Source organism: Jatropha curcas, chromosome 4 (assembly GCF_041381405.1).
Source record: "Jatropha curcas cultivar XTBG-Jc1 chromosome 4, XTBG_Jcur_1.0, whole genome shotgun sequence".
Classification (NCBI taxonomy): domain Eukaryota; kingdom Viridiplantae; phylum Streptophyta; class Magnoliopsida; order Malpighiales; family Euphorbiaceae; genus Jatropha; species Jatropha curcas.
In genome coordinates, this window is record NC_143154.1 from 9,897,866 (window position 1) to 9,969,954 (window position 72,089).

Sequence of the window (72,089 nt, forward strand, 5' to 3'; positions counted from 1 at the left end):
ATAGGAAATTTCTCATAACTTAGTATTCATGCCAAACACTTTACTAACATTCAAATACTTCCATAACATATCATTTAGATGCTAAATCATGCATGTAAAGAACCCAAAATATAAGTCTTACCTATATGCATGGCTGGACCCAAAAGTAGCTTATGGGGAGTGGGAGCTTCTCCCATCAATCCCATCATTCCAACACCATTAAAACTTACCCGAGAACATTAATTAACCATTAACATGTATCAACCCAAACATATAACTCATTTCTTCAATTTTTAGCATGCGTTTAGGCATGGAAAAATTAATAAAATCTAAGATACAAGCTTGCAATTTTTACCACATGCTAATTATATATTTAACATCATTTTAAGAGTATTTTCAAGCGAAAAAAAACAAGAAAAATCTTAAATCCTTTTCTCCATGTGGTTCAGTCAACTCTAGGAATATTAGAGGGAAATGATTTCTTCTTCAATCAAGCATATAAACATATTTAGAAATCACCCAAGAGCACATTTTATCATTTAACACACTAATTTAGCAGGATTTATGAGAACTAACCTATCAATTAAGCTTTAGAAAGCTTAAAAATAACATTTCTAATTTTATCCTTATCTTTGTTGGAGGTTCTCCAATCTCTAAACAAAGGAGAAAAAAATTCAAGAATCGCAACCAAAAACAAAGAAGAAGAAGAAGAAGAAGAAGAAGAAGAAGAAGAAGAAGAAAGAGGAGCATGAATGTCATCAAAAGATGAGAGCAAAACTTTGAAACACAAAACTAAATCAAACTCTTGAAAATCACTATCACGCTCGACTCCAACCACTAGAAGAATTGTCCGCTTTGGATCAAGCCAATTCTATCCCATACTGGAATTGCAACGCCTATACGGTTTTGCCCCGCAGGTGAAATGGAGAACTTTCCAAGAGGTCACCCATCTTAGGATTTTCGTTAAGCGAGCATGCTTAATCCTCGAGTTCTTTCAACTCTCCAAGCCATTCCACCAAAAGGTGCCTCTGATCATTAGTTTTCCCCTTTTCGATATATGATTCAATTCATTTTTCTGTCTCGCATTCCACTACCCATAGCTAGCCAGGAGCTTTGCTGGGTTGGGATGTCACAGGCCCACCAGCTTCCGCATGGTTCATCCTCGAACCATACATCTACTAAAGGGGGTACGGCTTTGATACCAATTATCATGCCCGAATCTAACCGCCAGAGGAATTGTCTGCTTTGGATCATGACGAACTATACATCTACTGAAGGGGGTCCGGCTCTGATACCAATTGTCATGCTCGACTCCAACCGCTAGAAGAATTGTTCGCTTTGGATCATGACAATTCCATCCCATACTGGATTGGCAAGGCCTGTATGATTTTGTCTCACAGATGAAATGGGAAACTTCCCAAAGGGTCACCCATCCTAAGATTTTCATTAAGCGAGCACGCTTAACCCTGGAGTTTTTCAAACTCTCCAAGCCATTCCACCAAAAGCCGCCTCTAATGATTAGTTTCCCCTTTTTCAATATATGATTCGATTCATTCCTATGTCCTGCATTCCACTACCCATAGCTAGCTTGTCATCCTAGAAGCTAGCCAGGAGCTTTGCTCTTCCTACCCTCTTAGGATCGCTTTGCCGGGTCGGAATGTCACAATCACTTACTTGGCAAGAGAGAAAAACCCAAAATTCTTGATCTCCAATTACTAAAACCACAACTTAAAGCTCTAATCTTCCAAAGAAATTAATAGTCTTAGGTTTGATTAGGAGGGTTTAGAGTAAATTGGTGTGTAGAAAATAAAAGAAATGAGAAGAGAGGGAGGGGAGTATGTCGTTCAACACAAGAAGAAGAGGGAGGAGAGATTGTATTGTCACAAAAATGAGAAATTGACTTTTATTAGTCATTAAGGGTAATTTGGTAATTCATCAACTACTTCCTTAGGAAGTTTAGACTGGAGGGTCAAGATCAAGTCAAGGGTAATCTCATCTAAATGCCATGATTATTCCTCAATATATTCCTCTCATATGATTATTTTTTTTCTCAACAATAGTTATTAAATTACTCTATAAAAAAAAATTCTCCAATTTTTCTAATTAACAAAAATACCATAATTCACTATTCATTAATTACTAAATATCTCTAAATAAACTCATAACTTAATTTCTACACACCAAAATAATGCATGTATGCTCTAGAAATATTAAATAAAATATAAAATATAAATAATATTTTTTCGAACCGAAATAATGCCGACTCTCGGACATGCGATACTATTCATAGACTAGTAAATTAATATTTCAGACACTAAAAAATAGAGCGTTACATATTCAAAATTAAAAATTTATTTGGATTCAATATATAATCAGAGTCGTGTACAATAATAACTTCATACTCTTTAAAAAAATACTATAAAATCTATAAAAAAAATATAATTATAGAGATATATAATGAGAAGGAAAAAGAGAAATGACAACTTTTATTTTATATATAGCAATAACATTAGCACAAATTAAAAAAATAGTAACATCAAGGTCTTCCCTAATAAATTAAGCCCATTAATAATCCATCGAGCAATAAGAGAACCAATAAAGTGCAGCATGTATATATATATATACCAATTAACAAAAAGTGCACCTTGTCAACATATTTTAATACATAAAACATCTAAACATCTAAACATTTTATCAATTAACAAAAAGTAACCATCTAAACATCTTAGCGATTCATTTTTTCCATCTTATTCTTAAGCCATAGGAGTTTGATATCATCACATGCAAAAAATCTTTCAACCAAGTGCTTATTATCCTTCAAAAAGTCAAGTGCCTTCATACTTTCCTACTTATCCATTCCCAACTATTTCAGTTCAGTTGTAATTTTAGTTGCTGAATAATGCATTTGCTACTATTTGTAATTGCTCTTGCAATTTCTTTCATTGACTTAGTCACTTCCATTATCACAACAACAATGATATCAGAACTTTTTCTTTTAGTTCCTTTAGAAGTCTCTTTTGATTGTCTAGCAATTGATGAGGCATTGTCAATTAGTGATGGCGCATTGAAGTTAGAGAAAGAATCTATTTGATCAAATGAATTTTCAGTATTCATTTGCATCTCATCAGAATCATCGATGCTTATATCTCCTTTTGCTTGCCACCTACGAACCTTTTCCTTTGCACTTTCTGTACCATCTCCCTTTGCTCTATCTTTTGCAAACAACTTATGAGCATTATCCAAAAAATAGAGTTCTTTATCATGTACCAACTTATAACCAGGTTTCATTTACATTAGAAAATTCATGTAAAGTCTAGAGTTCAGTTATAGGATAAGTTAGGTGGATAAGTCGGAGATAAAGTTTAGTGTCTAATATACTAATACATGCTAGTTGATTATCCCAGAAAAAGATAATAGTAAACTAAGATAGTGCTTTTAGTTATAGGATAAAGTGCAGATAAGTTTTTATGATCATAAAACTTAAGGACATTCTCTTGTACTTGATAAAACTCTAAACCATGATGAAATATATTTTATTGGAATAGATGAGTAGCACTTTCTATTTTCTACCCTTGAAATTGACAAGTTTATTGATAATAGTATATTTATCACATGCATACCACTTATGGTCAATTGATATTACAAAATTAGATGCATTAGTAATTAATGCGTGAAGCCAAAGCCTACAGAATTTGGCACCTATCAGTATCACAAGTCATAGATGCAAAGTTCCTTCACTAATGTCCTCTCAAAATTTTAGTATATTCCATTGTTAAAGCACTGTTATGTAGTCATGTAACAACACTCTTAGGCTTAATTGTTAAGGCACTGTTACATGTCTACATACACAATTTACACAATTTAAAAAGTGCATGTTACAGGTCAACTTCCATACGCATATTCAAAATCACTCGAAGGACAAATTATGGATATATCATACACTAGAGCACTTGCATAATATCCATCTCTACATACAAGCCATACTATAAAACAATGCACACATTAATTCTTGCAGGAATCAACATTTGTTTTAAGCCCACTTGACATATTATGCAAAATGATCCATTATAAGATCCTTCAAGCAACAGTAAGACACAATTTAAAACTATTCAACATGAAAGAACTACAGAAATAATGTACAACCAATCACCTCAGACTACTGTGTCCTTTTTTATGGTGAAATTTGATGACAAAGAACAATCATATATAAGGGATATTGCAAATAGAATTAAATTATGATTGCAAGAATGAAAGTTCCAAACAACTTGCACATCACTGATACATAGTTATATCTAGGAGGTTGTTGCAAGACATATAGGCCATTTGACTTTCTTACTATATAACACCCTAGATAGAATAAAGCAGAAAGATAGCTATGGCATTTTCATCATGCACTCACTTGACAGAAATTCAAAAAAAATGATTGAAAATAGATGACACTACATCATAGAAGTAAAGCAAATATTGATGCGAAAAAAAGCAAAGGGAAATAATAGATTTGAAGGTTCACCTAAGCTAATGCCTTAAGTGGCAATTGGAATCGCATATAGATTCTCCATCACTAAATCATATTTAATGTCATTACATATCGATTCTCCATCAATACGCCCTTTTTCTCTCTAACCAAATAACCCATACAAGCAAAGGGAAATAAAAGGCAAAGAAAGAGAACAAACAAGAAAACCCCCATTAACCTCATTCACTTTGTTTAAGGATTTCATCAAACACATAGTAGATGACAAAATAATGGTAAATAAATTTAACTCAAACCAAGCTAAACTATCAAAAATCACGGATTAAACATTTGCAAACCCATTAACCTTAATAGTTATTAAAGCTTTTTCATTCAAATCAAATAATATCAAAGAGAAATGAGAGCGCATTCAAATTACTTTATGAAGAAAAAAAAATCCCACTAACATGTTGCTTCGATTATATGAGAATTGCATCTCAGAGAGCTATTAAGGAGTGTATAGAGATGAGGAGACGATGAGCGACTGTTGTCTAGGAGATGAGCAGGTGAGTATAGGATAAAGAGAAGAGAAGAGTTTTTGATATTTGAGGTGAGGGTAGTTTAGTCAATAAAAATGTTAGTGGGTTAATATGTGGAATTCATTTACAAATTCCAATAATTTTAATAGAATTTCAACTAAGCTTATCCATTTCCATAGAATTCAATTCATAGAATTTAAATCCAAGTTTTTTTTATTCCAAATAAAAATTTTTGGATTTCCAAATGAATTTCAAAAAATTTTGTGAAATTTATTTGTTCCAAACGAGTTGTAAGTGTTATTTTAAAATCCTTTAATTATTGTTTAATCCACAAGACTTGGGTATAATAAATGTAACATCCCTTACCTGTTCCATAGAAATTGGGTTAGGAATGCCACATTTCATATCCAAAGCACTATTGCAAATGAGAACCGATAGACTTATAAGCCACTTATTAACAGATAAATTCTAAGCAAGCATTAATACACGTCACATAAACATACATACATTTAGTCCAAATAGGTGCTCATAAATTTTTCAAACACTCTTAGATACTGTGAATACCCAAATTTTGAGGCTCAAAAAGCCAGTTTTCTCAGACTGCAAACAGTCTGGCCGGACCGGAGGCCATTCGGAAAGTTCACTGAAAGTATGCCAATATGGTACTTAAAACGTCCGAAAAATTACGAGGACCGCAGAACTGCTCCTGGAATATTTTTTGGAGGTCCGGAACTCCCGGAAAAGCCTCCGGAACAAAGACTAGCGCACTTGCCAGCCACGGCGGCGGCGGAGCCGCGGGCAGCGGCAGCCCTCCAACCCGATTTTTTGCCTATAAATATTGTCCCCAGCACTCCGTTTTGACTCACTCAGTCTGTGTTAACGGACGCTCCTTCTCCCTTACGCTCCTTGCGATTCTTTACTGCTTTTCTGCATTTAGCATAGGCTTTTATTACTTTATTGTTGTGATACTTGGTCACTTAAATTGAATTAAATTAATTAATATTCCCCAAACGAGGAGCTTAATCCGGAGTTTTTCAAGCTGAAGCTAAGAAGCGGTCGTAGATTAAATCAGGTACATAAACGAAACTCTGCCTATTTAATTTTAGCACTTCATGCATATTTCTCTTCTACTCCTAATTCTACAACTGCATAAATGCATTCACGTCATTAATTTGGCAAAATAAAACTGCCTTATTTAAATATGATTAAGCTTAAATGCCTGGTTAATTAATAATCGTGGTATTAAAAGCCTAAATCTGACAATATTGGCTAAAGTGCCTAGTCGATTAATGACTATGGTATAATCGCCTTTATTTCGAACAGTCCGGCTTAAGTCCAATTAATCAATAATTGTGGCTAAATAGCCTTAATTAAACATGTTTTTCTTGGCAATAAATTGCCTATATTACAAATCAATTAATCACTTTTGGCAAACAAATTGCCTATAAAGTAAGATTAACCCCTTTTTTAGCGACAAATCGCTTAAATCTATTTTTGGCAAAAATGTCTTGAATTAATCAATCTTTCGGCTAAAAGCCTTAAAATTAATCATTTTGGCGACAATCGCCCAATCAACATTTTTGGCAATAAATTGCCTGAATCAATCTTTTCGGCTAAAAGCCTTAAATCAACATTTTGGCGACAATCGCCCAATCAACATTTTTGGCAATAAATTGCCTGAATCAATCTTTTTGGCTAAAAGCCTTAAATCAACGTTTTTGGCAACAAACGCCTAATCAATCAATTTTTGGCAAAATGCCTAAACAAAATGCACGAAGCATACACACACTCATGCATTAAGCATACCCATTCAAAGCCCTTTTAAAAAGGCCTATCGAACTACGTTGACTTTGATCTTCCATTCAAACGGAAGTACGTAGGCACGTTTGGGATTTAACCCCGAGCAGCAAGTCGAAATCATTGAAATCACTTAAACATTCCATTGGTCCAATTACCTTGCAAAGCATTCATTTATTTGGTTAGTTCATCAACATGACATAGTCTCGGGATCCACCTCGAGTTCGAAGATTGTGCCTTAGACATTGGGATAATTAATCTAGTAATTAGGTTAATTAAAATTGGAGTCAACTTAGGGTTTTTTCCTAGTTTACCCTAAAATAAATAAACAAGGTGGCGACTCATACATTCACGTGCATTTCTGCCCTTTGGTCATATGCATTTTTTTTTATTCCTATATTTTCGGGGTAGGGATTCACAGTTTGGCGACTTCACTGGGGACTTGTGTAATCGTTTTACATAAAGTGGACTACGATTGTTGTGTAAACTAACCTGCCCTTCTTTAGGGTATTATTTTACTATGCCTTGTTTTGCAGGGTACCCCAACATGAATCGAGTATTCTTTCTTTAGGAATACAAGATGAGGAAATTTGGACTCAATTTGTACAATTTAATTAAAACATTTTAACTTGTTGATTTATTTGCACGATTGAGAATCCTTTTCTCCATTGCATAAAAAAATGAATTTCAAATGAATTTCTTCTCTCTCTGTTCAAACTTCTGAGTCTGGATAGCAAGTAGCGCTGATCGGCAGGTCTCTTTGATTATGTCGACGGACAGCCAAAGCGTCCTCCCTGTTACCGCAAACTGTCCCTAATCCTTTTGGGGATGGCCCATGAGTATGCGTACCGTTGGACCCACGCGAAACTCTTTGTTTCACATGTGGTTAGGTATATCCATGCTCAAGGTTCAAGGGTCCCTTAATAAGCCAATTCTCTATTTGTGTCATAGCCTATAGAACTTATCCTTTAGGATTGTATGCACCTAATGATGTGAATCATATCATAAATAGATTATGACGTGCTGTTGTGCGCATTCACGACATATCATACACATTGAATAAACACAAAGAGAACACAAAACACTCTTTTGTTTTTAAGTCATGCACAGTTGGACAAAGAGTCGATCCACTTCAGCTACCCTAATACAGAATACTACCCACTGTACCCTAATCTAGCTACCTTTATCCTATCAGGTACCCGCTGTTCGAGTGCCTATCCAAGTTCCAGTCACACCTACAGTGCTATCACCTACCTCACCCGCTTCACCAACTTCACCGGCTTCAACTTCACCAACCCCAACTGCACCAATGGCATCACTTACTGACATCCAAAACCTCATTGAACAACTGGAGGCCAGAATGAATGAGGCATTGGCTGCCCAAAGGACTGCCCTGATAACTGAACTAGGTGGTGGTAATGGAAATGGGGCTTCTGCAGGGGGAAGTGGACCTGCTACCTCCAATCAGGGACCTACTGCTGAACCAACAAACCCTGCCCTTAACCTGGATGACATGCCCTCCAGAACTGCTTCTGAGCTGGAAGCTCAGAAAATGAGAGAAAAACTGGAACTGTTGGAAAGGTCTATTACTGCCCTCAAGACACACAAGGAAGTGGTGGACATGGACTCCTTGTCCTTGTTCCCCGAAGCAAGACTACCCATGAAGTTCAAAATGCCCAACATGGATAAGTTTGATGGAACCACTTGTCCCAAAACGCACCTGAAAATGTATGTGGGTGCCCTTAACCCGTTTGGATTGAGCAGCGAGCTCCTTGCTCAGTTGTTCCAACAATCTCTGACTGGTGCTGCTTTGAGGTGATTTGTCAGTCTGGACCGGTCTAAGATGAAGACCTGGGAAGACATCTGCAATGCGTTTAATACGCAATATCATTATAATATGGAGGTTGATGTTACTCGGAGAGAACTGGAAACCACCAAACAGAAAAACAACGAACCCTTTTCCTCGTTACTTACGAGGTGGAGGGCTAAGGCCGCCCAAATGATCAACCGGCCTTCTGAGCAAGAACAGGTGGACATAATTATAAAGAACCTGCAGCCTGTCTACCAACAACAACTACAGACCCAGTACCTACCAACGTTTCAGTCGCTCATTGCCACTGCTACGAAGGTAGAAGATTTAATTCAAATGGGGCAATTGAAAGAAGACTCGGGAACCTCAAAATACAAGAAACCTAGCCAAGCTAGCAAAGTCCACGAAGTGGCAAGCATCACCCCCACGAATCCTTTACGTGTGGGAAATATGAGAAATGGCGGTCAGTCAACAAGAACATATACTGATCTCGGGATGCCAATCCTTTTAGTGTTCCGAGAGGCTGTCAAAGCTAATTACATTAAGCCTTTGGAAGCCAGGCCACCACCCAACCTATTACCAAGGAACTACAGAACCGACGAATACTGTGAGCACCATCAGGGTAGTGGGCACAAGACTGAAGCGTGCTGGACGCTTAAGAACCGCATCCAAGACCTGGTGGACAACGGTTCAATTATTCCGAGAAGTAAGCCGAATATTAGCACTAACCCCTTACCGAATCACGGGGTAAATGCTATTGGTATTGACCAGGGATTGATCAATCCTTTCGAGCTATTCCTAGAAATGAATGAAATTTGTGTCCTGGATCTGAATGACCTAACTGAAGAGGTCGATGCTATAACCAGGAGCGGAAGACAGTATGAACCACTAGTCCTGGACAAAGTCCAAAATAACCCCTACCAGAGGGCAGATGAGCCAAAGGAAGACCCAGTACTCTCACAGTTGAAGAAGACCCAGGCTAAAGTGTCAATCTGGGAACTTCTGGCATCATCCTTCTCTCATCGCCAAGCTCTTTGCAAGGCTTTGAGTCAACTGCAAACATCGGTGGAACTTAGCCCCGAAGTGCTGGTATCCACCCTCACCCAATCATCAAAGATGCAAAGCATCGGGTTTTCTGATAATGACTTACCTAAGGAGGGAGGTAGTCACAACAATGCCCTTTATGTCACTGTTCAGACCAGAGATAAAACTGTGCCCATGGTTCTCATTGATAATGGGTCAGCACTGAACGTCTGCCCACTAAGGGTAGCCAGCTGTCTAGGGTCAGAAGAAACAGATTTCATTCCATCGGACCAGATAGTGAAAGCCTACGATAGCACCCGGAGGGAAGTATTGGGGGTTGCTACGTTGAAGTTAGCAATTGGGCCAGCCACAATGGAAGTACCGTTTCAGGTAATTGATGTGCCTACCAGTTTCAACCTACTTCTGGGTCGACCATGGATACATCATACTAAGGCAGTGCCCTCTTCCCTGCACCAAAAGGTCAAGTTTCCTTACGAGGATAAAGTCATCACTATTCAAGGGGATGACTACAACCGGCTCAAGAAACCAAAGGGCCAGCCTCTCTTTGAGGTCAACCCTGAAACTGCCAATTTGCCCATAGAAGGAAAGACTGCAAACTCTCGAATTCTCTTTGATTTCGGGACGGTGCAAATAAACTGCATAGTGCCTTTGATGCTAAAGATGTCCTATCTGCCGGGAATGATTATGGCAAGGTCCGGAAAGACATACCCCACACTGCAAGCCTGGGAGTGTCCGGTGAATGAGGGGACCTTTGGATTGGGTTATGAGCCCACTGATGAAGACCGTGCTGAGAGAACCAGGAGGGGAAGGAAGGAGAGTATACAAATGCGGCCTTACCTTTTGACTTTGAATGGTTACTTCTGCAAACCGAGAGAAACGATTCCTTATCGTGGCTTCCAAGAACCATTTCGCTGCCCGACTGCTAAGAAGATGCTGCCGGGGTTAGAAATATTCTCTGATGTCTGGGGCAACAAGCCCGAAACAATAACTGAACTAGAAGTGGAAGACTTCATGCAGCCCAGTCTCTTTGACGAGGTTGCAGTCATTACAGGAAGTGATGGGAATCAAGACCTGCTGAGCCTGATCAAGCCGTACGAAGGGCCTCTCACCAACTGGTACACCGAGGAGGAGCGCGCTGCTGATAAACCCCCTCCCGAGTCAAACCTAGAATCTGTAATCAAGTCCTGTACTGAGTCTGAGTCTGACCCCGAGTCTGAAACCGAGTCAGAGTCCAGTTCCAGTTCTGAGTCGTCTGTGTCGGATTTAGAAAATCCAGACTTTAAATTTGATGTAATTTTTTAGGACGATTCCGTCATAATCAATAAAGTCTTGCAAATTATTGACTACCCCGCGTGTCTATCTTTCCAAGCATTTCCAAGCAAAAATAATAAAGATCAAATAAATGAAATAAAAAATGAAAAGGAAAAAATAATAATTGGCAAAGAAGAAAATGAACATACATACATTGCATCTAACTGTGTGAACAGGGAACAGGTTAGTGAATGTTTGAAGAAGTTTTGCCGATTGTTTCATGTGGAAGGCAAGTGACATCACGGGAATTGACCCAGCAATAGCGGTGCACAAGATTCCAGTATACCCTGAGGCCAGACCAGTAAAACAGAAGCTAAGAAGGCTGAAAACAGAATGGTCCTTGAAAATCAAGGAGGAAGTAGCCAAGCAATTGGAAAATAAGTTCATAGAACCCATCGCTACCCAACATGGTTGGCAAACATAGTGCCGGTTCCTAAGAAGGATGGAAAGGTGCGAATGTGCGTCGACTATCGGGATTTGAATAAAGCATGTCCGAAGGACGACTTCCCCCTGCCGCATATTGACTTATTAGTGGACCGAATGGCTGGACACGAGATGGTCTCCTTGACCGATCTTGCTGTCGGATACAATCAAATAATGATGCATTTGCCAGACAAAGAGAAAACGGCATTCATCACGGAGTGGGGAACCTACTGCTACAGGGTTATGCCTTTTGGGCTCAAAAATGCCGGGGCAACCTATCAAAGAATGGCAACGACCATCTTCCATGACATGATTCACAAAGAAGTAGAAGTGTATGTGGACGATATGGTTGTTAAATCAAAAACAGCTAAAGAACATACAACATCACTTGAGAAGTTCTTCCTTAGACTTTGAACGTACAATTTAAAGCTCAAGCCGGCAAAATGTCTGTTTGGAGCTACGTTCGGAGTATTTCTGGGGCATATGGTCAGTCGGAAGGGCATAGAGATTGACCCTTCAAAAGCCAAAGCCAATTTGGAAATGTCGGCACCGAAGACGGAAAAGGAAGTTCGGGGTTTCTTGGGAAGGCTATAGTACATCAACCGGTTCATTAATCAATTGGCCGATACTTGTGGTCCGATCTTCAAATTACTCAAGAAAGGAGTAGCCATCAAATGGAATGAGGATTGTCAGAAAGCTTTCGACCAAGTCAAGCAATATCTGTTATCCCCGCCAATTTTACAGCCACCAAGGCTAGGAAAGCCTTTGCTATTGTACCTATCAGTGACAGAAGAAGCGATGGGTGCAATGCTAGCTCAACAAGCAAAAGATATAAGGATAGAAAATGCCGTGTATTACCTCAGCAAGAGGATGCTAGACTACGAGCTAAAATACAATAAGATAGAGAAGTTGTGTCTGGCTCTAGTTTGGGCTTGTACAAAGCTGCAACACTACCTCTCATCCTACACCACATACGTTATTTCTGAATCGAACCCCTTGAAATTCCTTATGGAGAGGCCGGTTCTTGACAGTAAGATGGCTAAGTGGGTGTCGGTGCTCGCAGCCGATGATTTAAAATTTGTACAACGGAAGGCAGTGAAAGGCGGAGCCTTGGCTGATCAATTAGCGGAATTACCGGTCAAGACCAAATGCCGGAGGTAGAATTTCTTGATGAAGACTTGTTGAGCTTGGAAAGTGAAGTCTGGGAAATGTACTTCGATGGAGCTTCAAACTACCATGGAAATGGGGTCGGAGTCGTATTCAAAACTCCTTGTGGAGAAAACGTCCCAATCGCAGTCAAATTAGATTTCGACTGCACCAACAATGAAGCCGAGTATGAAGCTTGCATAAAGGGGTTAGAAGCAGCCCTGGAAAAGGAAATAAAGGTCCTCAAGGTTTTCGGGGATTCCAATTTAATAGTCTCCCAAGCTTTGAGAAAATGGAAAATTAAGAAAGAGCGTTTGGTTCCTTACCTATAACGCTTGGACGAATTGGCTCAGCAATTTGAGGATTTATCCTTCCACTACTTGCCGCGAGAAAAAAATCAGTTTGCTGATGCTCTGGCTACTTTGGCCTCCATGGTTAATGTAGGGAGAGACCAAGTCATTCGACCTCTGACAGTTCGGCTACAGAAACAGCCAGCACATATCATGAATTTGGTGGATGACAAGCACTGGTATTGGGATATACAGAATTATCTTCAGAATAAAGCCTAGCCGTAGGGATCCACTAAGATTGATCAACGGACATTGAGACAGTTAGCATCCGGATATTTCCTTACTGGGGGAGTTCTGTATAAAAGAAGTTGGAACGGCCTGCACCTAAGGTGCGTTGATGAGGGAGAAGCTGAAACCATCATGGATTCCTTACATAATGGGGAGTCTGGTCCACACATGCACGGGATAGCCTTAGCTCGGAAAATCGTGAACTTGGGTTATTACTGGTCAACTATGAATGCAGATTGCGTGAGGCACACGCAGAAGTGCCATGAGTGTCAAATCTTTGCCAAGCTGCAAAAACAGCCTTCGGTCAATTTGAATCCTATCGCTTCACCTTGGCCCTTCGCAACTTGGGGCATAGATGTGATCGGAAAGATCCACCCAAAGGCTTCCAATGGTCATCAATTCATCTTGGTTGCTGTTGATTATTTCACTAAGTGGATTGAGGCAGCCTCCTATTCGGTCTTGAATGCCAAGAAGGCAACACAGTTCGTTCGTACTAACATCCTTTGTCGGTACGGAACGCCATTTGAGATCATAACTGATAATGGGTCCCATTTTCAGAGTCAATTCTCTAATTTGTTGAAAGAAAAGAGAATCCAACATCACAAGTCCTCACCCTATCGTCCACAAACGAATGGAGCTGTAGAAGCTGCAAACAAGGCTATAAAAGTCATTTTGCAGAAGACGGTTAGAAAGCACAAATCTTGGCATGAATAGTTGCCAAATGCCCTATGGGGATATAGGACTTCAATCAGAACGCCTACTGGGGCAACTCCGTATTCCTTAGTGTATGGTATGGAAGCAGTGTTGCCTATCGAGCTGAAAGTTCAGTCGGCGAGAATTATCCGGGAAAGCCAGATCAGCGAAGCAGATTGGGCTAAAAATTATCATTTGCAACTCTTGGGTACGGATGAAAAGTGATTGCGAGCAATCCACCAAACTCAAGTTTACCAGAGAAGAATGGCACGGCATTTCAATAAGAAGGTCAAAGACCGAAAACTGGAAGAAGGTTGTTTGGTCCTGAAGGAAATTAGACAGCCAATCATAGACCCACGTGGGAAGTTTCGCCCTCATTGGGCTGGACCCTATGTGTTGAAAAAAATATTGTCTGGCGGAGCCGTCATTTTGACTGATTTGGATGGTTTGGAATTCACGAATCCATATAATTTAGATCAGTTAAAAAGATATTATGTGTAATTATAATCATTGCATGATGTAAAATGAACTACATTAGGCCTGATTCTCTTCGGAAAAAAGAAATTATGTATCGGAGATATGTAGGCAGCCCTCATTGGGCGCAGTCTAAACATTAATAAAAATCATTCCATAATTCTTTCTTCTTTGCCAATAATAAAAAAAAATAAAAAAAAAAAGAAAAAAAAAAGAGAAAAACCCGCTAAGTTGAAAACCCAAAAGGGTGACTTAGGCAAAAGTCGGGGCCCGCTAAGCTGAAAACCCGAAAAAGGCGGCTTAGGCAAAAATGGGTAGCTCGCTAAGTTGAAAACCCGAAAGGCGGCTTAGGCAAAAATTAGAGCCTGAATAAATAAAGTTGGAAAATGCTTGGAAAGCTTAAAAGACAAATCACATTCTCAATTAAAGCAATAAAGTCAAGCAAAAAGCAAAAGAGTCCAAAGAAAATAAATAAATAATGAAGTCCAAGTCCAAAAAAAAAAAAAACATACATCCAAAATCCAAAGTCCAAGTCCCAAATAAAGAGTCAAAATAAAAAAAAAAAAAAAAAAACAACAACAAAAGTCCAAAAAGCCTATAGGAGTCTAGGTGTCCCGTCGTCTCCGTGGGGCAACATCCTCCGAGTCATCCCTAGCTGCTAAACTCTTTCCAACCTCGCCTGTCCGGGGAGCCAACACAATCTCCTCATCAGTCCTAACCTCATCATCAGCGTCAGCCTGAACCCAACCTTCAAGTGCACTCAGCAGTGTGGTCCTCCTTGGCCTCTCAATCGGCCAGACAACGGCAATGAACCAGGTCCGATACTTAGGAGAAGTCTGAACACTGGCAGGATTAGGTAAAGGCCTAACCATGTGATGGTCTCTAACCCAAGCCCTAAGGACGGCTCGGGTAACACCCGGAGTGATGGCTGAATCAGCTGAAATGTCATCCATAATCGGAACAGTCTGGTCTATCCCCATCTGCCTCAAAACGCGCGAAGCGCAGTACCAGGTACAGTGTGTAAGGCCTAAAAGGTAAACCCGAGTATGGCGGAAGCTAACCTGGATAAAGCGGGTGATGTCGTACCAGGAAATGTACCACAGTACCTCATTTGGACCCAACTCAATCAGCCATGAAGTCCATGCATCAGTAGAGTAGGAGTAGCAACCACTTGGAGGTGGTCCTTTAACCAAACCTGAGTAATGGATCCTTTCTATTACAAAGGAACGAACCAAAAGAAAGAAGAAAAAAAAGGAAAAGGAAAAGGAAAAGGAGAAATACCTGGAGAATAATCGGAGAGACTGTCCAATCATCAAAGCCTAAAGCAGCTCTGTCAAGGCTCCTGATGGTCTCTGCCAGCACAATGCCACCAATGCAACCCATATCCTCCATTTGCCTAACCATGGGGCAGAGGCGCAAATCCCCAAAGCTTGGGTCCTGGTTGAACAAGAAACCAGCCAATAAGCAGAAAACCAAGGCCCGCATTCTCAGCCTCATCCGGTCTGGGTCGTCTGAGCGAACCTCTGAAAATTCGTAAATCAGGAGCAGCAAAATTGCTTTCTGGTCGTCAACAATCATAGCCCTAGCCTGTGGTCGGCTGAACTGAAACAGGTTTTCAAACAACCGAACATACTCGATTTTTACCTCATGCTTGACTAAAGGGGCATTGGGGTCGCACCCTATAATAGCACAGAATTCCTCAAAAAGAGGGCACATCTCCTCCATCATGGCCCCGAACCGGAAAACGTGGGCCTCCGGGTCCCAAAGTCTAATGCAGGCCCATAAAAAATCCCAGTCAACTACTACCCCCCTAAGAGTAATGATAGGAGAAAGACCGTACCTCCCCAAGTTGATCTTTTCGACTTTGGAGAGACTTCTAGTCCAGCTGTGCATGCTATGGTTGTAAAAAGGATTCATGTTTTTTGAAAAGAAAAAAAGAGAAGAAACTGGCTGAAAACTGCTTCTTTGGCTCGAATTTCGAGAGAGAATGAGGAGTATAGAAAAAGAAGACAAAAAAACAGTTTTTATAGAAAAAAACGCGCCCGGAGGCAGTTGCCCCAGCCGAGGCGGCGGCAGCCGCCGATGACGGCGGCAGCGGCCGTCGGAGCCGGCGGCCACCGCCAAAAAAAAAAATCAATAAATAAATTTTATTTCCAGTACCATAAAAAAAATAAAAAAAATAAATTTTATTTCCAGTACCATAAAAAAAAATTTTTATTCCAGCACTAAAAAAATAATATTTTTTTTTCAGTACTATAAAGTGGGCCGAAATGAAATCCTATTTTCTTTCAAATTTGATAATCATGCATACATGTAAAATTTTCAGTACTAACCAAGTGCAGGTATAGTCAAAGTTCAGTACAGAAATACAGTAAAGAAAGAAAAACAGGAAAAATCTAGCAACTATCAGCGACGGGGCCTCCTCCTCCTCTGATCATCAAAGGCCCTATGAGTCCAGGACGAAGTTAGTTCTTGCTGCATCCCGAGAATCAGCTCCATCATCTGACTGACTAATCCGACAGGAACCTAGAAATCATACAAAGAAAAATACAAGTCAATATCAAATCTCTTATGAATCCTTTTTGTGAGAGATTTGTCAGTCTTTACCTTAGTAATGTCCTCGGGAGGAAGAGCCAGGCGATCCACACGCTCCAGGGAGACCTCCCGAAGAGCTAGAGTGCCGTCAGGAGGATAGTAGGGAATGTTGTAGGGAAGACGTAGATTGGCCAGGCCTGGGTGAAGCGGCCCTGTAGCCTCCGAAATAGCCCGAGGAGCCCTGGAAGGACTGGCCGAGCGGCTAGGCTCGGCCCGAGACGGACCCTCAACCGGAGTGGAAGAAGTGGGATCGGTCGTAGGCCTCCTCCTTGGAGTCCTAATCGAGGGACCCGATGTAACATCCCTTCCCGGTCCACCCGTTAACCCGAATGAACCGAGCCGAGACACTACAATCTGGTTGAACTTATGTCCTGTCATGCTTATATCATCCTGTATGCTAAATAAGAATATAAAACACTCTCAATTAAACTTCAGACTTCCAATCTCCAACTAATTATCATAACACAACAACACTTTATCTATATAGTCATAACTGTATAAATCCTCAAGAGCATGTCATATCCAGCAATTAATTGCATTCATGATCTATATCAAGTCTTAATGACCTAATCAAACCAACTATAGTAAAATATTTCATATTCAATCATTTTCTCCAAATACATGCTTTAAATATATTTTCAATCACATAAGCTCTAACAAATGTAATAATTATACATGCCATAAATCTTAATACATGCCATAATTCTTAATTATACAACTCTCAATCTACTATGACCAAATTAGTCACGTCTGCTTTGATAGTACTCTTCAAGTCTTCAAGTAGCAACCACGATCTTCAACCTACGCGTGATAAAAATCGACGCGCTGAGTATAAAACTCAGTGGTGCTCATAATTCACATGCTTAACAAAGTGTGATGACAACTAACTGAAAACCCAAATTGCATAAAAGCATTGAAAATCATAGCTTTAGTAAATTTCAACACAAATGTATCTTTATAGCAAAGAATAAACTTCTAATTCACACCATAATCACATAACTCCTTTAGTTCTAATTATCTCATAACTCCTTTACATGAACCTTTAATCACATATTATGATACTATCATGATCTTACCTGCTGTTCATTGTGTTGTATGAATGAAATCAATAAACATGGAAGAATACATAACAGTATATGTTCATTGTCTTACTTGCTATTCATTATGCTGTATGACTTATGCACTTTTAGTCACATCATATAAGTTACGATTAATAACATCTCATGACTGTATGGCTCTTTACAGAATCAATAATTAAACGTGTAACATATATAGCATTATACTTTCATGATCTTACCTGATGTTCTTTATGCTGTATGAATTCTGCAACTTTGATTAAACTCAGTGAATATCACAATAAATAAAGAAACATAGAAACATATAAGCACATACATATGTAGAAATAAACATGTACTTACATATGGAATGTAAGCACACATATCATGATATTTTCATTTTACCTTGATGATCTTTCTTGCTGTATAGTATACTGTATGATTCATGCAATGTTATGTCAAGATATCTGTATGGCTCCATAAGGTTATAGTGAAACCGAAGTGATAAGAAAAACTGTATGAAACTGGATGAAACTGTATGCTTAGCTGTTATGGCCTATATAATCATATCCACTCAATGGCCTATAGCCGGAGTACCAAACTGTATGGGGCGCAGATCTGCTATTCTATGTCGCGACATAGCCTTATCTACATGGTTTCTACCTAACCTCAATGGAGCATATTAATGGTATGTCAATAGATAAAACAAATGCATAGTAACTGTGTCATAATTTGCATGCTTGCATTTTGTGTTTATACATGTGTTCATGTTGTCTTTTTGCTTTAAAATGGTTGAAGACATACAAGTTGAGAAAAGGAATACAATTGCATAGCATTCATAACTTCATACACCATAGTGTTTACCTCATTTCACATCATTTGCATGCTTGCATGTTGTTTGATGCATGTTCTAATGTTGTCTTTTTGGTTTAAAATGATTGGAGGCATATATGGTAAGCAAAGGAATACAATTGCATTGAAAATGAAGTCCAAAAGAGTTGCCAGACACAATTCGCGAGCGCGCCTTGCAAAGTCGCGAGCGCGAGAAGTGCAAATGAGAGTCAGAGAGTTCCAGACACAATTAGCGAGCGCGCAAATGAAATTCGCGAGCGCGCATCGTGTTTTCCAGCCTGCGCAGTCTGTACTCTTTTGGTCATATCTCTCAATATACAACTCCGATTTGGGTGATTCAAAAACCCATGTAAGCTAACACATAGAGGAACAAATAACTCTTCTATGACACTTCCTAATTCCATCATTAAATAGGCAAAAATCATGGTGAAGTTACTGGTTACTTTTCCAGCAAAACCTGTTTCAGTAAAAACTCAATTTCTACTTCATTTATTCATTTCATCTCATGATTTTCCACCATTTTCAGTCATCTTTCTCAACATTAAACCACATATCTCCTCATTTCAACACATCACACAAATTATCATGCAAGGAAATGAATTAAACTAAAAGAGATAGCACACCCTTCACGCCAAAAAGCTTAAGCTCTTCTTTTTAGCTTCCTTTTTCTTCTACCTTTGAGCTCACCTCTCCTATACATAAAAACTCTTATGAATACTCTAAAAATATCACCAAATGATTCAAGTATGGAATTCAAGAAGGTTTACTTACTTGGATAGAATAGAAGTTGAATTAATGCTTGAATCCCATTAAAATCTTCACTACCATTAAACGTGATGGAGAAAGGAAAGTGAATGAAGGAGATGAAGATGATGAAGGAGATGAAGAAGATAAAGATGAAACATGTAGTGGAATGGAAGTCTCGGGAATACTCCAAAAATATCATGATTTTGTGTGTAAAATTACCAAATGGTCCCTCAAGTGTCACTATGTCACAACTTAATACCTAAGCTTTCTCTTTTAGTGCAAGTAAGTCCTAATCCTTATACTTTGATCTTTTTGTTTCCTTCAAGTAAGTCCACTTCTTTTCCTTATTTCAGTTACATCCCATTCTACCCCACTCTGGACTCTAATGGCTCGAACCGGGTTTTGAGTCAGCCCAACTCGACTCTAAGCAATGACTCAATTCAATAGAAAAATGGGACATTACACCCGAAGCCCGAGAAGAATGGGTGCCAAACGGCTGAGAAGGTGCCGATCTCTAAAAACTATCAAGCCGAGATCCAATGGGCTGCATCAAAGTGATTCTGCAGAACTCATCATAATCTCCCTCTAGGATGAACTCCGCATGTGGAATACCCTCAGTATGAGTAGCAGTGAGCCTCATCTGCTTGCCCGCTCGCATGTCCTCGGGAGGGGAATAAGGGACAGAACGGCAGCCTCTTATCTGAAGGTCTACCCTCTCGCCCAAGTAATATCGCCGCAGGACAGGGTGCGACAGGACAACCCTCCGCCGAGACAAGGCATCCGACCGCTGGAAGTGGGGTCGACCTGAATCCAACTCTATAGACGGCCAGTCATTGGCCCCACCTCAACCTATGAAAGATGCAAATATGTTAATAAATCCTTTTTATTTAAACATATGCAAAATTTACTAAGCACATACCTGCTCCAGAGTGCAAGTATCAAAAAAGGCTCTCAGATCCTTCAGCGATTTCTTATGCCGAACGGTATGAAGGTTTGATCGGTACCATCTCCAAGCCGAAGGTACCAGCCCTAATCCAAGATCAACATGAATCAACTCCAGGCGAGTGTAAGGAAAGTACTCAAATGCCCAAGTTTGCAAAACAGAAGCGAGAATCAGTGAGAAAAAAATTCAAGAATAATAAGCAGAAAAACACAGAAAGGAAGAATGTTCTTTACATTACCTCCCAGAAGTAGTAGGTCCCGCTGAGTTTACAGTGGCCCCGACTCAGATCACACATGTCATCATACATGCAGCTCAGAATAGCGCCAGCCCAGTTGTACTCCGCCAGATGGGCTAGATTTTCCAAACTCTTCAAGATGGAAGGATTAAACTTCTCCTTCCTGTTGGACCAGAAGGTCGAAGCAAACAACAGTAACAAAGTGAATCTAGCCACCTGAGTAGCCGTCAGCTCTCCCTGCCTGTATCTAGCATAAATGTCAGGGGCCTGAAGGGATAACCAGCGTCTGGAAACGCTCAAAGCGGGAGTAGCAGAGCCTGGCCTGACAATCCGAGGCAGGTCGATCCCCATCAGCTCAACCATCCGGGCGGGGGAGATCTCTGTCCTCCAGTCATCATATACCTCGACCGGCCGAATGCCAAAAGGGATCCCGGAGATCACAGAAAAGTCTGTGGGAGTCATGGGCAACTCGCCCCAAGAAAAGTGGAAGGTATTGGTGGTGTGCCACCATCTCTCGGCCAAAGCGCCCAGTAATTCTTTGTGGCTGCTCCGACTCACATCAAAATGCCTCAGGTAGTCCAAACAGGACGGACTAATAATCGCTCCAACTGGGTTATGGTGATCGAATATCTCGATCGGAATTTCGGCCACAGAACTCTCACCCACATCCAATTTAATATAAGGGTCCTAAAAGGTAAAGCAATCTAAGAGTTATTCCTCGGTTCTTTACTAAGGATAATATCTTAGTTCTACCCTAGCATGCATGCTAATAAAACAGTAAGTGCAGAAAAATATAAATAAAAAAAAATTTACATTTTGGCCACAGAGGCCCAAAATCCACACTTTGGCCACAGAGGCCCAAAAATTCACATTTTGGCCCCTAAGGCCCAAAAATTCACACTTTGGCCTCTAAGGCCCAAAAAAAAAAAATAATAATTAAAGCAAATAAAAGTGAAAGGGAGCTTACCTGGGCGTAGATGCCAGTTACGAAGGCGTGAGTGTCAGCGTCCACCGTAACATTGACCTCGTCGAGGGAAATCCCCAGAGACCCCAGGAAATCCTCATCGCTAAGATCTGAGGAAGCCATGGAGGAAGGAAGCTTTGAGGCTTTAGAAATTGAGAGAATTTGAGAGAACTCTTTGATTTGGAGAGTTTAGAATGAATGAAAAAGTGAGAATTTCAAGCTATTTATAAGCAAATAGCCAAAAGGCGGGTCTTCCGGACGCGTCCGATTTTCGCCTTCAAAATTTGTGTTTCAGACAACCACCGACTCCCATAAATCATTTTTATGGTTGCCAGTGGGGGGCAACTGTGAATACCCAAATTTTGAGGCTCAAAAAGCCAATTTTCCCGGACTGCAAACAGTCCGGCCGGACCGGAGGCCATTCGGAAAGTTCACCGAAAGTATGCCAATATGGTACTTAAAACGTCCGGAAAATTACGAGGATCGCAGAACTGATCCCGGAATATTTTTTGGAGGTCTGAAACTCCCGAAAAAGCCTCCGAAACGAAGACTAGCACACATGCCAGCCACGGCGGCGGCGTCCGCCGGACACGACGGCGCCTGCTGCCTGCGGCGGCGCCGGCGCCGGCCACCCTCCAACCCGATTTTTCGCTTATAAATATTGTCCCTGGCACTCCGTTTTGACTCACTCAGTCTGTGTTGACGGAGGCTCCTTCTCCCTTACGCTCCTTGCGATTCTTTACTGCTTTTCTGCATTTAGCATAGGCTTTTATTACTTTATTGTTGTGATACTTGGTCACTTAAATTGAATTAAATTAATTAATATTCCCCAAACGAGGAGCTTAATCTGGAGTTTTTCAAGCTGAAGCTAAGAAGCGGTCGTCGATTAAATCAGGTACATAAACAAAACTCTGCCTATTTAATTTTAGCACTTCATGCATATTTCTCTTCTACTCCTAATTCTACAACTGCATAAATGCATTCACGTCATTAATTTGGCAAAATAAAACTGCCTTATTTAAATATGATTAAGCTTAAATGCCCGATTAATTAATAATCGTGGTATTAAAAGCCTAAATCTGACAATATTGGCTAAAGTGCCTAGTCGATTAATGACTATGGTATAATCGCCTTTGTTTCGAACAGTCCGGCTTAAGTCCAATTAATCAATAATTGTGGCTAAATAGCCTTAATTAAACATGTTTTTCTTGGCAATAAATTGCCTATATTACAAATCAATTAATCACTTTTGGCAAACAAATTGCCTATAAAGTAAGATTAACCCCTTTTTTAGCGACAAATCGCTTAAATCCATTTTTGGCAAAAATGCCTTGAATTAATCAATCTTTCGGCTAAAAGCCTTAAAATTAATCATTTTGGCGACAATCGCCCAATCAACATTTTTGGCAATAAATTGCCTGAATCAATCTTTTCGGCTAAAAGCCTTAAATCAACATTTTGGCGACAATCGTCCAATCAACATTTTTGGCAATAAATTGCCTGAATCAATCTTTTTGGCTAAAAGCCTTAAATCAACGTTTTTGGCAACAAACGCCTAATCAATCAATTTTTGGGAAAATGCCTAAACAAAATGCACGAAGCATACACACACTCATGCATTAAGCATACCCATTCAAAGCCCTTTTAAAAAGGCCTATCGAACTACGTTAACTTTGATCTTCCATTCAAACGGAAGTACGTAAGCACATTTGGGATTTAACCCCGAGCGGCAAGTCGAAATCACCGAAATCACTTAAACATTCCATTGGTCCAATTACCTTGCAAAGCATTCATTTATTTGGTTAGTTCATCAACATGACATAGTCTCGGGATCCACCTCGGGTTCGAAGATTGTGCCTTAGACATTGGGATAATTAATCTAGTAATTAGGTTAATTAAAATTGGAGTCAACTTAGGGTTTTTTCCTAGTTTACCCTAAAATAAATAAACAAGGTGGCGACTCATACATTCACGTGCATTTCTGCCCTTTGGTCATATGCATTTTTTTTTATGCCTATATTTTTGGGATAGGGGTTCACAGATACCAGTAGTCAAAATATACATGCCATAGTAACTAATCACTTACTATTCTAATTCAAAAATACAAAAACATCTACCTAGAAGGAGTGTAACTCTAGTATCGATGCAAATCATTGGCCAAATTCTAGCATCATTGCGAATCTTCACTACTTGCTTGCGATAAAGTCAAGCACTAAGCAAAAATGTTTAGTGGTGCTCAATAACCTAACAGAGAACTAATAGGATATCTAAAGATCTTGTAATTATGTCCATATCTGATTAGTATTCAAAAATAGTCCTAAATATAGGACTTAATGTAAAACCATTAATCCATATCTAATAACGAAAATCAAGACTTTATTTTATGTAATATCATATATATGGTAAATTCCTATTTAATTTAATAATCGAAAACTATTCTTCAAGTATGAAAAGTAACAAGAGAATAATATTTATTTAAACACATTTATTAAAACCTCTAAAAATGATCTATTTCATGCCACATCTAATTCTTTTAACTCATAAAATAATTTATGATAACTATATAGATATACTTCATAAGTTTAGTCATATAAGTGTGAAAATCTAAAAGAATATCTTTTATTAAACTTTGATATCTTTAAACTCACTCTTAGCACCTTATAGATACTTTTATTTTCTTTGAAGCCTTAAGATTGAAACAAAATTATAAAATAATCATATTAGACCACCACTAGAAATATTTAAAATAAATACATTATTTAAACATATTTAAAATCATTTTAACTTTAGAAATCTCTCTTTTATTTTTATTTTAATTAAAATCAATAACAGACAAATTAACTTCCTAGTCATAATTAGACTATTTGGCCTCCATTTGAAATACATTAGAAGTTAAGTTTCTATAATTTAACATTCTTAAACACATTAATCACATAAATTTAGGTTACAAAAATATCTTTTGTATACATACAAATATCGTGAAGCATTATTAAAGGTCTTGATAGTCTCATTGTGTTTTAGGTGCATCCTCATATGCTCCCAACTTTCAGGCAAGGAAAGAATAACAGTTTGGATCTTTTGTTTCTCAATCAACACATGACTAAAATCATTTTAACTCACTTATCATGTTGGATATTTCTCTTAAATATCTCTTCATTGTGTGTTCAGGACGCTTCTTATAAGTGTCGAACTTGATAGTGAGTGACTGAAATTTTATGACGGACACACCACCAAACTTGTTTTTCAAGGTTTGCCACAAGTCCATGGCAAATTGAAAGCTCTTGAATTCCTTCATGACATCATCATTCATTCCACTAAGCATAGTGATGCGTGCCAAGAAATTCTTTCTTTTCCAAGCCACATAAGCATCATGGTTCCGTTTATGCTGAGCCGTGTTGCGTTCCATAGGTTCTTCCATAATAGCATTCAGTGGTTCAAAAGTCTCTTGCTCTTCCAGCACGTACTGGATTTTCACACTCTAGATCTAATAGTTGTCACAATTCAATTTGGTTTCACCGTTAAGTTCAACAACTATGCTCTTTGTAGCAGATGCCATTTGAAAAAGAAACACAATTTATATATTGATAATATTTACACACATTTATTAATATCTAATGCATACGTGAACAATAATATTATTTTAGCACCTAATTGCACATATCAATAATAGCTCACATCATACTTAAAGCCAAAATGTTAATTTGTTTTCAATCATCATCCTTATATAATATGAGATAACATCAATATTCCAGAAATAGCAAAATAATAATAGCTACCCAACAAAGTTCCACAAAAACTATAAATAAAACTAATCTCATATTTTCAAAGAGATATGATTATTACATTCATTAAGAATGAATTATAAAACTGCTATTGACTAACCAACATGACACATCCCAAGATGCAAAACACTAAGAAACTTTCGGAATAAATAAGAAATTTAAAGATATCCAATATTCCTAAAGAAAAATAAATATCTCTATTTCAAACTTTAAATCTAATTGAACTGGTCTCCTCAAAACCCGGAAAAAGATCGTCCGGTTGCTTCTTAAAGTGTTGGGCCCAGGCCATCGGCTTTGTAATGGTCTTACTACGAAGCTTCACATCAGGACAAGAAATCATTCAAATAACCACCTTTCTATAGATATTCTTCATAAAACATCGGATCAGTTCGTAATAAGACCATTTTTCATTTTTATAATGCCAAATTTTCTCCAACAAATCGGATAAAATACAATACTGATATATAGAGTCATGCACTACTAAGTAGAGACTCCTCTCTGACTTTAAACCATCCTTCGAGATGATAACTCATTTTAGACGTGGTATTAGGATCTCCAAGTCAAAGTGGGTTTACTGTTGGGCTTTACTTCATCCTAAACACTTCCTTTTGTATATCGTCCAATCATTTTTTATGTTCAGATGTCCTGGTCTTATACATGTCCACCATAATTTTCTGTAACATATTATAGAAAATTATCACAATAAATCAAATATATTTTGCATAGACTTGCATAATAATGGATTTAACGAACAAATAATCCATCCATTATAAGCAATAGACCATTCTAAAATAATTTTATATTTTTTCCAATTTATTAGAAAAACTTTAAATTATTTAACTAATTAAAAAGTTCGCCAAATTAAAGAAAATGGACTTCTGAACTTTCAAATAATTTTTTGAATTTTTATAAGACGAAAAACTACTTTTCCTTAATTTTCTAAAATTTTTTAGCATTTTTAATTAATTAAAATTGCCTAAAATTAAGAAAAATATTTTCTAAGACCTGAAAAAATTAATTTTAAAATTTCCAAAAGTTCAGAAAAATTATTTTGAGAAAAAAAAGTGGAAATCATGAAAAATTGAAAACGAAAAGTGGTCCAATCTGGTTTTGACTTGTCCAAACAAAACCCACTCTTAGTCTCGAAAAGTGTAATCTACACCGACTTAAAGAAAAATTTTAGTGATTAGACCGATTCCGGTGGGGAGTTTTAAGGGTCTCTAAGTCTGTCAATTAGCTTTCACAGATTATCCGTCTATCCTAGAGTTTTACAAACAAACCCTTTTCTAGGAGAGTGAATAAGAAAAAAAAAAAAAAAAAAAAAAAAAAACCCAGAATTGCAATTTACAATTTCAACGATCCAACTTTGAGAAGCCATAACTTCCTCAATACTCCTTTTGTTAATGCAAATTTTATATCGACTTCAAGCTCTACTGATGTTGTTTCAGATGGTACCAATATTATTGAATATAAAATGCAAAAATGACAATTTATATAGCTCAGACATATGCACTCAACCATGTAAGAAACAACTTTATAAAATTGTAAAAAAGACCTTTTTTTTAATCAATTAATTGATATAAGACTAGAATGAAAACATTCATGCTCTGATACCAACGATAGAATTTCATAAGCTCATATATGAAAATAAAATATGAAAGTCGAATACCTACCTTTACTAGTCGTAGGAACAATCACAATTTTTTTTTAATCAATTAATTGATACAAGACTAGAATGAAAATATTCATGCTCTGATACCAACGATAGAATTTCATAAGCTCATATATGAAAATAAAATATGAAAGTCGAATACCTACCTTTACTAGTCATAGGAACAATCACAATTTTTTTTTAATCAATTAATTGATACAAGACTAGAATAAAAACATTTATGCTCTGATACCAACGATAGAATTTCACAAGCTCATATATGAAAATAAAATATGAAAGTCGAATACCTACCTTTACTAGTCGTAGGAACAATCACAATTAATGGAAGACTCCCTTTGATCCGGTCTAAGAGCTCCTTAGCAATTTTTTTCTTTTTGAGCAATAGAGTGATGGAGAGGTTTTGTGTGAACACAGAAAACGTGTTTCTCTACTCCATATTCTGTTGGGTAACTGTAATCCCAACAACACACACTTCTTTTGTGTTTTAAACTCTCTACATTTAAAATACTTTAATAAATATATTATCACAATAATATTTATTTAATTAATATAATTAATTAATATATTATGGACCATGGTCTATATACCTGTCATAAACGTACACAAACCTGTCCGTAATTTACAGCAGAAGCATTACAATGTCCATTGAGTTCGCAAATTTTAGATGTTCCTTCCTCTAAGGTGCAACAGTTTCTTTTTACTGATTGTGTAGGGGCAATTGGCCTCATGTCATTTTTTAAGGATTAAATCCCGCCAATGTATTTAAAAAAAAAGGAAAATTAAGTGATTTTTATTTTATCTTTATTACTTATTGTAAATAATTATTTAATTATTCAAATTTTTTATTTAGTGCATTCTTTCCTAAGTTTTTCATTGTCCTATTTTTTTTTTTTTTTCAAATTACCATATGTTGTAGGGCTAATCTATAATATATCTATTCATCTATCTATCTATATCTATACGATATATAAAATTGGAAATGAAGGGAGAATAATAAGATTTCTGATAATGCCGTTAATGAAATTTAAAATGTTCTAAAATAACTTTATTGATGATCAATTACATTTTATTTTAAATATTATACTTAATAGATAATTAACATTACCTATATATAAAAAAATTTTATTTTTATTTTTTTTAATGTTATATAATAAGGCTATACATGAAAATTAAAAATTTCTTTTATTTACTATATATGTTTTTAATTTTATTCAATTTAGGATTTAAATTAAATGTTAGAGCAAAAACATATTACATACATCTGGAATTTATTAATTATATATATCATATTGCTCTTTAACTTAAACGACCTGGAAAATTATTTTCAAAAATTTTTCATTTAAAAATTTAAATATAAATTCTAACCAATTATATTATAGGACCTCATTCTATTTATATATATATATATATATATATATATATATAACACCATACAATTTATTTAATAGAAATTTAATACAAATATAATTTTATTTGCTAAACTAAACCTATAACCAAAAGGAAACCAAGCAAAAGACCCAATAACTAAGCCAAATCAGTTTGAATGGAACCAAATCAACCCATTAACCAATTAGAAAAACATCTAGAAATCTTTAAAAAAAAAAAAGAAGAAGAAAAAATAAAAAAACTCTCCCTCTCTCATTCTTCTTGCTCGCTGATGCACGATAGCCCCCCTCCCCTTACTTTCCCTCCATTTTCTGGTCATCGGCCACGGAATCTGGCAACCAAGCACTCAAACTTCAAGTGCTCGACGAGAGGAACTCATCCATGGTCTCCGTTCACACAACAAACACTTGAACCAAGAGAAATTGGCGCTCGAAAGTTTTACACCCTACGAATTCGTTTTTCTGGCGATCCACACCATTTCTGATGGTTCTAGAGCGAAGGACATGTGCCGATCGACTCCCCTCCCCCATGCAAAAACTTCCCCTCCATCGACTTCGACGATGGAGCCTGTATGGTGGAAGCACCATTGAAGGTGGTGGTGGTGCGACTGTCGAGTTTAATTTCGGCCAATTGGCTCACTAAACGTGCAAACGGAGGATGGATTTGAACTCCTTGTGAATTTTTGAGTTTGGAAATTTAAGACTGCTCAAATCCAGCAGAGGTTGATTTGTCGGCCACAGTACACAGCGGTGTCGGTGGAGGTCCGATGACTGACCGGCGAGTCTCCGACAAGGCACCCAATAGGCAGAATCATCTTCTCCTCGCACGAATCGTGGAATCGTTGTTCGATTTTTGATTGGTATGCTCTAAAACTTAGTTCCTCTTTTTTTGGTATAAATTCCAAATTTAAACTATTAGTTGATTAAGTTAATTTCAATTAAAGTTAATCGAATATGATTCTTGTTAGGGAACCTCGATAGATAAATACACTTAATTCTAAAAATTAAGAATATAAGTCATTTAGAATAAGTGTTATGAATCGAAACGTGAAAGATAAATTGAAAAATTTGAAGTAGTAAATTTAATTCTTGCAAGGAATTAGTTAGTTGGTATATTTTAAGTTGTAAATTGGATTTCTTAGTAGATATATTCATTAAATTTTAGTTTAATTGAAGCATTTGTTTTTAGTGGCTAATATAAAATTCAATAAAGGTATAAATATATGGTTGTTATCTTTAAGCAAGGACAAAGGAATGAAGGTTTGATAAAGAGTATTGCAATAGTTAGACACTAAGGAACTATCAAATGAAAGTAATTGAAAGGTTTATTCGATTATATATGTATTACAACTTTCATTTGTTTGGTAATTAGCTATAGAAGCTAGTTATAATTATATGAAATAAAATGATTGATATTATCATTGGAACATGATTGAAGGTCATTGTAAGTTGTAAATTAATGGTTGAACATTGACATTGTTGTTGTTGGGAGGAGGATGGGATTTTGAATTGATTGATCGCTCGATGGATGGGCTACGTGTGTAATGGTTGATAAATATTTAATACTTTTGTTATTCTAGCAGGTGGATAGTCTTATTTTAGGGTAGGTGCTGGCGAAATTTTGATAGAATCTAGGCTAGTTATATTTAATGATTAAGTTAATAGGTGACAGTGATTTTTCGCAAGTATACGAAATCGTAGCAAGTCATATAAAGTAAGTAGAGTATCGTCTCCTCAGAAATTGTATATCAAGTACCAAAATTGTGTTAACCTATTATTATTTAAACGGCAATAAGAGAGATTTATTGTAAGAAAAGTAAATTCTAAAAAGAAAACAGAAATAAATCAAGCAACAATATTTAGATGAAAAGAAATCAAGAATTTTAAAACTACTAGGGATTTTGATTTCACTTAACTCTATCCAATTTATTTTATTAGTTTGTTAATCAATTTTAATTATTCAAGTAAGGGAAACAACCCTAAAATCACTAATAAGCTCTTCCGATGTATTGTTAGCTATTCTAACCCGATTTAATTACCTATCTTCCAATGGTGCAATCAAACATGAATTAAATCATTAAGTTTTATGGTTTGTTTTGTGAATTCATAACCTAAGGTCTTTAACTTAAGAAAACCCCCCATGAGTCAAACCATATAGCTTCCGCATCAAGTTATTATTCACATGTAATTTATTACCCTATTCATATAAAAAATCCTTCTCCCGATATTGATTAATGAAATAATCAATCCAGGGTAGGAACTCTGCCTGGAAGCATTAAGTGCAATAATAAATTATACTTTGAATAAAGAAAAACAAATCTAATATTATAAATTGGAAAAGAATTCAAGCTACATCAAATCCCTAGTATGAGGATTTAGTTCGACATAGTAATTAAATAAAACTCAATAATACTTGAATAAAACTTCATAATCAATATGAATAATGAAAAGTAAAACAAGATTAAGAGTTTAGAAATAAAAACTAGGCGACAGATACGTGGACGGCTTCCTTGAATCTTGGCACGAATCTTGAATGCTTGAAGTCTTTGAGAGAGAGAGAGAGAGAACTGTGTAGAAAATAATAGAACCAGAGATGCTCTGTACAATGAATGGCTCCTCTCTTTATATAAACGTCCTGGAAGAAAATCCGACTCCATTTAGGAAATGGAATCCTTATTAAGTACGAAATTTTAGGCTTGGATTTCTTCTCAATTAGGACCCTTCCATCTTCCTAAATAGGTTTAGATCTTGATTTGCACGTCAGGAAAATATCTGAGGTGGGCTCATGTAAGTTATAGAGACTGGCTTACGTTTTTAATTCAAGACAGCATTAAATTCGTAGCACGGGCATTGATACGGATCCATCATCACTCGTCAGTGGATCGCAAGGAGGCATGGTGAACGACGAAGGAGATCCATTGGTGCTTCCTATTGGACCGATTACAAGGAGCCGTGCCAAGCGATATGGGGCAGCCATATCATTATTTGTTCAAGCCCAAATCACACAAGAACTGCATGATGTCGCATTCAACAAGTGTTGTGAGGAACTTGAAGGCATTCCTAGGCTTCTAATGTTGTTGGTGGCTCTTTAAGTGGAGGAAAGCACGCTGCTACAGTGCCCGTACCAATTAGTTTGACTTTGCTACAGTAAATTTGACTTTGCTACAGTAAACTGCTACAGGTACTCAGACGCGCTACAGTGCTACAGTGCGAGTTTTAGCCCATTTGAACTTAGGCGTGTTTTGTGTGTTTTATGCTTTGTTAAACCTAGATTCCTTATTTAGTATAAATAGCTTGTCTTCCATGTAATAAGACAACTTTGATAAATTGAAAAAAACTTCATTTGTTCAAGCTTTGCTTGTTCCATTTGCTTAGAGTGACAGTGAGAGATTGCTTCCTCTAATTGCATCAAGAATTTAAGGTAAACTTATCAATTCGATTGTGGCGTTTATCTTTTTCTTTGCTTGATTATTGGTGTTACCGTTTCCTTATAAACGTGGGGTGCCATAGAGCGTTTAATCTCGATTATTGGTGTTTCCGTTTCATTATAAACGAGGGGTGCCATAGAGGCGAACTTACATCTCATCCTTTGATTCGATCCGTATCAGGCATGCTCCATAGCACAGCTTGGGTGTGCCAGAGTCTGAGTTCTATGAATGATCCAGCATGGGTCGTGCTCTGCAGCACGTTGAGAGAAGTATTTGTGAAACAGGCGTGCTTCATAGCACAGCCAGGGCGTGCTAGGCTCTGACTTTCCAAGATAAAAATGCATCACAGGCGTGCTTAAGCAAGCACTCCCTGAGGTCCTTTTAGGCACGGGCGTGCCAGATAGCACGGGCTAGCCGTGCTAGAGTCTGACTCTCCACTTGATTTTCCTTAAGTTTAGCACGGGCGTGCTAATGTGCATGGGCTGGGCGAGTGTTTTGCTTTATAATGCTCTTTTCTGTGCCAAAACCCTGCAAATTTCTTTAAAATCAAGTGGATTATGATTCAAGGAAGCTTTGAACAAAAATATAAATAAAATGAAATAAAAATTAGTTAAAGTGATTAAAATTACTAAAATTTCAAAAAAAAACTATATTAAAAATACTGTAAAAATGACACCTATCAATAGATTTATTTAGATTAATTCTTTAACTTGATACATTTAAAATAAACTTCTTTATTTAATTCAATCTTTTCCCCCATTCGAAATTCCATTTCGTTTAGATCATTCTAGTTGGTTCATTGATTCGACAAGTTAGAATCGAAATTTGAGTCTTTTCCCATCTGGTATAGTAAATAATAATAAATAGTATTTACCATTTGCATCATACATCAAATCATTACTATACAACGCTTTGTCTTTAATTAATTAATTATTTATTTATTTTTCAAATACCAATTAGTATATTATATTATTATTTAATACTCTTATATTTATTTGAATTGGTATATGAATATTTATTTGTGCTCTTGCATGATAATGTTTGACTATTTAATATGCTTGCATTTAATTGCATTGTTTGATTACTTGTGTTGTGACATTTATTTGCCTTGTTTGCATGGAATTGGGATGAAGTGGGTTACCATGGGTTTGTGAGGGCGGTCTTCGATATCGTCAACCATGTATGGGGAGATCGGCACCCCGTTGTGCATCTGATGATATCGATTATATGGAAAACCACAGGGTGGCCTCCTGTTGGTATGGAAAGAAAAGAGAGTATGGGCCATGTGTAAGGACGGCTCATCGGGGGTTTCGGTGACGCTACTGACCAATTTCCACTTGTTTGATTACCTGAAGGTTTAATTACTTGTGGATGCTTATGTTGTACCATATGCTTGACCGGCTGTATGTTCATTTTGGTACATTAGGAAGTATTCCGTTTGAATGCTTGTGCTATGCAATAATTACTATTCATTATTAAACTCAAATTTCCTTCTTTAACTTTTCCAGAAAGTAGATTCTTCTTTGTCCCAGCTAAAGCTCTGTTTCCTTCATAGAGCTAGAAAAGAAATTTCCTAATTTCAGTAATTATTTTATTATATAGCTATATGTACGAGAACTTATTTATATCTATCTGTCAGTGAACTCCGCAGTTGTAGGATTGTAACAGATAAACTTATGAGGATGTTTGGTTATTCATTTATGTGAAAGCATGAACTAGTTAGCCCATATTATGGATGCTTCGTATCATAATTGGGCCCGTACTATGAAATGTTTAAGATGCTAGATTTGGGCCAAAGTATAATATAATTATGAGATTATTAAGTATGGCAATATGGACTGATTGTTTGAAGTTCATATTGATATAGTTGAATTTTAGTGGTTCAAGCTCACTAAGAGCCTCGGGGGCCTTATGCTTACCTAAGAACTAGTGCCGGTCCGGCCTATGGTTTCAAATCGTGACATTAACTTAATAGATAATAAAATAAATTTAGTATCTATAATCTAGATACATGTGGGATAGATGAGAGAATAATGATTCTAAAGTAGCCTTAGTTTAATTTGAAATTCCTAATATATCATTTTAATTAATTAATTATCCATTTTAATTGGAGAAAATAAGTTTATTTCTCTTTTTAAAGATTCTTTTTAGTTCTATTTTTAATGCCTTTCAATCGAAAAAAATAGATTCTATTTATACTTTTGAATATCCTTTTAGTTAGATTTTTATACATTTTAATTCAAGAAAATATGTATCTCTATATATATTGTCCATTTGATCTTGTAATAGTATTGTCCAATGATTTTTATAATTAATAGTTTTTTTTGTTCTTAATCCTATATTCTCATGTTATATTGCTTTTTATAAGGTAAATTAAAAACCTTAATTCAACTATTGAAAATGGAACTGAAATTCTATTAATTTATTATGTTCTGAATTTTTTAAAATATGATTAAACACTTTATTATTAGACTATATTAGTTAGTTAAAATGAAATTAAAATAAATTATTTTAAAATATATTATTTCTCTTTGATTTTTTTGGAAAGGATGGTGCACACTTATTTGAATCATTTACATATCATTATATTTTAAAATTTTTTAAATTTAACAAAAGCAATGAAAGTATGAAATTATATAGTATTTGACTAATATCTATAAAAAAGAGTTTTTCTATTTTAGTCTAATTAATTTTTTTTGAAAAAATAGGTTATAAATGTTTGAATTTGCTATCATTTTTATTTTCAACTTTTTTATATTAAAAATGAAATAAAGAGAAAATTCACAGAGCTCTATTTTTTATTCAATATTTTATTTTTGAGATTTATAGGATTTTATTTAATTTTTTATGATTTAATTGGATATTTTTTTTAAATATTTTTTAAAATAGATATAAAGATAATTAGAGCTTTAAAATTTTAATGTTTTTCAAATTTTTTTTTTATATATGACTTTGTAATTTTTGAATTTATCTCATCTATATCTTCTTTAAACTTGATAGAGTATATTTCATTACCAATATTGTTATTTATAACTTTATATATTGATTCTCATGTGAAGTTGAAAACTTTAAGCAATTTATTTTTGGATTCTGTGCAAAAACATGTTCCAAAATATTATATGCTATTAATTAAAATTTCAGCTTAACTTTATCCGACGAAAATAATTGATATGGAGATCAAAGCCATATCTTATATTGTGGCTATGCAGAGTAAATCTTGATTTATTAGATTAATGTTATAGCATCGCCAAATTATAGAATATTTTACAGTATGGTAAATGCAAATTTAGAGTGATTTTATATAATTAATTAACAATAAAATTACAAAATTTTTTATTAAAGGGAGAAACAAAAACATCATTTTCTTTTCAATTAGATATCATAATAAAAGACATGTTACAAAATTTCATTGTATATATGAAGTGTAACATTAATTAATCATTATATTTATTTTAATCTAAATAAGAATCTATACTTTAATATTATATAAATTGTAGACGGTCAATTTTTGTCCCGAAAAAGCTCAGTGATGATAACCTTTTTCGACATAAAATCGAATTGGGACATCTGATCACTCTGATTCTTAGACCAATGGTCCGTGGTTAAGATAATATAATCATTTGACCTTTTTACTCTTTTGAGTTTCCAGACATTTTGCAGCGAAACTGCGCCCGATAAGCGCTTTGGGTTTGCCTGACACTCCTCTCGGTGTATTGCTCATTTTGCATGCTATTCTATTCGATTCGATTTGGTAAAAATGGGTTCGGCTCGATTTCGAGGCCCACCGGTGGCACTTGCCACCTAAGCTCTAAAATAGGGCAACATTCTCCCATTTGCCTATAAAATAGGCTTTGGGAAATGTGCAAAAAAGGAATTTTTGGACTTAAGGGGAAATTCTTGAATTTTTAAAACTCAAGCATTTGAATCTCAGAAAACTTGTGTTTTCCTTTGGATTCAAGTTGTTTAGACAATCATTTCCAGAAAACTTTTCCCTACTAAGTGTTTAGATTCTCATAAACACTAAGATTAAAAAGTAATCTCAGATTTATTAGTTCAAAAATCAAAGCTTTTGGGTTTTGATTCATTTTCTCAAAATTCTTTGGATTTCTCCAAAAAAAAAAAAAAAAAAAAGGTAAATTGAGAGCTTAGACCTTCCATTCTTCATCTTTTTCTTTCCTTTGGTGACCTAAATCACCATTCTTAACCATGGTTGTGAGAGAAACTCGTGATCAACTAAAGGAGGCCTATATGTGCCGAAGTGGTGCCATAAGCCATCAAGTGGCATAAGCCACTATTTGTGGCATGTGCAACAAGTAATGGCACCGTGCCAGTTCTTCACAAATAGCTCTTGTGGCTCTGTTTTTGAGTTTTCTGATCAGGGTAAGGCCCATACCCCACTATGTGTGGCGCACGGCACTTCATGTGGTGCCCTGGTCTTCATTCCAGAAACTTAGACACAAAAAATCAATAATCCAACTAGTTTTGGATCCAATCAAGTTAAGCCTTAAGCATCCTTGCTTAAAGTGCAAATAATGCTCATATTGGCCCGGATGAGCAATAATCAACAACAAATGGGTAGTGATGAGTATATTTGTTCATCAACCATGATGGACATCAAGGCCTTGAACTCAAAACTTGTTTAAACCGTTAAATTCATGCTTTTAATTTACTGTTCTTTTCCTTTATGCACTTTTTAATTCCTGTTCTTTATCTTTATGCACTTTACTTTATTGTTCTTTGATTATTGCTAATCTAACCCACTTAATAATAGTCGATGAACATTAACATTCATCATTTTTAACATCTTGAATGAATGCATGTTTATTTGATTCTGGTGGATGACAATGTAGTTCTGTGATTTTATGATTCATTCATGTTATTTATTGCTTTTATTATTAAGCTTCATGTAAAGGACCTTAATGGGTCATATTTATTATTTGTTTGTAATAATTAGTTGGTTAAGAAATTTTAATAGGTAAATAGGTATAATGTATTTTAAAAAGAGGTTTTAATTCTTTTCTCCTCCCCCTTTCTTTGGATGATTTATTTTATGATATATGCTTGGAATTATATGCTTTTTTGCCATGTTTTTCTAAAAGTTATTTAAAACCTATTTTACATCTCAATTCGAGTTAATTTTATTGCAGATTATTATGAATGAATGGGCAATGAAGGAGGCCACCAGATGGTTCTAGTACCTAATACTTTCCCATAATCGTACCTAACTCCCTTACCCAGTCTCTATTTTAAAACTGAAATGGTTAATTCTGAAGAATCGATTAATTCGAAAATTTCCCCTAAAGAGGGTTACCACTTCAATATAAAACTCTTACCAAAGTAAGAGGCATTTTTCAAAGATCAACGAATGGGTCTAATAAAAGAAAAGCATTCGTTAAATAGAACGAACGAAGCCTGTTCTATCATTTTCCTTTCCCGAAAAACACGATGTCCTCAGCCTGGCGACTCCACTAGAGATCGAATGCAGAATCTTTTGGTTTTTGATTTTAAGGTACGAATAAGGAGTTGACTCCAAAGTTGTCCACTTATTAACAATTGTTGATAATATTATTAACTCAAAATTGAGTTTACTTTTTTTGTATATATAAATGGCATTCATGCATTATTCTCTTCTTAATCTCTTTTCTATCCTAAACCTAAAGGTGATATTGGGGGATGCGGTACTTTCACTTTACTTGATTGTTGGGATCTGCCACTAATATACACCACCCATAAGCCTTGTACCTTTTGGTATATCAAAAGAATTGGCACAATCCGTTATCACCATTGGCTTAGACCCAAATCTAAATGGGAGGAAACAACAAATTCTTACTTATGAAACTTAAGACATATTTCAACCTGACCAAAGCTCATGTAATGACCTAGTTCTTTTCTTAGGGATACCATAATAAATAATGATGTGTCATTCATGCAATAAATGTGAGAGACGTCGGTTTGAATGGTTTATAGGCCCAACCAATATGTCCTAGGGTTCTAGTTTGGACTTTGACCATGAATAAGGGTGGAGATCATGCATTTGTCAACTCCCTTCCCCATTGTTGTATACAGTGACTTGTGATTTCCTCATGCATCAAGTAACATGTTTCCATTAAGCCATATAGGAGTATTTTGTCATGTCTCATTCCTGATGTTCGAAATGTCAAAGAGGGAAAGACTTAAGAGAAGTGCTTGAATCAAAGCGAGCTAAGAGAGCTCTTTCAAATGTTGACAATAAGGCCAAAGCTCAAGTGCTTAAGAGAGAAGCTCCTCGAGTCCCAACATCGACTAATAAAGATCCCCTAAAAGAGGCTCATCGACTCTTGCTTGAAATTAAGCAAGCACAACTCAATTTACGACTCTCTTCCAAGGTGTGGAAGAGCGTTCCACACTCATGCGCAACATTGCCAATTGCCTTGTGGAAATTGGACACTTCACCTTAGAGGATGCTAGCATACCAAAGCTCTCAGGTCTTGAGGTTTATATATTGTAAATATCTAGCTAGGGCCAAAAGGAATTATTGTAAAAAGTCAATTTTTAGAGGAAATACATGACCCTGCTCAAATATTTTGAGGAAAGCTATCTATTTTGAGCCAAATATTTTCAATATCTTTAAAGAAAAGAAAGGAAGGAAAAAAAGAAGAAAAAATCTGAAATGTATAAATGACCCTGCTCAAACGTCATTTCCGTTTGAGGCAAAAAGAAAGGGATACAAAAAAAAAAAAAAAAAAAAAAAAAGAAAAAGAAAGAAAGAAGACATTCCGGATATTTAGCTCCAAAATAAGGTGTGTTTTGATCCTTTTAGTTCTCAAGAGCCTCTCTCTAATCTTCATTTTGGACGATCTCGATCAAGTAAGACAGAATATAGCATTAGTTGCATTTCACGATGTCGTGTTGTGTGATCACATTTTGTATGACATGTCCATATTCATGTATTCATACATACATACATCATGTCATTACTTTCCTAACCTTTGTTTTTTACAGTTAAGATAGTGCCGAATAAAGATAAAGCTCCTCAAGACATCAATTGGTTGAGGATGGATAGCCGATTGGTGATAATCGAAGAACCTTCAGTCCCTTCCGATCATTCTGAACCAATTTCTGTTAGTCCTTTAGGCTCCTATTGTATATAGAGGACTCTCCGTCACAAGTCGTTTTCCAACTTCTACTACTGTTTCTGCATCTGCTTCTGCTTCTTCATCTATTGAGAAAATGGGTGATGGTAATATTCCTACTTTTGAGATTGAAAAGATGGTGGAAAAGTTAGTTGTTGCTAGTCTTAAGAGATTCCTTCGGTTTGATAAAGGGAAAGACCATGTTATTATGGAGGATGAGGAGAATCAAGGAGAGGCAGAGAAGAAAGAACAAGCTGACAAAATGTGGCAAGATGATGTGTTCTTTGCCAAGAAAGTGACGACAAAAATGTCGAGTCTGAGGCAGTCCCTTCTGAGAAACTTGAGAAGATGGACAAGAAACTAGAGAAGCTCCATGTCTTTACAAAGACTAAAGAGATGGATCAGTATGTGGACATTAACGACGATGAAGATGAGGAACTGGAGTTGAAGAGCATTGTTCCCCTAGCCTACAAAATGCCAAAGGTTTCCAAATATGATGATACTAGTGATCCTAAAGTATATCTCATGCAATACAAGGTTGTTATGGAGTTGGCGGTCTGCCGTCAAAAGAAATCTTGAAGATATTTCCCATATCTTTGACCGGGTTAGCTCAGACTTGGTATTATAACCTAGAGAAGAAAGTAAGAAGAGATTGGAACGAGCTTACTATAGTGTTTCTAAAGGAGTATGCTAACAACCTCCAAATGAGTGTCAACTTGAGGGATCTTGAGACTACAGTGCAGAAGAGTGACAGGACCTTTTCTGACTATATGACTAGATGGAAAGCCATGGTCACTCAGATGAGAAACATACATCAAGGAGCAGATCAAGATCTTCATTAAGGCACCCTGCTAGCTTTTAGAGAAAAGATGTACTATATGCCGTTGACCAAGTTCTCCCAAGTCTATGAGGCTGGTACTGCAATTGAAGACAAACAGCTAGACGACAAGAAATATGGGCATCCTTCTGGGAATTGCAATAGATATGGTTTTCAAGGATCCAGTTCTTCTGGGAAGGCTACTAGCTCAAACAAAATCGCCACTACGACTACTTTGGATTTGAGGGCTACAAACATGCAGCCTAGAAGGTTCTCTAATTTGGTGCTCCCATATCTAAGGTTTTTGAGAAAGTCAAATCTGCGGGTTTGTTATAGCAGTTAGCATCTAGACCACCTCTTACTCCTTTACCTAAGAACTTCAACCATAATGCGTTTTAAAATTTTCACCAAGGGAATGGTCATACTACTGACCAGTGCTTACGTTTGAGGCACAAAATTCAAAACCTGATTGATGAGGGCAAGGTCACAGATCCTGAGAAGTCAAGGCCTAGCACACAGACTAATTCATTGTCGAATTTTTGCAACGTGCCGCCTTATAAGAACTTATACATGATTAAGTCTGGCAAGACTCCCAAGGAGGTAATGGCTGAGTTTAAAGAAGAAGAAGAAAAAGAAGGAGAAAGAGAGCAGCTGTTGGAGCAGGTTTTCGTGATGGTCCTAAACCTCTGGGAAGATAATGATGAGGAATGGTTGAACCCTGACGATAGGTGGATAGAAAGCGTAGATGACATGTTAGTGAATCCCATTACTCTCGACATATGGAGTAGTGAGGAGGACAAAGAAGTCAAAGGAGTGAACAACATGACCCGTAGCGATCGATTTTATCAGCCGGATATGATTAAGGCAAGAGAGGAAAATGAGAAGGCGAGCCCATTGGTTAAACCCAAAATAGATGCTAAATACGATGCATTGATCAAGCAACTTAAGAGAACGCACGCCAATGTTAGCATGTGGGATTTGCTCGTCTCGTCAAAGAAACACCGAGAGGCTCTACTCGAGGCAATGCTCAAGATTCTGGTCTCGTCATCAATCTCCACAGTCGATCTTATAGGGTTGGTTCAACATAACCCCCCTTACAATCACTTTTTCTGATGATGAACTCCCTTCTGAGGGTAGGAATCACACCAAAGCCTTTTTCATTACGGCTAAAGAAAAAGAGGGAGAATTAGTGGCAACGTCATGATAGATGACAGATCTGCTTTGAATGTGTGTCCTTTGAAGTTGTTGTCCAAGTTCAAGCTGAATGTGTTTGATTTGGAGCCTTCTGATGTTGTCATACTAGCTGATGACTCAAAGAGACAAGTGGAAGGCATATTCAAAATTGTTGTGAAGGTGGGGTCAATTGAGAAGGAGATAGAATTTATAGTAAGGGACAACTTTTGCCTTGCTATTAGGACGCCCATGGTACCACTCACTGGGAGGTGTTCCTTCTACATTACACTAGAAGATCAAGTTCCCTTTTAATGGAAAAGTGATCAATATCCCAGCCACTAGTGAGAAGAGTGCAGTCGCTCTGAATATTGATAAACAGATCATTCTTCCATGGACTGGCTTCCAAATGACAATTCTGAGTATTGATATGGGGCCCACTGTTTCTAATATTATGAAGAAGATGAATTTTGAGGAAGGAAAAGGATTACGTAAGAACCAACAGGGCATGACTGAACTACCGAAGATTCACACTCAAAGACACTGCCTGGGCCTAGGGTTCAAATATGAGAGCAAGTCAAAGAAAGCATTTGGTTGGTTAGACATGGATGGATGTTTTGTGCGTTCTAGTGAACAATCCTCTCTATGTTTGCAATAAAGCCTTTTGAGCACAAGGGGGAAACATACCCTAGTCTAGAGATTTTTGCAGATGTGATTGATGTCCTCTCGGTTGAGCCCAAAGGACAGGAGTAAGAAAATGAGGTGAAGAAATAAGGAGGAATTAAGGGACCGAAGGTGGCCGAAAATGAGAAAGAAGAGGAGCAAGCTGCTCAAGAAGGAAAGCACCACTGAATTGACTAAAGGCCCTGCTAACCAAGTGCTGAAGGCAATTAGAGTTTGCATTGAGGAAAGCTTCGAGGAAGCAATGTCCCCTTCTGATATTTTAATTTCTGATGTTGATGAGGCTGATTGTAAGGAACTATCTTTTCTTTTCAATGAAATGAACTTCAACTTTGCTAACTTATTTGATGCCTTTCTTGATGGTTCCATTCATCAAGTAGATAAGCTCATCCGCATATTTGACATAAACTCATCATGCATGCTTGAATTTAATATTGGCACAAAAGATAACCCACAGAATTTATTAATTGGGCTAAACCTTGTGGGTCCCGTATATGTATGGCACAACCCAAGAGGGGGGTGAATTGGGTTTTCTAAAAATAAAAATTTTAGCTTTAAAACAAAACTCAGAATTCTAAGTGCAGCGGAAAAGTTAATGAACTTGTGAAAATAAGTTATGGATTAGAACTTCCTCACAATGTTCTATTCAAGAAAAATAGAAAGACTATGCAAAGCGCAGCTATTAGTTAAAACTGCTTCACAATGTCTTATTCAATATCAGAACTGCTTTATGACGGAAAGCTATTGTAGTTAGAACTTCCTCATAAAGTTTAGCAAATCAGAAAAGACTGTGTGAGAGACAGTTATCGAAATCAGAACTGCTTCACAAAGCTTTAATCAAGTTTAGAAGACTAATTAGAAACCCAAATAGTGCAATATACTGAATGTAAAAGAACTGTTTAGAACTTGGTATATTCACTTTTAACAGAATTCCAGAGTTCTAATGTTCAGAGAAGATAAGACTTATTTCAATTTTAGAATATCAAAACCATTCACAACTTTAGCATTTCTAGAGTATAAACAGAAGTGTGAGTAAAATAGTATTAAGCAAAAACTTCAGGAATCAAAAAGATCAACACAGTGATTTATAGTGGTTCGACACTAACTCACCTACATCCACTCCTCAAGATTCATCTTGAGATCCTCAACTATGTTATCTCTTTTCAAGGGTAAGAGACAAACCAATAGTACACGGCAATAGATCAACACTTAGATCTACCCTTTATCCCACTAGATTTTCTAAAGGTTCTAGTTAACCTCAACCCTTTCTGTTTTTGGCAGAGTACAGAAACTCAATTCAAGACATTAGAATCTCTCTCACGAAGAAGGTTGCTTGATAACCTCTTTCACAATAGCTTCTCACCTAAGCTATTACACAAATGTTTGTCAAATAAAAACCTGTCTACTAAAGATTACAGAATCTAAATAGACAGACAGAAATGCAAATATAAGCATAGGAAAAACAGTTTTTCAGATTAGAAAATCGTTTAGAAAACAGAACTGTTTTTCAAAAGAAGTTGTTATAAAAGTTCTTTTCTCTTTTAAAGATAAAAACGTAAAGTATAAAGATGAAAAGAAATAAAAGAAATAGAGAGTAAGTTTTGAGAGATAAAAGATATGATCAATAGGTGAATACTCTTAAAACGAAAAGTCTTTCTTCCACATTTTTAAGAATGAAAACATCTTTTTATAGATAGGTCTGTGACTCTCGTTTTTTAGAAAGTGAATATTTCTTTTTCAAATCAGAATATTTGCTTTCCTTATTTAGAAGATACGGAAATCTTAGTTACCAAAAAAATCGTTTTATCCTTTTGGTAAGTAAATAGGGGACGATCTTTCTTTCCTTTAAAATAAAGATTTTCAAAAGCAATTATTTGAAAAATATTTTTCGAAAAGATTCTACCTACTAAAACGAATTAAAGTAAGATCTTTCTTTATTTTAGGTAAGAAGATAAATCAGGATTCTTAGATCTTCAAAAAGATTTTGTTTCCAAAATAGAAATGTATTAGTTCTTTATTTGATTTATTCTTATTACCAAAATTGTTAGAGACAAGGTCTCTTTAATTTAGGTAATTCGAATATTTCGAATCTTTTAAGAGATTTCGAAAAACAAAAATTTTTTTAACGAAAATATTTATTTTTGAAGAATCTATTTTTCAAAAAATAATTTTGATGAGAGAGAAATATTGGTGTTTTTGTGCTTATAATTGAATTTTCTCTCTATCCTACAATGAATCCTAAAAGTCTAACCACTAGGGTCTTCGAATGTCTTCATAAACTTGGATTTGTAGGACTTGCCTTGTTCGTTTATTACTTTCCATATGTAGTCTGCATAAAATATTATTAGCACAAATAATATAATTTAAATTTATTTTTTTTGTTTTAATCATCAAAATTTCGAGATTAGAATTTGACCCTTGAGCCAACAAACCTAATGCAATAATTATATATAAAATTTCAAAACCTACTCATGGAAAAGAGAGAAGCCTTAGTATGGAGCTATGAAGACATGCCAAGAATTGGCAGATCTATAGTTGAGCACACTATTCTGCTGTATCTTGGGCCCAAGCCAGTGAAACAAAAAAGGAGAAGATTAAGACTAGAATGGGCTGAGAAGATCAGAGAGGAAGTGACCAAGTAGATTGATGTTGGATTTTTAGAAGTGTTTCACTATCCGGAATGGTTAGCAAACATAGTCCCAGTTTCCAAGAAGGACGGACGGGTCAAAATATGTGTGGACTTGAATAATGCATCACCGATGGATGATTTTCCTCTTCCCCATATTAATATCCTAATAGATAGTGCAGCTTTGATGGGATGCTACTCTATTATGGATGGGTTTGCAGGTTACAATCAGATTCTTATGGCATTGTTGGTCAAGACCAAGACAACTTTGTTACAGAGTTTGGAACTTTCTGCTACCAGGCAATGCCGTTTGGCTTGAAGAATGTCGGGGCTACTACTCTATTTCATTACATGATCCATAAGGAGTTAGAAGTCACATTGATGATATGATTGTCATGACAAAAACATTAGAAGAGCATCTAGCGGCTTTGGAGTGGTTCGTGGATAGAGTGATAAAATACAAACTACGGTTGAACCCGAAGAAGTGTGTGTTCGGTGTAACTTCAAGTAAAGTGCTAGGATTTGTCGTTGGTATGAAAGGGATAGAGATTGATCAAGATAAAATCAAGGTAATCCAAGAGATGAAGTCGCCTAAGATAAAGAAGCAAGTGATGAGTTTCTTGAGTAAAATTCAATACATCAACAGTTCATATCAAAGTTGTCTATCGTATGTGATTTGATTTTCAAGGTACTAAGGAAAGATCAACCAGTTAAATGGAATGATCACAGCTAGCTTTTGATAATATCAAGGACTATTTGTCAAGTCCCACTATTTTATGTCCACCAAAACCAGGGAATCCATTAATCTTATACTTGACAGTGGAAGATGTCAGAATTGGTGCCATGTTCGCACAATCCGATGAAGCAGATCTTGAGAAGGCAATTTATTACTTAAGTAAGAAGCTTCTTCCAAAGGAACATAAATATAAATTGATCGAAAGAACTTGTATTGCAATGGTTTGGGCAAATAGAAAACTCTATCATTACTTTCAGTCTTACAAAGTTATAATGGTTTCCAAATGGATCCAGTCAAGTATTTATATGGAACACCAGCACTAGTAGGAAAACTAGTGAGATGGCTAATCCTGTTATCTGAATTTGATATTGAGTATGCCACAAAAACGACTGTCAAACGATGAGCGGTCGCAGATTTTCTAGCAGCACATCCAATCGAAGATGATGAACATTGGGAAATCGATTTTCCCGATGAACACTTGAACTTAACTGAAAGGAAAGAATGGAAGCTCTACTTCGATGGGTCAGCTCATAGTAAAGGAGCCGGGAAGGTGTCTTACTAGATTCTCCATAGGGAGAAGTTATCCTAATGTTAAAAAGGTTGCGATTTGCAATTACGAATAACGTGGTAGAATATGAAGCTCATTTATTTGGGTTAGAAGCTCTGATTGTCGTCAAGACTGAAGAAGTAAAAGTTATTGATGATTCAAAGTTGGTAATTGAGCATGCTTTTGGAAATTGGAAAGTCAATGAAGATAGGCCGAAGCCCTACATTGACTACTTGCATATTATTATTCAGAACTTCACGAGAGTAACCTTTAAACACACTAATAGAGTGAATGATCGAGTTCCAGATGCTTTGGCAAACTTAGCATCAGCATGGGAAGAAATATCGTCTATGCCTAAAGAGCCTTCTTATAATGTCCTCGAGCGGCATCTTGTGCAATGAAGGAGAACAAATTATGGATGTGGAGGAGAAAGACCAGCCATGGTTTCATGATATTCTTCAGTGGATGATTAAGAGAGTTTATTTGGATTCAGCTACTAGAGATGACATGCAAGCCATACAACGTTCGGCATTACAATTTACAGTGTTAGATGGTCAACTTTACAAGAGAATGCCAAATGGAGTATTATTGAGATGCGTATCGAGGAAAGAAGCTGAGAAAATAATGGAACAGATCCACACTGGAGTTTGGGTAACCCATATGAGCGGAAAAACTTTAGCAAAGAAGATTCTTAGACAAGGGTTTTTTTTGTCGACAATAGAAAGGGATTGTATTTTCTTTGTGAAAAGGTGCTTCGAGAGTCAGATTCACGTAGACCTAAGTCACATTCCACAGTCAGAATAACATCCATCTATTTCACCATGGCCATTTGCATCTTTGGGGAATAGATATCATTGGCAAAATCTCACCACCTGCATTCAATGGACATGAATTCATAAGGTGGCAGTAGACTATTTCTCAAGATGGGTTGAGGCAAAATCTTTTAAGAACATCAGCGTTAAGAAAATGGCCAAATTTATTGAAAAGAATCTTATTTTCAGATATTGGATCCCCACCATATAGTGACAGACAATGGAGTTCAATTTCAAACAGAAGTGAAAATGTTGTTAGCGAAATACGGAATTGAGCATCATAAGTCTTCACCATATCATCCACAAGTGAATGGGGCATGTTGACCATGATTTCAACACCATGCGTTAAAAAATTTCACCACGATTCCAATGGCGTGAGAATCAACTCGATCGAGCATCGTCTGGGCCTCGAACGGACCTCTGAAAGCCTGAAAAACCCTAAAACCAAAGGGCAAGGGTAGAATGGTAAAATGCCATGATCGGTGCCGAAAAGCCCAGCGTTGGCACCAATTACCCCTATATCGGTACCAATTTTGGGTGCACCGAGGCCCCTAATCGGCACCGAATAGGAGCATCTCGATGCTGATTAAGAGGACCTCGACACTGATTTTTGCCTAGCCTCAGCACTCTTTTGCCTATAAATATAACACTCCCCTACTCATTTCCACACTTCTTGTTGCTTGATTGAGTTACTTCTCAAGCTTCAATGACTCTTATTCTCCCTTTTACGATTCAAAGGCAATATAGTCCGACCTTGCTCTTCTTCCTTAGTTGAGTTAAGGCCCAACTTGGTACTCAAAAGTTGATCCTTCCGACTTTCACTTACACTTTAGTCTTCCTTAGACTAAAGCTATTAGTTAATTAATTTATTATTAATTAATTTAAGAGTTAATTAATAATCCGTTAATTAAAGCTAGTAAAATATAAGACTATAATTTGGGTCCTCATGCCCTACCTAAGCTCTATTTGGAGGAAGACTCAACCTCTTTGGTCATTATAATCGTGGAGCTCCGATCCGGCCGTGCTACAAGTACGAGGGTATAAACACTAAACTCAGAACTTCGTTAATTAAGTCTGGTCCATTTGGCACCATATCAACTGTCAAGCCCGGTCCATCCCGCACTCTGCATGCTTTAAGCTGAGTCCATTCAACATATTATGCTCAGTCCATCTGAAAAAACCACAAAATCAATTTTCAGCTAAAGCCCGATCCGCCTGGCAAACCTTACAAGCCCACTCCTCGAGTGGCAGCTTCAAAACCCTACCTTCTTAATCGATGGTAGAACTTTGTACGCCCTGATCCTCATATAAACGAGGTACGAAGGCATACCTACCTATTTCGACCTAGGTAGCAGGCCCCCGACTGAACTAACCAATCAGGACTTAGGGGAATATATCGCACGACCTAGAGTCCTCGATAAATGAGGCAAAGAATCGGGCTGCCCTCTGGATTACATGCTTTTAATTATTTATACTTTTAATGCACCATATTTCTGATATTGTCATGCATTATTAGTCTATTTATGCATCGATAAACTGACATTCATGCAAAACTCCGATTTTGATTTTTCAATTATGACCCAAACTGTTGATTCATTTCGAAAGAAGCTGAAAACCTAGTACCCGAACCTGATGATTCGAGGTTAGTGCATTTTATCCAAAGGCAAATTGAAAATGGAGTCCAACACAGGGGTTTTTCCTTAATCTTTTCCCCCAAAAATAAAAACAAATTAAGGTGGCAACTCTATCACATTACACACCTGTTAAAGCGCTCCAAAGAGCCAACCCGACATCACTTAAGCACTATACTGAGCCACAATCTAACAAATCAATCTAAAATCAAACAAAAAAGGAACCGTAAAGAGTTTCTCCCAGTTTCCATAACGAACCGTCCAATGGGCTCGTTTGGATCTACTCCATCCTTCGGATCTTTCCTATGGCACTCGGATGGGGGCTCACAGGGTAGTGGAAGCCGCGAACAAGAATATCAAGAAGATACTGAGGAAATGGTGGGAATCATCGAGATTGAGCTAACAAATTGTAATATGCTTTATTGGGCTACAAGACCATCGCCAAGTCTGCGAATGGGGCAACTCCTTATTCTTTGGTGTATAGGATGGAAGCTGTGATATTGACCGAGCTAGAAGTGCAGTCCTTACGCATAATGATGGAATCTAAAATTCCATAATGTCAATTGGCCAAAAGCCTTTATCAATAGTTAGTTGTCCTAGATGGAAATAGGCTTAATGCTCGATTTATGGATTAGCTATATAAAAGGAGAATGGCTAAGTATTTCAACCAAATAGTCAATCCAAAGCTACTCAAAGTAGGACAGATAAGGCCAAACATTCATGACCCGAGGGAAAAGTTCAAACCTAACTAGGAAGTCCATTTCTGATCAAGAAGATGTTCTCAAAGGGTACAGCAAAGCTATCAGATATGGAAGGCAATGAGTTCACAGAGCCAGTCAGCTTGGATAGGCTTAAGAAATTCTATGTAAAGACAAAACATTATGGCAAAGCCCAATTAATTAAATTTACTTTTGTGTTCTTATTAACTTTAAAGTCTGTCATGTTAAGTTTTAGTCATTATGCAAATGACGTGAATTTACATGGTTGATATGAAATAGTAGAAAATATCTCAAACATTTTTACGCAAAAAGGGATTCATTCATAATTAATGCATACATTTGTAGATAGTTGCACTGTTAATAAGTGTCTACTACATACCATTAGAAAGCAAGATAAATGCATCGATCTATAGGGACCTAATAAGAACCTAGCCGTCGGAAGATCAACAGATTTAGAATCAGGACCGAGATTAGAATAAGCCTGCAAGCACAAGCGGTATGGAGCAGAAGAAGAAGTGTCGACTACATCAGAAATAGGGACAGTGGTACGATTGGATCAAGTGGTAATAAAGCGAGACAAAAATCGCTAAGTGATCAGTACACAATCGGATCAAGCATAATCAGGGACAGCCTGATGTCAACTGTACTGCCTAGTCACGCGACTGGGGTAATAAGCAATCGCCATGGCCAGTCCACACAGGAGCACATAGAACATATATGAAGAGACTATGACTCACTCTATGTCTCAACAGGGGCAAGTCCATCTGATATCTTCAGCTGTGATCTCCTGAAAAATAGCAGTTTAGTCCTCGACAGTATTGCCAGTCAAGCAATGGTGGCATCGGACAAAGACTCTTAGCCTGTAATCAAACATCAGATGATCTGATGGCGAGTCCATCACGTGAAGCTTCTCATAAGCTCATAACTGCAAATGTATTCAAAACAAAAAAGAGAGAAAAAGAAAAGTAAAGCTCGTTAAGTCAAAAACCCACAAGGCGGCTTAAGCAAAAGTTAGAGCGTAAAAACAAGTTTAACTTTGAATTCCTTATTTTAATTAATTGCTGGACTTCTATTTTAAGTTCAATTTAATTATTAAAACATTATTTTATTTTTATAATTTAGAAATTTAATTTATCATCCCTTTGAAGTATGAAGTTTTCTAAGAAAGATTCTTCTTTTTGCGGTTTCTTCAACATATGTAGAATATTTTATTTTTTTCTACTGTGTAAAAAGTATTATAAAAAAATTTATTGTAAAAGAAAGTAGTTGATCACTTCCATATTTGACTGTTTAATAAAATTATTTAATACATATGCACCAAAGAGTACGAACAACGTGCAAATGGGAGAGGGACAGCGAAATAGATAGAAGAAAATTAAATTATTTTGTTAACGTCAGTGATTAATAGTATCAGTAAAATTTATTTTCTATTTTGTTTTACAGAGTAATGTTTGACAAGTTTAACTTTGAATTCGTTAGTTAATTTTTTAGCCCTACCAGATTTTCACTATAATCTTATCTATAAATACATATTAAAGGGGAATACGGAGGGAACGTTAAAGTTGGCAAAAAAAAAAAAAAAAAAAAATCTCTTCCTAAGTTTATAGATTGACGAAAAAAATAGTTTTAAGACTTTTTAATTTTCATTGGTCTAAAGGTAACTTAATTGGATTGGTTATATCAGTTTTCTATTTAAATATAAATTTTATTAGTTAATAAAATAAAATAATTATTATTAAAAAAATTATAGTTATATCTTTTAATATAATAAGTTGATTGTATAGCGAGAAAATTAATTTAATTAAAATTTATTGAATAGAATATTATATATATATATATATATATATATGTGTGTGTGTGTGTGTGTGTGTGTGTGTGTGTTAATATTATATGTGATATTAATATTAACATAAATATTTGAACAAATGTAAAGAATTTTATCTTAAATTTTGACAAAGATAAAAAATTATAGAAAATCAAATATAATTTAAATAATAAATATTGATATAATATATTATAGATATTAATAAACACGATATCAATAACAAGTTATATACGCTATATGTTTATTGATTTTGTCAAACAAATTGTAGTATCTTCATTGTATTTCTTAAATTTCTATATCTGTGAAATTATAAATTAAGGTAATAAAATAAACCACTATTTTTAATGTTCTAATTATCATTATTTGGTTACAATTTTTTTAAAATATATTGATTTAATTATTTTTTCTAATAAATTTTATTTTTCATTGATCTTTTAAATTGTATAATTTATGATTATAATTTTCTTTTTTTAAAATTAATTTTTCTAATTTGTAATGTATTTTATATAAAAAATTAAATAACGATATGAGAACGAGTACACGCGTAATGCAGTTCATAAAAACTAGTATATTAAAATACCTTGAACTTTAGGAGCTTTTGCAATTTCATTCTATTTTGATTTTTCTGTCAATTTTACTCCAATTTTGACCTTTTGTAGCAATATCACTCTCAATCTTAATTAAGAATTGAGTTGCTAATAAAAAAATATTTCCATCAATTTGTAGATAAAAATATGCAAAAAATTCCATTAGTCTACCAATTAATGCTGCACAGATAAAATTTATATTTTTTGGAAATGAATGTGAATAATTAATAATTTAATAAATAAATTTTTTATTTATCAAAAAATATCAAAACATGCAAAAAAATTAAATTAATAAAACATAATTTTCAATTACTTATTTTATTTTATATTATATGTATGTTAAGGATAAAAAATTTCTAATTCTTGTAATTTTTTGAAGTGATAATATAACCAAATTATTTTTATTGAATAAAAATAAATAACTTCTTAATCATTTTAATTTCATGTTTCAAATATTTTTTTAATCTATAAATGTGTCATCCACTATATGTAAATATAATTTAGTATTCAAAGGACATCTTAAATTTTATTATTTATTCATTTAATAATAAGATAATATTTAAAAAAGCATGAAAGTATTTTTATTTGCGATCCTATTCTCAACTGCAATTGAGGGTGTTAATGTTACAAAAGGTCGAAACTTGGGTAAAATTGATAGAAAGAACAAAATAAAATGAAGTCGCAAAAGTTTACAAAGTTCGGGATATTCTGATATATTAGGTCTATCCTATATTCATGTTGTCCATATCTTGTGTCCGTGTCTATACAATCTAGGTTGTAATTTGTTCAAAAACAACATTGAACTTGTAATTACTTATTACAAAGAAAATGGCATTACCAATGAGAGCTGGTATGGTAAAAAATGATTCAAGTCCCCTAAGCAAAAGGTTGAGTATTCAAACATGCTGCAAGTATGAATGGAGAAAATTCCTCTTGGGAGTGCTTCTCCCTCGTGGGCCTAACATGCTGCAAGTATGACTATATTTAGCCCTATAGGCTAGAGATACAAATGGTATAAAAAAAAATAAAAAAAAAAAAGAAAAGAAAGAAAAGAAAAGAAAAGAGAAGGGGCGCAAAAGTGTGTCCTGGCTGTTGCTTCCACGTGTGGAATGTGTGTCTATGGTCATTAGCCATGAGCTCACCTCAAGTATGGACCATTAGGCAAAATGTATGGAGGCTAGGTTGACCATGTCATACACTAATGGTTCTCAAACTTGAAAGAAAAATGAAGAACCAGAAATAGCCATAGGTCGATATTAGGAACAAAGTGGTATTTTGTTTTGGCTTATAAATACAACTCATTCTAGTTGTAGGAGTTGAAGCCAGTTCTACTACTATCTATAGTTGTTTAGGATTGTTTCTTTGTTGGTTGAAAATGGTGATAGTTGATAGCAAGAAACTCGGTTTTTTCCGTCTTGTTGCTGGAGAAGGCCAAGCTATGGCCTGCTTCTGCATGTCGAAGCAAAATGATGGGGATGATGACGATGACGATGACGATGGCGGCGCAGACGTAGCTCCAGCAGCCTAATTATATATATATATATATATTGGGGCAGATATTCTATTTATGTGCAAATAAAAATTGGATACTTCTAGAATCCTAAAAGAAAATGTTGATGAAGAAGCCAATACGTGCGTGTATGTGTGTCTATAGTACATATATGGAGAGAGAAAGAGAGAGAGAATACTACTTACCACAATTAATCATGTACGTACGTATATATGTACGAATATATTAATCAGAACATAAGAATACTACTAGTTTTACCAACTTGTTCATGATACGTATGTGTATGAATTATTTATATATACATTAATATTGGATTCATCTAGAAATATGTTAAAATATTATTTTTTGATGCATGGTGCAAATTATTCTTTCAAGATTTTATATTTTTTTTCTTAAATAAAATAAACTTAGTTTGATAGATAAATGTTATCATAATTATTACCGTTTAATTTGTTGTATATTAAAATAACAAAGTTTTTTTATTATTATATTTTTGAGAATTTATTTGTCAAAAAAATTCGGATAAAGCCAATAATGAAATATAACAAGATCCCGATAAACAACTTCTAAAATATGTAATACAAGTAATTAGAGAATCGTGAATATGTAGATTTAGAGAACCGTCAATATACAAGTTAGGGATATTTATATAGATACTTAAAATTTAGAGAAAAAAACATGAAAATGATAATAATATTAAGAAAAAATAAAATTCATAGTTGGTTTACAAACCTATTTATTGTTCTAAATACAAATTTTATACCTAAATTAAGATTCTTATACATAGGAATTATTGATATACCTAAATAATTGCAATAATTATCTTCCTGTTTTACAAGTAAAATTGAGTTGTAAAAATATATTAAACAAGTTAGATACAACAAAAGCGAAATTTATCCGCACTTTGCTGCAGAATATTATTGTATTATGTAGATTATGTTACATATTTATATGCTGAATTTAATTAACATCCACCGATGATTTACTTAGTTTCTCTTTCTCTTATAGCCTTATCAGACTTCTGATCCATCCCATCTCAATTCAATTAACATCATTTAGGAAAAGCTTTTGAGTTCGATCCCAACTACACGTACCTATAGAGAGGGGCAAAGAGCTTTAATTGTGACTAAATTCTGAACAGAATTAGGCAGTTTCTAGTAATAGGGTCCAGATACCGGTAGTTTACTAAAAAAAATTACTATTTATATTTAATATTTTTGGAGTATGCATACACGGTTTTTATGGATAGAAAGTAAGTAATGAATTTATTTGGAGAATTTAGATAATTGGTGAATAGTGAATTATGGTGTTTTATTAATTAAGAAAATTTGAGAAATTATTTTTATGGAGTAAATTAAAGAATTTTTTAGAGATAAATAATAATTTGAAGAAATTTAATTGGAGAATATTTTTAGCGATTAGATTAGAGTACTGTTGATTTAATCGTAACCACCCAAATGTCACTTCTTAAGGAAGTAGTGGGAAATGACTAAAATGCCCTTATTGACTATAAAAGTCAATGTTTTTCACTTGAGTAACAACTTTTCTTTTTCTTCTTTTTGTCCTCTCTTAGGCGTCATCTTCTTCCTCTCCATCTCTTTGTTTTTCTTCAATTCCTACTTACTAAACACACCATTTTCACTCCATTAAACCTTCAGTAAGTGATTAATTTTGGAGAATTAAGCTTGGGTAGTGATATTTGGTGACTATTTTCAAGAAAAATTTGGAGATTCTCTGCTTAAGCTAAGTAAGTGTTTTGATGATTTTCTTTCTTATTTTTGGGTTTTGAGTTCTCTTTTAGCATTTCCATATCCATTCATGCTCCAATTTTTCTTTTATTTATTTTCTTGGTTTTGATTTTTGATTTTCTATTTATGTAGAGGTTGGAAAACCCTCTACAAAGATAAGGGGAAAGTTAAGGTTTAAAGCTTAGAGGGCTTTAATCTAAGCTTGTTTTAGAGGTTAGTGTTCATAAATACACTTTCCCTCTTTCCATTTTTGAATTTTGAGAATTTATGCTATTATATGAAAATTGAGAATTTTGTATGAAATGTTTGAATTGTTAAATTTTGATTGAACAAATATGCTCTTGGGTGATTTCTAAGCATGACTACATGTTTGATTGAAGAGGAAAATATTTTCCTCTTCTTCTTCGAAGAGAGGCCGAACCTACTAAGGAAAAAGAGCCTTAAGTTTTTCTTGTTTTCTTTGCTTGTTTATGCTTTTAAAATGATGCTTGATGAGTATTTAACATGTGGTAGAAATTTCTACCTTATATCTTTTGTCTTTCATAATTTTTTCATGATTAAAGTAAGCTAAATTTTGGCAATTTGACATGTTAAAGTCTAAAGAGGTGAAGTGATGTCATGTATGTGCTACTAAGATGCATGATGTTAGAATGAATAGAGACTTGATTTGCCTAAGTAAATCAAATATGAGACTTTTTCTTGCTTATACCATAACATAGGAAAAGTCATCTTTTGGGATTATAACATACCTTTAAATGATAAAATGCTTTTGTTTGATGGTAAATAATATATGTGTGAGCAGTTTGGATGAAATGTTATGCTATACCTTGAGAAATGAGGAATTTCCTATGACTGAATCATAGGTTTATTTGGATAAAGGTATGTATGAATTATGTGTGATGAAGTTCTCTTAATTATTTGTATGTTTTAGGATTTATTTGATGAAAATAAGACATAAATTTGAAAAGTGTTCTTTATGATAAGATATTATTGTTGGCTCAAGGGTCAATTTTTAATCTCGGATTTTGATGATTAATACAAAACGAATAAATTTAAAATTATGTTACTTGTGCTAATTTTATTCTTATGCAGAAATTCTTTGGAAAGAAAATCATACAAGGCAAATCCTACTTTGAGTGTGAAGATTTTGAAGACCTAGTAGCTAGGAATTTAGGAAACTTTGTAGGATAGAGAGAAAATCCATACATGAGCACAAAAAAAATTTATTTCTCTCTCAAAAATATTTTTCGGAAAATTAGCTCTCTTCAAAATAATTTATTTTCGAAAATATTCCTTTAAATCGAAAAGTTTTGTTTTCCGAAAACTAAAGAGATTTCTTCTCTAATGTTTTTGGTAATACAAATCGCTCTCTTTCGGAAATTTCTTTTGAAAGATCTAATGCACTTAAAATTATTTTTTCTTACCTTAAAAACGAAAGAGAATCTTTTTAGGTTTTAGTAAGAATATCCTTCCGCAAAAATATCTTTCCAAAATGCAACGCTGTCAAAAATCTTTTCTAAAGGTAAGTGAAAATCGGGTTTTATTCTCTTACCAAAAAGGGATAAAATAATTTTTGGTAACAAAGATTTTCAGATCTTCTAAATAAGGAAAGAAGATATTCTGATTTCAATCTCTTTCCAAAAAGCGACAGCTATTTTGTTTCCTATATAAAGGAACGTTCACGCCTTAAACATTTGGTGAAGTAAGAGTTATTGTTTTAAGAGCACTCTCTCATTGCACGAATCCTTATCTCTCAAAACTTACTCTCTACCCCCCATTTTTCTTTTCATCTCTACTCTTAACGGTTTCTATATTTAAAGTGAAAAGAATTTTTACAATTACTTTTGAAAAACAATTCTGTGTTCTAATCGATCTTCTAATCTGATAAAATTGTTTTTCCTGTGCTTATATGGACGTTTCTTTCTGTCTATTTAGATTGTGTAATCTATAGTAGATAGGTTCTTTATTTGTTAAACTTTTGTGTGTAATAGCTTAGGTTAGAAGCTATTGAGATAGAGGTTATCAAGTGACCTTCTCCATTTGTGGGATAGTAATGTCTTGAATCGAGTTTTCTGTATTCTGCTAAAAACAGAAAGGGTTGAGGTTAACTAGAACCTTTGGAAAATCTAGTGGGACAAAAAGGGTAGATCTAGGTGTTTGATCTATTGCCTTGTACTGTTAGTTTGTCTCTTACCCTTTAAAAGAGATAACTTAGTGGAGGATCTCAAGATGAGTCTTGGGGAGGGGATGTAGGCGAGTTAGTGCTGAACCACTATAACTCTCGGTGTTAATCTCTTTATTTCTGAAGTTTGGTTGATACTGTCTCTTTTACACTCTTGTTTAATTTTTAGAAACGCTGAAATTGTTAATAATTCAGATGTTCTAAAACAGCAAAAAGTCTCATCTATTCTAAACGTTAGAACTCTGGTATTCTAATATAGTGAATATACAATGTTCTAACTGTTGTTCTATTTCCAGTATAATTCACTGTTTGGGTTTCTATTTTGTTTTCTAAACTTTATGAGGATGTTCTAATCCTGATAACTCTCCATCATAAAGATACTTTAACATTTGATTAAGGCTCTGTGAAGAAGTTCTTATTTTTAATAACTATCTTTCACATAGCGTTATATGGTTTTGCAAACTTTATGAGGAAGTTCTAAGTTCGATAACTTTCCTTCATAAAGAAGCTCTGATATTGTACAAGTCAGTGTGAAGCTGTTCTAATCAATAACTGCACTTTGCACAGACTTTCTATATCTGAAATTAGAACATTGTGAGGAGATTCTAATCCATATTCTAATCTCACAAAGTTCTGTGTGTTTTCCGCTGCACTTAGAATTCTAATTCTTGTTTAGAATTTCTAAAATTTATTTCAGTTTTTAGAAAACCCAATTCACCCCCCCCCCCTCTTGGGTTGTGCCATACATATTCGGGACCCACAATCTGGTATCAGAGCCTTGGCTCTTGACTTACCTAAACTTAACCGCTTAAGAGATAAGATCCCATGGCAACCTCACTTCCTCTTTCTTCTTTAGAAGGACAATCTGTTTCTAGACCTCCTTTGTTCAATGGCTCTAATTACTCTTACTGGAAAACTAGAATGGAGAATTTCATGAAATCAGTTGATATAAAGTGCTGGAGAAATGTTATCGCTGGTCCTCGTATTCCCATGAAAACTGTAGGAGATGAGCTAGTTAGAAAAACTGAAGAAGAATATACCGATGGTGACTGGAATGACATTGCTGTAAATGCAAAAGCCATTAATATTCTTCATTGTGCTTTAGATGCAACTGAATACAACAAAGTGTCTGGATGTAAATCTGCGACAGAGGTATGGGAAAAACTTAAAGTAACCTATGAGGGTACAGACAGGGTAAAAGAATCCAGAATAAATATCATTTGGAGAGAATACGAAATGTTTAGTATGAAAGAAGGGGAAACTATTGCAGAACTAAATTCTAGATTTACCAATATAGTTAATCCTTTGAGAACTCTTGGAAACGAAATTTCAGAAGATGAGCTTGTTAAGAAAATCCTTAGAATTCTACCTAGAAAATGGGATTCTATAGGAACTGTTATGAATTACAAAGAGACTCCCGTCACTTATGATTATCTTATAGGAGCTCTTGTTTCAGAAGAAATGAAATCTTCCTTGACAATGGAAGATAAGAAAAAGAAAGGACTGGCTTTGAGGGTAGATTCTAGTGAAGAAAGTTCTTTTGATCTTGATAGTGATGATTTAGCACTTGTTGCTAAAAGATTTAAAAAGTTCTATCGAAAGGGTGGAAGGCCACAGAAAAAGTTTAATAAAAAGAACTTTCCATCTAAAAATAGTAACTTGCCTAAGAAAGAACCTTCTGAAGTGGTTTGTTATGAATGCAACAAACTTGGACATATCAAGCCTAATTGTCCTAAACTGAAAAAGAAGTCAACGAAAGAGAAGCTGAAGCAGGCTTTCGTAGCTATCTGAAGTGATTCAGATGATTCTAATCCTGAAAGCCACGATGATCAAGATGAAATTGCTAATATCTGTCTGATGGCTACTATCGACTCTGAAACTAAAGAAATCAGCACTCTGACTTCAATACAGAAAGCTGGAATCAACGAAACAAATGCAACGATCCATGAGAATGATGAAAGCACTGTAAGTATTTCTGAACCCGAATCAGAAAGTGATTTTCTAAATACTTACAACAATCTTTGCAATGAGTTTGAAAAACTTGTTAGAAAGCATAAAGTTCTAAAGAAAGATTTCAGAAAATTAAAATCTGAAAGTAATCATTTAAAAGATGTTTTTTATCAAGAAGTTACATGCAAAGATCTTATTATAGAAATCAAGGATCTTAAAAATAGTAATAATCGATTTTCTGAAAATCTGACACATCTTGAAGAGAAATGCAAAAATCTGAATTCTGAAAATGAATCCTTGAAAATTGAGATTAGAATTCTAAAATCTATTTCAGAATCATTTTCTAAAGAGAAGACAAGTTCTAATAGCATTTCTAAATTAAATCGTGTTTCTAATCAGAAAAATGCTGTTTCTAATGTTGTGACTTTAGAACATTAAAGTTTCAACAAAAAGAAGAATCATAGTGCACCTGTTACCACTAACCCTCCAGGACCCAATATGAGTTGGGTACCTAAATCTGCTTGATCTTTTCAGGTGTGCCTAAGGAGCGAGCTGAAAACAGAGATGTGGTACATGGACAGCGCTTGCTCTAGGCATATGACTGGTGACAAAAAGAAGTTCACTAGATTCGAAAAGAAAAAGGGAGGTACGGTAAGCTTTGGAGACAAAGCAAAAGGTAAGATCGTTGGTATTGGTGTGGTGGGTTCTAATCTTTCAATAGAAGATGTATGTTTAGTAGAAGGATTACATTATAACTTGTTAAGTGTGAGTCAGATTTGTGATAAAAATAGAAGAGTGATCTTTGAACCTTCTCATTGTGAAGTTCAAAACATGCTTAATAACAAAACCTTATTCGCTGGAAAAAGGTTTGGAAATATATACCTAGTAGATCTCTCTGATATGCATAACCAGGATATATGTTTAGTTTCTATTGATAATTCTAGTTGGTTATGGCATAGAAGACTTGGTCATGCAAGCATGCACCTTATTTCTAAACTGTCTAAGAAAGATTTGGTTCGTGGTTTGCCAAAGTTGAAATTTGAAAAGGATCACATTTGTGATGCTTGTCAAATGGGCAAATAAACCAGAACTTCTTTTAAATCTAAGGGCATGGTTTCTACTTCTAGACCTTTAGAATTGCTGCACCTTGATTTATTTGGTCCAATTACTCCTTCTAGTCTTGGAGGAAAATTCTATGCATTTGTTATTGTAGATGATTACTCAAGATTCACCTGGACACTCTTCCTTAGAAATAAGGATGAGTCATATGACATGTTTGTTCATCTGTGCAAGAAAATACAAAATGAGAAAGGATACAACATCACGGCAATTAGAAGTGATCATGGAGGAGAATTTGAAAATCAGAAATTCAATGCTTTTTGCAACAAGACAGGAATCTTCCATAACTTCTCAGCACCTAGAACACCTCAACAAAATGGAGTGGTGGAATGCAAGAATAGAACACTTCAAGAGATGGCCAGAACCATGCTAAGTGATTCTAAACTACCAAAGTATTTTTGGGCAGAAGCAGTCAACACTGCCTGTTATATTCTAAACAGGGCTTTGGTAAGATCTGAACTTAAAAAGACTCCATATGAGCTATACAAAGGTAGAAAACCAAATATTGGTTATTTTAATATTTTCGGGTGCAAATGCTTTATTCTAGATAACAAGAAAAATCATCTTGTTAAATTTGATGCAAAATCTTATGAAGGGATTTTTCTGGGATATTCTAATAATAGTAAAGCATATAGAGTATTTAATAAAAAGACTCTGGTTGTAGAAGAATCAATTCATGTTGTGTTTGATGAAACTGACTCTACTTCTAGAACATTAGAAAGTGATGATGTTGTAGATTCTAATCCTGAGAAGCAGAATGAGCAATCAGAACAACTAGAACAGCCAGAAAGCGATCAGAACATCAATAATCAGGCTGAACCAGAATTAGAACATGAAGATCAGAACATAGTTGAAAGCCAAATGCCAGAAATAGAAAATGAAGATTCTCAATTACCAAAAGAATGGCGATTTCATAAGTATCATCCCCAAGAAGACATTATGGATAATCCCTCAGAAAGGATGATGACTAGAGCTCAACTTAGAAGATATTTTGGTAATGTTGCTTTTGTTTCTCAATTAGAACCTAAAAATTTAGAAGATGCTCAAAATGATGACAGTTGGATTCTTGCTATGCAAGAAGAGCTAAATCAATTTGAGATAAACCAAGTTTGGAAACTTGTTTCTAGACCTAAAAACCATTCTGTTATTGGAACAAAATGGGTGTTTAGAAATAAGCTTGATGAACAAGGTAATGTTGTGAGAAATAAAGCAAGATTAGTGGCTCAAGGGTACAATCAAGAAGAAGGCATCGATTTTGATGAAACCTTTGCTCCTGTTGCTAGACTTGAGGCCATTAGAATGCTTTGTGCATTTGCATGTTTTAAAAACTTCATGTTGTATCAAATGGATGTGAAAAGTGCTTTTCTAAACGGTTTTCTAAATGAAGAGGTGTATGTAGAACAACCTCCGGGCTTTGAAATTTTTGATAAACCTAATCATGTTTACAAACTTACTAAAGCTCTTTATGGTTTAAAGCAAGCTCCTAGAGCTTGGTATAAAAGATTGAGTAAGTTTCTATTAGAAAATGGTTTTTCAAGAGGAAAGGTTGATACAACACTATTTATTAAAAACAAAGCACATGATATTCTAGTTGTACAAATATATGTTGATGACATAATCTTTGGTTCTACTAACGACCTTCTTTGTAAGGAATTTTCTAAGATTATGCAGGGTGAGTTCGAAATGAGTATGATGGGAGAATTAAATTTCTTCCTAGGGCTTCAAATCAAACAATGTGAGAATGGAATTTTCATTAATCAAGCAAAATATACTAGAGAATTGTTGAAACGGTTCAAAATGGAAAATGCCAAGGTATGTAGTACACCAATGAGTCCATCGTCAAAATTAGAAAAAGATGAAAAAGGCAAGGATGTGGATATCAAATTATTTAGAAGTATGATTGGTTCTTTGCTATATCTAACGGCAAGCAGACCAGACATACACTTTAGTGTTTGTCTATGTGCTAGATTTCAATCGTGTCCCAAAGAATCTCATTTAATTGCTGTAAAAAGAATACTAAGATATCTTTATGGAACTTCTAATCTGGGTCTGTGGTATTCTAAAGATGATACATTTGATCTTGTTGGGTATAGTGATTCTGATTTTGCAGGAAGCAGAATAGATAGAAAAAGCACGTCTGGGACTTGTCAATTTCTGGGTAACGTCCTTGTATCATGGTTTAGCAAGAAACAGACATCCGTTGCTCTTTCTACTGCAGAAGCAGAGTATGTTGCTGCTGGAAGTTGTGTTGCACAAGTTCTACGGATAAAACAACAGTTGGCAGACTATGGACTGAAATTAGAAACAGTGCCTATCAAATGTGACAACATAAGCACCATCAATTTATCCAAGAATCCAGTTCAGCATTCTAGAACCAAGCATATAGAACTCAGACATCACTTCATACGTGATCACGTACAAAAAGGTGATATCACGATTGAGTTCATTCCCACAGAAAAACAATTGGCAGATATCTTTACAAAACCTTTGAATGAAAGTCAATTCTGCTCAATTAGAAGAGAACTTGGTATGTTAGTTCTAAACTCGTAACTTTAGAACTCTGTAAGTATGTTCTAAACTGCTTTCTAATTTCGAGAATAGAAGATTTGCTATGTTCTAATTTTTATTCTGTGTAAAAACTGATTTTTTGTCTAAAAATGCACATTATCCTGATATGACTTTCTAAAGTCATTTTCAGAATCTCACTTTAGACTAAAAACAGTTTTTTTTTTTTTTTCGTGTCTTTAGTACTTTGGCGGTTTTAGGGTTTTATTTTTTTTTGTTTTGTTTTATTTCCTTTATTTATTTTCTTGTGTCTTATTTGTCGTTTTGAATTCCATTTAAAAACTGTTCTTTATTTCCTTCTTCCGCCAGTTAAGCGTCTCTATTTTGTGTTAACTGCTTAGTATTCTCTTTATCTTCTCTTTGAAAATTGAAACCCTAAGTTGCTTTTGAGTTTCCGCAACAATGGTCGAATCAAGCTCAAACTCCTCATCTGACTCTCTTACCGAGCAAGAGCTTCAACTTCTGAGGAAGCTTTCAAAGAAGTATGAACAAAAAGAGATGAAGGAGAAAAAGGCAGAGGAGAAACCTAAGAAAAGAAAAACCGAAACGGGTACTTCACAGAAACAAGCAACGAAAGCTCAAGACAAAGGTAAGTCGGTTCTCTCAACTTACCCTCTCATGCGTTCTTATGTGTTAGACTGAAAGTTTTTTGGTGGTAATGAGTTTAATTTTAAGGAGCTCTTTGAGTTCCAAGGCTGGATGAACTTTCTGTCCTTGAATGCACTATGTTATGAGAGTTTAGTGAAGGAATTTTATGGCTTGTTGAAAGCTAGTGGAATAGAGGCGATCTCTGTGAAACTTCAGGGTGAGTTCAGAGAGTTATCGTATGATTGATGATTTTGGGAAAATTTTTTGTGTTCCAAATGCTGGGTCCAGGGTGACCAAAATCAAAGATGTGTCTAAGGTTAGCGACTACAAAAAGGATGAGTTTGTGAGAAAAATTGTGAGGAAGTTGTCTGCAGATAAACAGGGCTCGATAGAATGCTCTAACCTAATAGAGAGCATGAAATGGCTGTACAAGATTATCGTTCATTACATCTATCCCAAGAGCGCCTCTTTGACATATATGAATCAGGTAGAATTGTGTATAATGTGGCACATTGTTGAGAGAACCCCTCAACCTATGTCACATTATTTTTGATAAGCTGCAGAATAATCCCAAGAAGCTACCTTATGGGATGATTCTTACACCAATTTTTGAGTTTTTGAATGTTAATTTGGATGAGCATGTTGGTAGTTCTGTTTCTAAGTTGGACAGCGGGTCCTTGAAGATGAAAGATGAGGAAGAAGAGAAAGAAAAGGAAGTAAAGGAAGAAAAGAAGGAGAAAATGAAAGAAGAAAAGGAAAAAGAAGAAATTGAAAAACAAAAGAAAGTAAAAAAGCGAAGCTGAAAAGAAGAAGGAAAAAGGAAAAGGGAAGTTGGAAGAAATAGTAAAAGAAGAGAGGAAATTAGAAGAGAAAGAAGAGGAAAAGAAGTCAGCAGAAAAGGCTGAAGAAGAAGAAGAAGGAACACAAGAAGAGAAATTAGAAGAGGAAAGAAAAGAAGAAAAAGAAAAGGAAAGCGCTGTAGAAAAAGAAGAAACAGAAAGGGAAAGCACTGTAGAGAAAGAAGAATCAGAAGAAGAAAAAGGAAAGATGGAAGAGCCGGAGAAGACAGAAAAGGGGAAGAAAGTAGAAGAAGGCAGTGATACTGAAACTGAGAAACTAGAGATTAGCGATGAAGATAAGACAGAACAGGAATCTGAGTTGCTATCTGCGCAAAGAAGTAGGGAAATTATGCTGCGGAGAATAGAAAAGGAACTCATAGAGGAGCACAACAAGGAAATTGATGAGGCAATACAGTAGTGTCAAACTATTGTTGAACAGAATCAATCACTCATCAAAACCTTGGAGAAAATGAAGGATGTGAACACAAGAAAGCTAGCCACTCTCAGAGTGAAAGGGACAACCTACATTCCCTCCTCAGAAAAGCAATTGACTCCATGAAAAGTTTAAATTGGGGATCTTTTAATTGACTTTTGTCCCCATTACCTCCTCCAGATTTGCCTATACTCATGGTTAGTACTCAAAAAAGAAAACACGAAAAGATTTGAGTTAATAGTAAAGCACTCCCTCATGTGTTTAGACTCCTTTATCACTCCTTGCAATTCCTTCAATAGTACTTCAGAATCTTAGGCCAAAAAACCAACTCAAAAGTATGTTTAGAAACAAAGACTAAACTTTAACAATAAAAGTAAGCACAAATTCTAGAAAGAAGACTTAAACATAAACAGATGGTAGCACAAGGACAAGACTATGTACTACTTGATCATATCAACTTAGAGTGTAGGAACAAACATACACACTCTAACAATGTAAAAGAAGCAAAGATAGCACAAAAACAAAGAAACAAAACTAGAATTAAGAAGACGAATTTCTGGATATATTGTATGAATTTAGTTCACCACAAAGAAAACCAAATGTGGACCTAATTTAATTTTACCCAAACAAAGCAAGCAAACAATAAAACCAAAAAAATTCAGATTTGACACAAAATTATAGTGATAGCCGAAACCACTTAATGCCACAATTTGATTAATTTTAACCCTAAAAGTGCATGCTTGTGCAAATAAGTGTACGATAGGCTGTCCTAGCAAGAAGAATTAGGTTTTCCAAGCAAGGACCATGTGTTTCCCAAGATAAGATCCCAAATCAAGTCAAAATATTCTCCCTTATCCCACAAAGTATAACCCAATTTAGATAAGATTAGGTTTTAACAAGGATTAAAGTGGATAAGTTTAAGCTCCAAAAGATATGGACAAATAATTATGATGCCTTATCCCACAAAGTAGATAAGATTATGTTTTAGCAAAAGATTAAAGTGGTAAGTTTAATCTCCAAAAGATATGGACAAACAATTATGCTGCCTTATCCCACAAAGTGTAACCCAATCTAGATAAGGATAAGCTCTAATAAGAAGCAAAGTGGATAAGTTTAAATTCCATGAGATAGGGTCAAAATCTCTATGGATTAGGATCAGAATCCAAAAACCACACAACACAAACTTTAATGGTGGCCGAATTTTTCCTTTCTCTTTCTTTCTTTCTTTCTTTTTTTTAACAGATTTGATTAGGCAAATCTAAAGCCACAATTCTAGAATTTTTTTTTTTAAAGAAACAAGAACGAATCAAGAAAATACAATGATGCAAAATTCAGAATTAAAATTAATCAAAACAATAAGGTAAACACAAGAATTCAAGAAAACTCAAAAACCCTAGAACTAAGATAAATAAGAATTTACCTTAATCTTTAGCTCTAATACCAACTGAAGTGGAACCCTATGGAAATTAATTCCAAGGACTTTATGACAAGATTGGAATAGCTTTAAAGATCAAACTAAACTCCCCTTGTATGGTACCTAAAGCTTGAGGAAGCAAGAACACCAATAATAGAATAAATAAGAACAAGATAAACGTCACAAGTAAATCGATAAGTTTACCTTGATTCTTGATGCAATTAGAGGAAAGCAATCTCACAATCATTCTAATCAAAGAACATGCCAAAGGCATGAACAAATCTGAAGATTTTATTATTCATTAACTGATTGGTCCACTAGGAAGTACCAATGGATTTCCCATGTTGTGCTCCGTGCTCCCTTGAGCTCCATGGATTAGTGATGGCTGATCCATATCATTGGAGATTAGCTACTGATGAGTCCTTGTTGCTAGCTCATTGTTTGAAAGTCAAATATTATCCTAGTTGCTGTGAACCCCTACCCCAAATATCATAGGCATGTGAATGCGTGTGACTAAGGGCAGAAATACACGTGAATATATGAGTCGCCACCTCGTTTAATTATTTTCGGGTAAACTAGGAAAAACCCTAAGTGACTCCAATTTTTAATTAACCTAATTACTAGATTAATTATCTCAATGTTTAAGGCATGGTCTTCGAACCCGAGGTGGATCCTGAGACTATGTCATGCTGATAAACTAACCAAAAAATGAATGCTTTGCAAGGTAAATGATGTAATTGGACTAAATGAAATATTTAAGTGATTTCGACTTGTCGCTAGGGGTTAAATCCCTAACGTGCCTACGTACTTCCGTTTGAATGGAAGATCAAAGTCAACGTAGTTCGATAGGCCTTTTTTTAAAAGGGCTTTGAAGGTGTATGCTTTATGCATGAGTGAGTGTATGCTTTATGCATGTTTGTTTAGGAATTATGCCGAAGGATCGATTGATTCGATTAGGCGTTCGTCGCCAAAAATGTTGGTTTTAAGGCATTTGTGCCAACAATGGTTGTCGGGCGATTTGTCGCCAAAGTTGATATTTGGGCTTATTATTGCCAAAATTGATGTTCGGGCTTATTATTGCCGAAAGACGTTTTGTTGGACGATTTGTTGCCAAAATGATGATTGGGCTTTTTATTGCCAAAATTGGTGTTCGGGCTTATTATTGCCGAAAATTGATGTTCGGGCCTATTATTGCCGAAATTGATGTTTGGGCTTATTGTTGCCAAAAGTTGACGTGATTTAGGCGATTGTCGCCAAAATTGATTTACTCGAAGGCTTTTAGCCAAAACGAGTTGATTTAGGCAATTTATTTGCCAAAAGTGTGGATTGGGCGATTGTCGCCAAAATTGATTGATTTTAAGGCTTTTAGCCAAAATGAGTTGATTTAGACAATTCGTTTGCCAAAAGTGTTGATTGGCCGATTGTCACTGAAATTGATTGATTTAAGGCCTTTAGCCAAAATGTGATTGATTTAGGCAATTTGTTTGCCAAAAGTGTTGATTGGGCGATTGTCGCCGAAATTGATTGATTTAAGGCCTTTGGCCAAAATGTGATTGACTAAGGCTTTTAGCCACAATTATCAATTAATTGGACTTAAGCCAGATTTGTTCGAAATAAAGGCAATTAAACCGGAGTTATTAATTAACTAGGCTTTTTAGCCAATATTGTCGGATTTAGCATTAATACCATGATTATTAATTAACCGGGTATTTAAGCGTAATCATATTTGATTGAGGCGGTTTATTTGTCTAAATATGATATGAATGCATTTATGCAGTTATAGAATTATTAGGAGTAGAAGAGAAGCATGCATAAAGTGCTAAAATTAAATAGACAGAGTTTCGTTTAAATACCTGATTTAATCGACGACCGCTTCTTAACTCCGGATTAAGCTCCTCGCTTGGGAAATATTAATTAATTAATTAGAATTTGTTTAATTTTAGTGGCCAAGTATCACAACACATAAAAAAAAAATAAAGACTGAATTAAGAATGCAAAAAGCGGTAAAAGAATCGCAAAAGCGTGAGGGAGAAAGATCGTCCGTCAACACAGACAGGAGTGGCAAAAAATGAAGAGGTAAGTGGCCATTTATAGGCCAAAAAAGGGCCTAGGGCGGCAGGTGCCGCCGGAGGCCGGCGGCCGGTGCCACCGATGACCGGCGGCCGGTGCCACCGATGACCGGCAGCAGGTGCCGCCATGTCCGGCGGCTGGAGCTGCCGTGCTCGACGGCGGCCCCTTAGGCCTTTCACTCCAGAGGAGTTTTCAGGAGTTTCGGATCTCCGAAAAATATTCCGGGACCTGTTCCGCGATCCTCGCGACATTCCGGACGTTTTAAGTACCATATTGGCATACTTTCGGTGAGTTTCCAAAATGGCCTCCAGTTCGGCCGGACTGTTTGCAGTCCGGGAAAACAGGCACTGTAGCAAAAGTCAAATTTACTGTAGCAAATTTTATTATTCGCAGTCTGGGAAAACTGGCTTTTTGAGCCTCAAAATTTGAGTATTCACAGTTGCCCCCCACTGGCTATCATAAAAAATGATTTATGAGAGCCAATGGCTGTCTGAAGGAGCAAATTTTAAGGATGGGCAGAGGAGGAAACCCCGTCGTTGTTTTTTTTTTTTTGAAATGAAATGATCAAATGCATGGATTTATGTTTGCAACTTAAAGATATTTTTGCCTCTTAATGAGGGCTTGAAAAGAGATTTTGCCTCTTAATGAGGGCTTGAAAAGATGTTTTGCCTCTTAATGAGGGCTTGAAAGGATGTTTTGCCTCTTGATGAGGGCTTGAAAAGAGATTTTGCCTCTTAGAGGACTTGAAAAGATATTTTGCCTCTTAATGAGGGCTTGAAAAAGATATTTTACCTCTTAATGAGGGCTTGAAAAGAGATATTGCCTCTTAGAGGACGTGAAAGGATGTTTTGCCTCTTGATGAGGGCTTGAAAAGATGTTTTGCCTCTTAATGAGGGCTTGAAGAGAGATTTGTTTTACTTTTGTTTTTTTTTTTTTTTTTTTTTTGAGAACCAAGGGTCCACCTAAAGTCGAAATGATCAAATGGCTTGGTTTTGGATGAAAAACGGTTGGTTATTGGTTAGGGTTTCACCTTAGGTTTTATGTAGAAAAAGGTTAACCATTAACCGGGTTCTACCCTGGGTTTGTGTAAAAGAGATTGACAATGGTTGGGTTTCACCCTGGGTTGTGTATGTTTTTTTTTTTTTTTTTTTTTTAACACTTGCCCCTGAATCCGACTTGGAGGATTTTGCCCCCTGCTTGATAGAATAGATTGAGGAATCATTGGTGTTGTACTTGTCCAATCGATTGAGGAATCAAAGAGAACAAAGCCACTTATATGACTCGAGGAAACGGACAATGTGGATGACATCGCTCGTTTGAAAGGATCGAAGAAACGATGGTCCGAGTGGAGACGAGGTATTAAAGGATTACCTCTCAACGATTGTGTTTGACATTTTTAGGGTTGTTTTGGAAACCCCGGGGATTGAATTGACATTTTCCTCTCTCTTTTTTTTTCGAGGAATGACTCAAAGAGTGACGCTTTCGAACTTTTGAGGATGACTCGATTCTTGTGACTCGTTGTGGAATGACCACTGGTGATGGAGACTTGATTTTAGAGACTTATAGGAGACTCGATTTAGAGACTCAAATTTTTCTTGTCGTGAATTTTGACTCGAAGGAATTCAGTGATTCCTGGAAAAAAAATGATTTATATACTCCCAAGGAGACCTTTGAAAGCCCTTTTTTTTTTTTTTCTTTTAAGGACATACTTTGCTGTTTATCCTACAAAAATGGACTCTCTAAAAGAATTCATGAAAGCAATTTTTTTTTTTTTGCCTAGTAGCCGCCCTTTCGGGTTTTCGACTCTAGCAGGCTCTTTGCCCTAACTTTTGCCTAGACCGCCCTTTCGGGTTTTCAGCCTAGCGGGCTCAATTCTTGCCTGAAGCCGCCCTTTCGGGTTTTAAACTCCAGCTTTTTATTTTTCTTTTCTTCTCTTTTTTATATTTTTTTTTTATTTTTTATATTGGCAAAGAGAAAATGCTTTTTATGATGCAAACTTATGTTTGTGACCGTGCCTTTGCGGCTGCCTATGTATCTCCAAGAACTCTTCGGGGGATGGGGAGAATCAGGTCTTTTGTAGTTCCTTCCAGGATGCGAACTTCGTGCTCGGCTGGTGCGGGATTCATTTCCAACTTGATGTTAGTGCGGAATTCTTTTCCGTCTTGGTGCGAAATTTATGTCCGACTTGTTGATTGTGGAATTCATTTCCGATTTGATTTCTTCGGGATTCCTCCCCGACTTGATATTAATACAGAATCCATTTCTGACTTGATTTCTTCGCGGGATTTCTTCCCAGCTTGATGTCTTTGCGGGATTCCTTCCCGACTGGATGTCTTTGCGGGATTCCTTCCCGACTTGATGTTGATGCAGAATTCATTTCTGACATTGATTTCTTCGCGGGATTTCTTCCCGACTTGATGTCTTCGCGGGATTCCTTCCCGGCTTGATGTCTTTGCGGGATTCCTTCCCGACTTGATGTCTTTGCGGGATTCCTTCCCGACTTGATGTTGAATCAACTTATTGACTCGAGCTCGTATGATAGTGATGACCCTAGGCGAATCTGACTTTGTTGTTGTAGTGGTTTTACCACTGGTTGACCGAAATATGACTTGTATTCATCACAAAGAGTTCTGAATACCCACATTGTGGTGGTAACTTGAGTGGCTTGAGTGTTGAAGAAGCTTTTATGCTTTGAGTTTGTGGCTTCGCCATGTTTGAATTCTTGAGGTTAATTTGGTCCCTTTTCTTGAACTTTATCTTCCTCTGAATTTGAAACTTATTTCCTCAATGGTTCTCCTCTCCATAAGGAATTTTGAGGAGACTCTTCCTTTTCCTTGTTTTGAGAAATGATCCTTGTTTATAAGGACACTTGTTTAAACTCAAAATTCAGACACCTCTCTGTTGGAGCATCTTCCATTCCTGGGTTTTCGGAGAAACCATTCTGGCCCTAACCCCTTCAATCGGCTTCGCCTCGGTACTGTTTGAAGTATTGCGTACCCTTTGTTGGATCCTTTCCATGATTACCCTTCAAAACTTCCCTTTTGATGGTGCTTCTTAGGATGCCCCCAGCTTTGATTGATGCAGAGCAAATGAATGCATTTTTCTTTGCTAATTTTTATTATCTTTTTTTTTATCATCATTTTTTTTAAAATTTTTTATTTTATTTTTTTCGATTTTTTTTTTGTGCTTTCACAGGAAAGGATAGGGAAAGAGTATAAACATGATTGGAACGTAAACTGATCACTTTTTATTGATAAGACAAAATTTGTGTACAAAAGACACTTAGATTTACAGATGAAAACTTGAATGGAAATGAAAATGAAAAGAAAAACGAGACCCTAAAAGATAGACTCTGGGTGGACTGTGATGGACTAGGATGGGATTGACTATAGTGACTTTGTTCTTCTCGATGCTTAAATCGATCAGACAGGTTGTTGTTGGTCTTGAACAATTCCTTTGTTCTTTTGGGAGGTTTGATCTCAACCTTCTCAGACACAAACTTCATTCATTTCTAAGAAAAGTTCGAAAGGATCGAAAAATTCTTGTTCAGTAATTTTTTTTTGCATTAATCCCATGGTTAGGCAAGGGATTGGTTGATGTTTAGCTTGCTCTTGGGGATGATGGACCCATCGTCAACCAGGTCTTGTAGGCGGTTTTTCAAAGTCCAGCATGATTCTGCTTCTTGTATGAGTCTTCTTTGAGTTGACCCAACTGGATTAAATCTTCCACCTTTGTTGCAGTCGCAATAAGCGATTGGAACGTAGGCAAGTACTGTGTTTGAAGCTGTGACTGATAGACAGGAAGTAAATTCTTGATTATTATGTCAACTTGCTCCTGTTCCGAGGGTCGGTTGATCATTTGAGCAGCTTTGGCTCTCCACCTCGAAAGGAACGAGGAGAAGGGCTCATTGTTCTTTTGTTTAGTGGTTTCCAGTTCCCTCCGGGTAACATCCACTTCAATATTATAATGGTACTGCGTGTTGAAAGCATTGCATATGTCCTCCCAATTCTTCATTTTGGAACGATCCAAGCTTACAAACCATCTTAATGCAGCACCAGTCAAAGATTGTTGAAACAACTGAGCAAGGAGCTCGCTGTTCAGGCCAAACGGGTTGAGGGCACCCACATACATTTTCAGGTGCGTTTTGGGACAAGTGGTTCCATCAAACTTGTCCATGTTGGGCATCTTGAACTTAGTTGGCAGTCTTGCTTCGGGGAACAAGGACAAGGAGTCCATGTCCACCACTTCCTTGTGTGTCTTGAGGGCAGTAATAGACCTTTCCAACAGTTTCAAATTTTCTCTCATTTTCTGAGCTTCCAGCTCAGAAGCAGTTCTGGAGGGCATGTCATCTAGGTTGAGGGTAGGGTTTGTCGGTTCAGCACTAGGTCCTTGATTGGAGGTAGTAAGTCCACTTCCCCCAGCTGAAGCCCCATTTTCATTACCACTACCTAGTTCAGCTATTAGTACAATCCTCTGGGCAGCTAATGCCTCATTCATTCTAGC

At 35.9% G+C, this 72,089-nt stretch overlaps 1 long non-coding RNA gene across 1 annotated transcript; it reads right to left on the bottom strand.

The window, feature by feature from the left end:
* Positions 1 to 25,423: 25,423 nt before the first annotated feature.
* Positions 25,424 to 27,514, bottom strand: LOC149496828 (uncharacterized). Its single transcript, XR_016320566.1, has 2 exons — positions 27,384 to 27,514; positions 25,424 to 26,094 (listed from the first exon to the last, which is right to left on the bottom strand). It is a non-coding gene; the product is annotated as an uncharacterized LOC149496828 (long non-coding RNA).
* Between the last annotated feature and the right edge of the window lie 44,575 nt (positions 27,515 to 72,089).